Genomic DNA, 72089 nt, shown 5'->3' on the forward strand with positions numbered 1-72089 from the left:
TCTACCTATGTTGTTTGTGCCCACATGGGCCATGGCCACTGGATCCTCCCCCTCCCACCACAAGTTCCTCTCCAGCCCAGAGCAGAGGTCTCGACCCCTGACACCGGACAGGCAACACAGCCTTTGATTCTCTCAATCCTGGTTACAGAGAACAGTGTCTATTCCCCTGACTATACTATCCCTAACCATGACTACATTTACCTTTTCTCCCCCCCACATTTACCTTTTCTTCCCCCACTTGAACAGCTCCCTGAACCATTGTGCTGTGGTCAGTTTGCTCATCCTCTCTACAGTCCCCTGTCTCATCTCCACATGTAGCAAGAATCTTGTATCTGTCGGAAAGGGACAAGGGCTTAGGCACGTGTTGTGATATCCCTTGGATCCCTCTACCTGCCTCACTTATAGTCACAACCTCCTATCCCTGCCCATTGACAGAATTTACGGCAGTTAATCTAAGGGGTGTAACTGCCTCCTGAAACGTTGCATCCAGGTAACTCTCCCCCATGTATTGCAATGTCTGAAGCTCAGACTGCAGCTCACTAACTCTGAGCTGAAGTTCCTCAAGCAACCAACATTTGCTATAGATATGATCCCTATGAACCACAATGGGGACCACCAGCTCCCATATGTTACAGCTACAGCACATCGACTGACCCTGCACCCCATTTCAGTTCATTAGAATTTATTTAATTTGGGAATTGAATTTGTTTTTATTTACACCACTAATCCTTACCTCCTGCAGTTTCTGCTTTCTGACCTAGCCTTCACTTCCAAAGTCAGCAAGGTAGAAGAAAGACTAACTTACCAGTCACTTACCAGCGATGGCACACAGACATGTTCACTCTATACTGAGTGTTTCTGCAACTTATGCCCCAGCTCTCCTCCCTTGGCCTGCACCTGCCCCACTTATCTGTGGACACAGTAAAGAAAACAAGACACAGCAATATCACCTCCCCCGCTTCCCTAATTCCCACTCTTACCTTAACTCCTGGCACTTAGGCTAAAATGGCACACTGCCTGTTAACTTTGATAACCTCAGGCGGTACGCAAAACTAGCTTTGCAGTTAAACGCCTCCGTTTCGCCAGGGCTGGTTCGGTTAAAATTGTCCCCTCTTTACACAAACAATCATGGCTGCATCACATATTATCAAAGTTTCTTAGCAATCTTTTAGTTTGATGTACTTTTCTGGGCCTTGGACTTTGCCTGGACTTTTCTGTAACCGTGGCCACATTTATGAGGCTAAAGCAAGTAACCGAGAGTTTGAAAGTGATATTTTCCAGCATCTGTTCAGTTTTATAGGAGGGATATCATTAGCTGACAACTGTTTAATATCTCCTGCTTCTCCCCCCCCCGCAAGACCTGAATCAACTTGACAAAAATCAAAGAGTAATTCTCGCTATAGGCAAAGGTTTCTACATTACTCAGCATTGCAAAATTGTGAATCTGCTTCAAGTACAGGCTTACAATTTCATTGTGTCTAGTCCACAAGGAGGTGTCACCTTCCATTAGTACCCTTTTCAAAAACTAAACAGTTACAAGGACTGATTTACTTTCATTGATCCCAGATGTGACAAAGACTTTGCCATCAAATGTTTTTTTTTTAACATCACTTTTCACACTAATTGCTCAGATTTTAGGGGGAAAAATTCATTTGAAGGGCAAGTTCAAAGTGAAAATAGTCTGAACCCACATCACAGAACAATAGACTAATTAACAGTCACACTGCCTGCAGCTAAATTGAGACCTAACCACCAAAGAATAAAGTACCCCAGAAACACATCTCTCTTTACATCTGAACTTCATTACTTAGCCAACTCTTAACATGTGGTGCAAACAGTGCATGAATGCAGGCATGTAGGACATTTAGCTCCCATTTGGTTGAGTTGCCGTTTCAGACAATTCATTACAAATTCAACCCTATGGGTCGTCACTGTACCATTATTACGCACAATTGCTGGTTTATTTTTCAAATATGTTTGTTTGAACACAGAGTAACAATGGTACCTTGGCGGAATTGCATGGACTGCAACAATTGAAATATTTTGATATTTCATTTGATTTAAGTTTATTAAATGTGCGGATACTGAGTGAAGGCAGAATTGGTCTTGACTGATGTTCTTTGTGGTCAATACCTTTGATGGAACCATCAATTCAGCGAACACGTGTAGTTGGATCTGAACAGAGGCTTTAATACACTTACAATAGAGCCAGCCTATTCGTCGTTGAACTTCAGGTGAAATGGCAGGCTGGCTCTAAGGCACTGATCTTTATACATCGGTCGCAGGGGGTGGAGTCCTGGGCAGAGCCAAGGGAGGAGCCCAGTACAACTCTCACGTACTCCCAGAACAACTCCCCTGGTGGTCGGATAGTGCAACTGCACTTACAATGGTTAGATAAAGAACATATATACATGGAGTGATATTGGCAACTATATATAGTGTGAATCACATTCACCACATTCACCCCCTGTTAAAAAAATCAAGTCCGGCGGGGGTGATGGCTCAAAGAGTCAGTCTGTCCGGTGGACGAATTGTCCATTTTGATCTGCGGAGCACCAGGGTTGCAGCCTCTTGCAGTGGCTGGGCGGGTGTCGAGGTCTGGGGTACGGTTGCCAGCTCTTTGGTGAGTCTTGTCCAAGCCTCATACACCTCCTGGTCGAATGGAGACTGGGGGCGTGGGGGCGGGCTGGTGCTGGCGCTCGGGACTAGTGGGGTGAGCTCGCAGAATCAGGGGCACAAGGGGGCGGCCGCATAGGGAACGGGGAAAGGAGTTCCTCGGTGGGGGTAGATGGGGGGCTGAATACAGCGGGTGCCATGTCCCGGAGGGATACTGTATCCTGGCGACCGTCCGGGAACTCAACAAATGCGTACTGTGGGTTGGAATGAAGCAGGCGCACCTTTTCAACAATGGGGTCGGTCTTGTGCGCCCTGACGTGCTTCCTTAGGAGAACCGGGCCTGGCGTCCTCAGCCGCGCCTGAAGTGAGACCTCTGTGGTAGTGCCCCTGGAAAAAATGAAGAGCCGCTCGTGGGGGGTTTGGTTGGTAACTGTACACAGGAGGGATCTAATTGCGTGGAGTGCGTCAGGGAGGACTTCCTGCCATTGGAAAACTTGGAGCTTTCTGGACCTGAGGGTCAGTAGGACGGTCTTCTAGACCGTCGCGTACTCCCTCTCCACCTGTCCGTTCCCCCTGGGGTTGTAACTGGTAGTCCTGCTCAAGGCGATGCCCTTGTCGAGCAGGTACTGACGCAGCTCGTCACTCATAAAGGACGCACCCCAGTCGCTGCGCACGTAGCTGGGGAACCCGAACAGGGTGAAGACACTATGCAGGGCCCTAATGACTGTGTGGGAGGTCATATCGGGGCATGGGATGGCGAAGGGGAATCAGGAGAACTCGTCAATAATGTTAAGGAAGTAAATGTTTTTGTTAGTGGAGGGGAGTGGCCCTTTGAAATCGATCACAAGGCGTTCAAAGGGCCTAGAAGCCTTGACCAGGTGGGCCCTGTCTGGTCTATAGAAGTGCGGTTTGCACTCCGCACAGATCGGGCAGTCCCTGGTGACCGCTTTTACCTCCTCATTGGAGAAAGGCAGGTTTCGGGCTCTGATGTAGTGGGCGAGCCGGGTGACCCCTGGGTGGCAGAGGTCATCGTGGATGGCATTTAGGCGGCTGATTTGCACGCTGGCGCATGTCCCGCGGGATAGGGCATACGAAGGCACGTTGAGCTTCCCCGGTCGATATTTGATATCGTAATTGTAGGTGGAGAGTTCAATCCTCCACCGAAGAATTTTGTCATTTTTAATTTTGCCCCTTTGCGAGTTGTCGAACATGAAGGCGACCGACTGTTGGTCGGTAATGAGGGTGAACCTCCTACCTTAGAGGTAGTGCCTCCAGTGTCGGATAGCCTCCACGATGGCTTGTGCTTCCTTCTCGACTGAGGAGTGTCGAAGTTCTGAAGTGGATAGGGTACGGGAAAAAAATGCAATGGGCCACCCTGCTTGGTTTAACGTGGCTGCTAGCGCTACCTCTGAGGCGTCGCTCTCAACCTGAAAGGGAGTGGATTCATCCACCGCCTGCACGGCTGCTTTGTCGATGTCGTCCCTGATGCAGCTGAAGGCTTGGCGCACCTCAACAGACAGGGGAAATAGTGTGGCCTTGAAGAGTGGGCGGGCTTTGTCCGCATATTGGGGGACCCACTGGGCGTAGTACGAAAAGAGCCCCAAGCACCGTTTGAGGGCCTTGGGGCCATGGGGGAAGGGGAGTTCCCCCAAGGGGAGTCATGCGGTCCGGGTCTGGGCCTAGGACTCCGTTTTCCACGACGTAGCTGAGGATGGCTAGTCTGTTTGTGCGGAACACGCATTTCCCTTTGTTATATGTAAGGTTTAATTTTTGGGCCGTCTGGAGAAAACAGTGGAGGTTGGCGTCGTGGTCCTGCTGGTCATGGCCGCAGATGGTAACATTATCCAGATACGGAAACGTGGCCCGCACCCGTACTGGTCTACCATTCGGTCCATTGCTCGTTGGAACACCGAAACCCCGTTAGTGACGCCGAAGGGAACCCGGAGGAAATGGAAGAGGCGGCCATTGGCCTCGAACGCCATGTAGTGGCGGTCCTCCGGGCGGATTGGGAGCTGGTGGTATGCAGACTTCAGATCCACCGTGGAAAATACCCGATATTGGGCGATCTGGTTTACCATGTCTGCAATTCTGGGGAGGGTCTAGGAGCGTAAAGCGATTGATGATCTGGCTATAATCGACGACCATGCGGACCTTTTCCCCCGGTCTTGACGACCACCACCTGAGCTCTCCAGGGACTGTTACTGGCCTCTATGATCCCCTCACTGAGCAGCCTTCGGACCTCCGTTCTGATAAATACCCTATCCTGCAGGCTGTACCGCCTGCTGCGGGTGGCTACCCGTTTGCAATCCGGGGTGAGGTTGGTGAAGAGAGGACGGGGGGCGATGCGCAGCGTGGCGAGGCTGCAGATAGTGAGTGGGGGCAAGGGCCCACCGAAGCTGAGGGTGACACTCTTGAGGTTACATTGGAAATCCAAGCCTAAGAGGAGTGGCGCGCAGAGGTCGGGCAAAACTTACAGTTTAAATTTGGAATAGCTAGCGCCTCGAATCGTTAGCGTTGCTGCAGTGCGGCCTTGGATTTGGATGGAATGGGAGCCCGAAGCGAGGGCGATAGTTTGGTTGACGGGATAAATAGGGAAGGAACAGCGTCTTACCAGCTCTGGGTGTATGAAGCTCTCTGTGCTCCCGGAGTCGAAGAGGCACGACGTGTTGTACCCGTTGATCTGGACCTCCGTCATCGAATTTCTCAGATGCTTGGGGCGAGATTGGTCGAGAGTGACCGCGTTGAGTTGCGGGCCGCGTGGTGGGTGCCCGGGGGAGTCGAATTCTTCCGATCGGGCGTCCTGTCGAGTAGATGCCGCTGCGTTCTGGCGAGCTTGACGCAGGAACATTGCGCTGAGTTGCGGGCCATGTGGTGACTGCCCGGGGAGGTTGTACTCCTCCGATGAGCTGTTTGAGTCTGGGGATGCAGCTAGGGCCCGTGGATCGCACGTGGTGGGTGGTGATGAAGATGGCGTCCAAGATGGCGGCCCCCATGAATCGCATGTGGCCGGCCGCATGGTGGAGGTTTGCCAAGATGGCGGCCCCCATGGATCGCACGTGGTGGGATGTGGCGGAGCCTGAGCGTAGGCCGCAGCGTTTCGGGCCCCGCGGGCCTGCGGGTTGCGGGGGGCGATGTTTTTGGACTGTTGGGGTGTTGAGGGCTGGGGCCCTTCTGCCGAGGCACACTCTAGCATAGTGGCCTTTCTTCCCGCAGCTGCTGCAGGTCGCGGATCGGGCTGAGCAGTGCTGCCGCGGGTGCTGGCTTTGTCCACAGAAGTGGCAGGCTGGAGCAGTTGAATAACTGGTTTGGGGAGCTGAATAGTGGCAGGCTGGAGCAGTTGAATAACTGGTTTGGGGAGCTGAATAGTGGCAGGCTGGAGCAGTTGAATAACTGGTTTGGCGAGCTGAGTAGCTGGCTGGGGAAGCTGAGTAATTAGCTGGAGCAGCTGAATAGCTTGAGTATTTGACTGGGGCCCCCCATGAATCGCACGTGGCCGGCCGCATGGTGGAGGTTTGCCAGGCTTGGGGGGTCCTCAGGTCGGGGGCCCATGCGGGGTTAGCGGGGTCCGCGGGAAATGCGTTGAGGCTGCGGAAGGAAACTTCCATTGTGATAGCAGCCTCTACAGTAGTCTCTAACCCTTGGGCCCCATTTTCTAATAGTCTCTGGCGTACATAGCTAGATCGAAGGCCCGCTACAAAAACATCCCACACAGCAAGCTCCCTATGTTCTGCCGCGGTTACGGCCTGGTAATTGCAGTTATTTGAGAGATTGTTCAACTCGCATGCAAATTCAGCTAAAGTTTCAATAGGCCGTTGTCGGCGAGTCGTGAACACATGGCGGGCAAAGACCTCGTTCATGGGCCTAATATACATTTTGTCCAAAATTGCCAGTGCAGCGGTATAGGAACCGGCTGGATTTAGTTGTGTAGAAATTCTGTGGCTTACCCTCGCGTGCAGTAGACTGAGCTTTTGTTACTCCATAGTTTCTGCGGTGCTGATTTTGGCCAGGTAGGCCTTAAAACATTTCAGCCAGTGGCAGAAGGTTTCTTTCGCCTCTGCATCCTGCGGATCGAGTTCTAGATGTCCTGGTTTTAGAGCGGATTCCATGCTTTACTTCGGCAGCTTCTTAAGAGTATTAAATTGATGGAACCATCAATTCAGCGAACACGTGTAATTGGATCTGAACAGAGGCTTTAATACATTTACAAATAGAGCCAGCCTATTCATCGTTGAACTTCAGGTGAACTGGCAGGCTGGCTCTAAGGCACTGATCTTTATATATCAGTCCCAGGGGGAGGAGTCCTGGGCAGAGCCAAGGGAGGAGCCCAGTACAACTCACGCATACTCCCAGGGCGGCTCCCCCTGGTGGTCAGATAGTGCAACTGCACTTACAATGGGTAGATAACGAACATATATACATGGAGTGATATTGGCAACTATATATAGTGTGAATCACATTCACCACAACCTTCACCATAGGAAGGTTCTAAATAGTCCAGGATATGAAGGATAGACCATCACATTGAAAGATTGCATTATTAAGCCATATATTTTTATTTGGCACTCTCACATTGAAATTTATTTTCTTTTGATAAATTTAGAGTACCCAATTATTTTTTTTCAATTAAGGGGTAATTTAGCGTGGCCAATCCACCTACCCTGCACATAGAACATAGAACAGTACAGCACAGAACAGGCCCTTCGGCCCTCGATGTTGTGCCGAGCAATGATCACCCTACTTAAACCCACGTAACCCGTATACTCGTAACCCAACAATCCCCCCATTAACCTTACACTACGGGCAATTTAGCATGGCCAATCCACCTAACCTTGGGTTGTGGGGGGGGGTGAGACTCATGAGGACAAGGGGAGAATGTGCAAACTCCACATGGACAGTGACCATGTACTGGGATCGAACCCTGTGCCTTGAGGCAGCAGTGCTAACCACTGCACCACCGTGCCGCCCCTGTAAATTGTGTTTCTACTGTTCCTTTGACTTGCAGATTAGGTATTGCCATTTTAAGTATGTTCCTCATTTTAAAAAGGTTATTTTGCGCACTTCAATAAATTATTAATTTGAATTTCAGCTTTCGGAACAATTTGATGGACGTGCTGTAGATTTAGGTAATAAAATACTTTGCATGCTTCTTTCTTCCTTCTGATGGAAGAGGTTATTTTTAATAGTTCTCTGTGCAGCAAGTTGACCTTGTGATTTATCAATGAGCTCAAAGTGCCCAAGGTATGTGTAATTTTTGATTGTATTTAATCTAAGGAATATTGAACTTTTTTTCATTATACAGTGCCTCAATGCAGGCACTTTAAATTGTTTTTGACCTCTTGGCAATTGGTTCTTCCGCCCTTGTTGGACAATATTAGGAATTACAAGTTCTCTTGAACCCCAAACAATTAAACTGAGGTAGTTGAACAGTCCCCAAATTAACAAAGTCAAAGAAACAAATTGCAGTGGATCCCGACGAAAATGCATTATTATTCTGACAACAAGAGGATATCCAAATCACACCTAACTCACACCCGTACATCAAATACATGAACATTCCAAATTGCTATCCAGCTGTTCTTGGTGAACCCATTTGAATTCAATGACTAATTCCACAATTGTTCAAAACCCACCACACAGAGTGCAGGAAGAAATAAATTGACAATAAATTATATTTCTGCTGCAGGGACAACAGAACGATAATTGAAGGCTAATTTTCTTAAGCCATTCAAAGAAACAAATCAAAATGATTTGGTCCATTCTGAACAATCTATCTGGAAGAACTATACAAGAGCTCTCACTCCTGCCTTAGTTATTTATCATCTCCTCTATTTAATTACATAGCATTTACAGTGCAGATACAGGCCATTCACAACTGTTGTGCTCAAAAGAGTACAGGCCAACTGGTTCACAATAAGGCTCCTCTCACTCTGCTTAATCTAACCCGATCAACACCCCATTCTATTCCTTTCTTCCTCAATCGATGCTATTAAGTAAACTCTTATATACTCACGTTATTATGTAAAACAATTAATTAACCGAAGTGTTTAAGTTTATTCTTTCTGTTTTGTTTAGTGTCGGGAAAGGCATATTTATTCAACGGTCAGACTGGACATACAAGATGGGTAAACTAGAACTCAAATCTACAAGAATTAAGACATTCCCAGAAACAACTGAAATCACAATTTACATCTGTCTTCAATAAGCCGATTTTATCATTTGACCTCCGCACCAAGCTCAAGAGTCTCACATTGAAATCACATGACAGGCTCAGAAGATATTGACAGAGACCCTAATGTATTCAAATATTTGCTCTGGTCAGCCAAAGTGTGGAGGTAATTCGCTGCTGATGTCAGTAAATCTAAAACTGCATCAGTTTCAAATATTTAAATGGAGCCGTGGGCTGATGTTACAAATCAGATGCTCAAAATCAGTTCTTGCTCAGTGGGAGTACATATTTAAGAGCACACTGCGAGGTAGATGCACCTGAGGTTTTTCTCTATAAGTACTTTGGAGTATTAGCTGAGTAGGTTGAAGTATTAGCCAGCTGCATTCTGTTGTAAAATATTCAGTGGTTAGATGTGTGATATCAAGATTTGATCCTTGGGGTTGGATTATACAATTTCCACTGGGGTGAGGCAGAGTGAGTCAAAACTGAATAGTCTCCTAGCCCCGGCACCTGCTATCTCAGTTCACCCAATCCAGCATCAGCGAGGCAATTAGTGGCTGTCCCGCAGAAAAGAGCAAATTTGAGGCGCCCAATTGGCACTGTAGGCAAGGCGTCATGTTGCGGGGGGGGGGGGGGTAATGCTGAGAACAGGGAGTTGATGTGTTATCTGAGATGGTCTAACATTGACTGCAACTGGATGCAGGATAACCAGAAACAGGCTTCCGACACAGGAGATGGTCCAACACTGTTTTATTGAACCTGTTGATTGCTGTACATAATCTGCTGTGGGTTGACACTCTATTAACCTAACTGATAACCTCCTACTGGTTTGACCAGACTAGCTCTCTATCACATGGTGATGATGTTCATTGGCCTGTGCACTGCAACTATCTCCCTGGCCGTGTCCTGTGGGCTTTATAGTGGTGCTGTCCTGTCTGGTGATTGGTTGTTCGGTGTTGTGTGTGTTCATTGGTTATCCTGTGTGTCAATCACTGCCTGTCTGCATCTCATGATATACATGAGTGGATATTATGACAGGAGTCAGTCACGACAATAGAGTTAAAGGTCCCCTGCTCGCTGAATGTCCCTTGATCTTTTATTGAACAGTTTTATATGATTTTTAAAATGACTTTAAAAAAGCATGCAGGCGATGCCACCTTTACCAGCATTCATACCTGCTGCTACATTCAGCCACATGGCCCCGATGGCAGGCTAACTGTGATGATCGGTATTTACCTTTAATACCTTGCCCCTTTAAGAGGCTTGGAACCCTGGGGGACTCCGCCTCTGGCTACGCCCCCTGGAAACAGAATATAAGATGAGACTCCATTTTGCGAGCACACTTCTCTTGGGTGCTGTCCTGTTCTCTGTTTATTAAAGCCTTTGATTACTGACCTCGCTTTCGCGTCGTAATTGAGAGTGCCTCAATTTAATAATCAGAACACATCAAGATGGACAGCGATCTAAAACCGGAGAAACTCAACCTGGACGGCAGGTCGCCAAAAGCCCCGGAAATTTTTAAACATTGGCTCTGGTGCTTCGAGGACTATCTGGACTCCTCACCGTCTGATGTCAACAGCGCTCGCAAGCTGCGCTTTCTACATGGCCGGGTGAGCCACCGACTCTCCGCCATGATCGAAACCGCTACGACCTATGAGGCGATCGAAATATTGAAGAAACGCTTCATAAAAACTACTAACGAGGTACACGCCAGACATTTGCTCTCAACCTGCAGCCAGCGTTCCGGGAAAACGCTGGACGAGTTTGTGGAAAGACTCACCGCGCTCGCGAGGAACTGCGACCACAAAGCAGTGACGGCTGAAGAACACAGGAACTTACATATCCGCAACGCCCTTGTGTCTGGCATCAGGTCATCTTACATCCGGCAGCGGCTCCTAGAAGACGGGGCGAAGGATCTCCAAGGCACGGTAACGCTCACCTCTTCTCTCGAAACGGCCCACCGTAACCTCCGTACGTACTCCGCGGACCTTACGAACCCCTCTCGATCCCCTCCAGACTCGGCCACGCTACAGGCCTGTGCCACGCGATGATCCACTCACTCCGGGGGCTCCCCATGCTATTTCTGTGGGCAAGGCCAGCACCCACGCCAGCATTGCCCGGCCCGATCCGTGATCTGCAACGACTGCGGGAAGAAAGGGCACTTTGCGAAAGTCTGCCTGGCTGGGCCCAAAGGCCACAAACGAAACCCTCATCAGGCCCAGAAATCAAACTCCTGGCCTCACAGACCCCACAACGCGGCCGTGCTGCGGCCGGACACGCCCACTTCTGACGCGTCATTGACCTCGTGTAAGTCATGGGAGCGGCCAACTTCGAAACCCGACACGTGCGACCGGCGGCGGTGGCCATCTTGTGACTCCGGGCGACCATTTTGTGAGTTCGACTCTGACGGCCCGCATCTAGGAGCGATCACACTCGATCAATCGCGGCCGAAACACCTGCGAAACTCGATGATGCGGGTGCGAATCAACGGCCACGACACTCCCTGCCTATTTGACTCCGGGAACACGGAGAGCTTTATCCACCCAGACACGGTAAGGCGCTGCTCCCTGCACATCCACCCCGCCTCCCAAACTATCGCCCTCGCCTCAGGGTCCCATTTGGTTCAAATTACGGGGTATTGTGTCGCGGACCTCGCAATTCAAGGCGCGAAATACTCCCGTTTTAAACTTTACATCTTTCCTCAACTCTGTGCCCCCCTGCTGCTCGGTCTCGACTTTCAGTGCAGCCACCGGAGCCTGACACTGCAGTTCGGCGGACCCCTGCCCCCACTCACAGTATGCAGCCTGGCGACAAAGTTGCGCCACCCCCGCCTCTTCGCGAACCTCACTCCCAACTGTAAGCCCGTCACCACCAAGAGTCGCCGGTACAGTACCCAAGACTTGACTTTTATCAAGTCAGAGGTTCAGCGGCTACTAAAAGAGGGGGTCATAGAGGCCAGCAACAGCCCTTGGAGGGCCCAAGTATTGGTAGTCCGCTCTGGGGAAAAGCAACGAATGGTAGTGGATTATAGCCAGACAATAAACCGCTTCACACAACTCGATGATTACCCACTTCCCCGCATAGCTGAAATGGTGACTCAAATCGCCCAGTATCGGGTATTCTCCACGGTTGACCTCAAATCGGCCTACCATTAACTCCCTATTCACTCAGAGGACCGCCCCTACACGGCTTTTGAAGCAGCCGTCGGCTGTTTCACTTCCTCAGGGTCCCCTTTGGTGTTACAAATGGAGTCTCCGTTTTCCAGAGGGCGATGGATCAAATGGTGGACCAGTGCGGCTTACGGGCGACCTTCCCGTACTTGGACAATGTCACCATCTGCAGCCATGACCAGCAGGACCACGACGCAAACCTGAGGAAGTTCCTCCAGACTGCCCGGGCTCTCAACCTCACGTACAACAAAGAGAAATGCATGTTCCACACAACCCGGCTCGCCATCCTCGGCTACGTCTTGGAAAACGGGGTCCTAGGCCCGGACCCCGACCGCATGCGTCCCCTTAAGGAACTCCCCCTCCCCCGTAGCCTCAAGGCACTCAAACGGTGCTTGGGGCTTTTCTCCTATTACGCCTAGTGGGCCCCCAGATATGCGGACAAAGCCCGGCCACTCATTAAGACCACGGTTTTTCCCCTGACGGATGAGGCCCAGTCAGCTTTCAACCGTATCAAGGTCGGCATCATCAAGGCCGCCATGCACACGGTAGACGAAGCCATTCCCTTCCAAATAGAAAGCGATGCATCAGACGTCGCCCTGGCTGCTACCCTCAACCAGGCGGGCAGACCAGTAGCGTTCTTCTCCCGAACCCTCAACGCCTCGGAAATTCGGCACTCTGCAGTCGAGAAGGAGGCACAAGCCATTGCGGATGCCGTGCGACACTGGAGGCACTACCTAGCCGGTAGGAGGTTCACCCTCGTCACCGACCAACGGTCGGTCACCTTTATGTTCGATAACGCACAACGGGGCAAAATAAAGAATGACAAGATTCTGAGGTGGAGAATAGAGCTCTCCACCTATACGTACGATATTAAATATCGCCTGGGGAAGCTCAACGAGTCCCCAGATGCCCTGTCTCGCGGCATGTGCGCCAACGCGCAATTGGACCGCCTGAGAGCCATGCACGATGACCTCTGCCACTCGGGGGTCACCCGGCTTGCCCACTTCATCATGTCCCGCAACCTACCCTACTCCACAGGAGTGGTCAAGGCCATGACTAAGGCATGCCAGATCTGTACGGAATGCAAACCGCAGTTCTATCGACCAGACAAGGCCTGCCTGATAAAGGCCTTTGGGCCTTTTGAGCATCTAAGCATGGACTTTAAAGGGCCTCTCCTGTCCAACAACCGCAACATCTATTTCCTCACCGTCATCGACGAATTCTCCCGCTTCCCTTTTGCTGTCCCCTGCCCCGATATAGAACATAGAACATAGAACAGTACAGCACAGAACAGGACCTTCGGCCCTCGATGTTGTGCCGAGCCATGATCACCCTACTCAAACCCACGTATCCACCCTATACCCGTAACCCAACACCCCCCCCCCCCCCCCCCCCCCCCCTTAACCTTACTTTTTTTTTCGGACACTACGGGCAATTTAGCATGGCCAATCCACCTAACCCGCACATCTTTGGACTGTGAGAGGAAACCGGAGCACCCGGAGGAAACCCACGCACACAGGGGGAGGACGTGCAGACTCCACACAGACGGTGACCCAGCCGGGAATCGAACCTGGGACCCTGGAGCTGTGAAGCATTGATGCTAACCACCATGCCACCCTGCTGCCCTCGGCCTCCGTGATCAAGGCACTGCGCAGCATATTCACTCTGTTTGGTTTCCCCGCTTATATTCACAGCGACCGGGGTACATCGTTCATGAGCGATGAGCTGCGTCAGTACCTGCTCAGCAAGGGCATCGCCTCGAGCAGAACGACGAGCTATAACCCGTGGGGAAACGAGCAAGTGGAGAGGGAGAACGCGACAGTTTGGAAGGCTGTCCTCCAAGCCCTACGGCCAAGGAATCTCCCAATCGCTGGCAGGAGGGCCTACCCGATGCCCTGCACTCCATTAGGTCGCTCCTCTGTGCGGCCACGAACGAGACCCCTCACAATTGTTTGTTTGTCTTCCCCAGGAAGTCCACCTCTGGGGTCTCGCTTCCACCCTGGTGACGACTCCGGGTCCAGTCCTACTCAGGAGGCATGTGAGGAGCCATAAAATGGATCCAATAGTCGAGAGGGTCCACCTGCTGCACGCAAACCCTCAATATGCCTACGTCGAGCACCCCGATGGCAGGCAGGATACCGTCTCCCTGCACCCGCTGGCTCTCCCACCGACCCCACCGACCCTCCCACCGACCCCGACTTTTTCCCCACCGACCCCCCCCCTTCCACCGACGCTCCCAGCCCCGCACCAACCGCCATCTCCGACAGCGCCCCTCCCCCCCCCATAGCACCCCCTGCCCCCCAGCCGGCACCGGCACCGACCACCCTAATCACTCCTGATACCCCCCCCTCTCCAAGGCGGGCAAAGGCTCAGTCAACCGTGCTCCCGGATAGACCACCATCGGAACCAACCGCATCCACGGCGCCACCACCGGAGCAGCGAAAGTCAGCACGGTCTATCAGACCACCACAAAGACTGAACTTATAATTTAAAGCACTTCACCCCCGACGGAATATGTGTTTTTTTTTAAACAGGGGGTGAATGTGATGATCGGTATTTACCTTTAATACCTTGCCCCTTTAAGAGGCTTGGAACCCTGGGGGACTCCGCCTCTGGCTACGCCCCCTGGAAACAGGATATAAGATGAGACTCCATTTTGCGAGCACACTTCTCTTGGATGATGTCCTGTTCTCTGTTTATTAAAGCCTTTGATTACAGACCTCGCTTTCGAGTCGTAATTGAGAGTGCCTCACTAACTTTGCCACTCTTGTGCTGCCTTGTCACAGGTACTGTAAAACACTCCTATACCTTTCAAGGACAAGTCCTGTGAAATGCAGACAGCAGGCAATGAAAAATGTCAGATAATTAAGTCTTTAACGAGTTCAACAGCTCGTTAATTAGTCATTTCAAAACGGCAGCCTCATTTCCATGCCTGCTCACCTTCCATAATTTTGGAGACTGATGGGATAATGTCCCATGCCGACGCAAAGTCGCCACGCTCTATTTTGCGTTCACCCAGGGGGCGGCCCACCCGATTTGTGGACGTAAAATCCAGCCCCTGGTACAAGTTCAGTCCCCTGATCTCACCTGCAGTGCCTCAATATTCTGAGTTTGGGGAGGGGTTTTCAAACAATTGGGTTTCAGCTTTGTTTCACTCTATGGTGATGTCTGCTGGAAAATACATACATGTAGAAAAGGGTGAGGATAGTATCTGTCTCCGCAATGCTATTCCTGGATCTGAACAGATCCACCAACATTAGTTGTGTAGATTCAAATAAGGAATTGCCATTTGAGTGAGATGCTGCAAAGTTGTTAATGTCATGGAACTGCCTCCACATGTGAATTATCAGAATTAACAAATGAGGAAAACAGTAGCAAATTATTCACTCGTGGCATTGTTATCATGCAGAGTTTTAATGGCATTTTTCCCCGACATATTGTTCTTCCTAACTTTATTGATTTGCTACTATTTGTAATTGTGAACGGTTTGTATGTTTCATATTTTTACACATATACATGAAATACATTTTCGAATATCTAAATTGAAAATAAATCCTTTGATTTCAAGCGTGGAAGTGTTAGAGGTCATCATTTCTTTGGCAGTAGAAAGGACAAGTACATTCAATAGGAAATACTCCTCCATGTAACTAAAAGAAAAATGGTTTGCTTTTGACCTTTATGCAAGGAGAAATTGTAAATATATATTCATTTACCGGCAAATTTTCCACATTTTGGTAAAAATATATGAGGGACTGTTTATCTAATTTTGATCTGTATTCTTAATTAGTGCCTACACTGAGATCTTAGATGAAAGAGGATTCACCTTTGTGACGAATGTGGGAATTTCAAATATATTGGGCTAGATTCTCTATTTCTGAGGCTAAGTGTTGATGCCAGGGCAAGATTCATGGACTTTCATGACAGCAAAACTGGTTCTGAACCTGGACTGACTCAGCAATTGCTGAGGGACTAGCACTGGTGCCACATGGAACAAAATTGATTCCAATGGAAAATGGTGTGGGATTCGCAGGTCCCGTGATTGACACTCGGGAAGCTGACAAACTGCAGCTGCATATACACATTACAATCCCCACACGCACTCCTCCTGGCCAACAAGATGGCACTGGTTGCACTGGAGCACGCCCATCCTGCTGATTGGTTGGCTGGGGCCAGAGGGTAACTAGGGGAGTGCCCTTAGGGACACCTATATGACCTGTGGCCCTAAGTTCACAGTGGACAGTTAGCAGCATGCACAGCTGCAGGGATGCCTGGCAGGCTGCAGTAATGGTGCTCCATGCCCATCTACCCCAACCCCACAGCCCACCTCCTGGCTACGACACCACTTTCGCAATTTTTAAAAGCACAAGTGAAGCCTGTCAGGAATTTGGCCTGTCAGGAACCCGGAGAATACCGAGTCGGACCTGCTAATGAGATGCAAATGGTGTTTACTGGATGCGCATTCTGGAACGCATGGAGGCCGATGATGAGGCGACGGAGAATTGCCATTTGCCGTGAAATATGCGCCCATGTGATTTTGGCGTTGGAACCTATTTTCCGTCCAATCGGGTTTCGCGTATCAGCAGATGGAGAGTCCCGCCCATTGCATTATATATAGTTGGTAGAGTCAAGGTTAACAGACTGGGTTAGTGTGTGATGGTGTAGTCATGGTTTGAAAGGCAGCTCAGTGTTTTGGAACCAGGGGAGCAATTAAAGTATCGTAAAAGTAAAACAATAAGTCATTCCAGGCCTGGATATTGTTTGCTGAAGATGGGCTGATGGACTTTTGATTATATTAAGAAGGTTCCCTAAGAAGTAGATAATTAGAGACATTGGTGGAATTAACCATTTGGGAGACTATGGGCGGGATTCTCTAATAATGGAGCTACGTCCCCATCCCGGCGTGAAAGGCGGCGCCATCCACTCTGACATCAACGGTCTCCGATAATGGGGAAAGATCCCCTTCCTAGTGGGCTAAGTTGGTGCCGGAGTGGTTCCCGCAGATCCAGCCGGCGCAGAACAGCCGGCGCGGGTTTGCGCATGCGTGGAACGGCCAATGTATTTCTGCGCAAATGCAGGGGTTCCCTTCTCTGTGCCGGCCCCCGGGCAATATGGCGTAGCCCTACAGGGGCTCGGCGCGGAGTAAAGTAGGCTCCCATGGAACCGGCCCGCCCGCCAATCAGTAGGCCCCGATCGCAGGCCAGGCCACCATGGGGCCCTCCCCGGGGTCAGATCCCCCCCGCGCCCCCCTCCACATTGGCCCCCACACATTCACCTTCCAGATCCCGCCATGTAGGACCTGAGTAACCCACGCTGGTGGGACTCGGCCAAACTCAACGGTCACTAGGCCCATCGGGGCTCGGAGAATCGCCGGGGTCCGCTGTCAATGGCCCCCGACCGGCAAGGTGGGAATCCTGTGGGCGCCCGAGAATCTGCGCCAGAGAATGGGGAGGTCGGGGCAGTGGGTTGCAATTCTCCCCCCCCCCCCCACCCCCCCGGTATTCTCCGACCCGTCCCGGCATATGCTCTCTCAATGGAGCTGTATTGCACCTGACAGGTGCTCCTGCTTGGAGAATATGGTGCCTGGCCCATTAAGTGGATGCAAATGGGTCTTAATGACCCATTTCCATTCATCCACTGGTGCAGGGCACCTCCATCTCAACGCCAGCGGGAGCGGGGGCACAAAGCATCAGAAACAGATCGGCATCCAGCACGATCCCAATTTCTTCACGATACGGGATTCTCCACCTCATTGGTGACTCCAGCAGCGCAAAGCAGACAATTATGTTTCATTTTAGTAAGAAGATGTATTTAATGGGATGAACCAGGCGCTGAAGCAGTCAGGTATTGAGTTTCAGAAGTTAGTTTTAGATTAGGATTTGAACAGACAAAAAGCTGTACTCTCAGTTAAAGATCTGTCTGAGAGGATACCACCAGTTTCTGGTGACCACAGTCAGTTAATATTTGACGATGGACAGATCAGCAACTTTTCTCAAAGCAGTTTAGGTAAAATGATTTTGCCTGTGAATAGAACAACAGTTTCTGAAAAGGTTGGGAGTTTAAACAGTATTTTGAGACTTGCAAGAATCTGCAACCTGGGTCCTGAAGGATATCGCTTTCTCAAAGTGGTTTATCCAAGACCTTTACAGCAAGCATTCCTGAATCTGCTAACTACATTTACAAGTGGAGTTTGATCTGGGATGGGTTTTGTTTGAGTGAAGATAAAGATAGCAGGGTTATTGTTAAGCATTGTTTACCTGGCAATTGAAAACTATTTGTCTTTATAATGTTATAGTTAATAATACCGCGTTAGTAATAACGCTTCTTTTGTATACCACATGCCTACTTGTGTGTGGAATCATTCCTGGACTGAAGTATCCTCTCCTCACAGTCTTACAAATTAAGTAAAATCTTAGTAGTTTCTGTCCAGTATCCTAGCAACTGTTGGGGTCTAGCCCGAGATCCTGACAGGGGTCTCTCTTCTGGGGGGGCGGAGGGCTTCCTGACAAGGGTCTTGCTTCTGGGGGGTCTCTGTGGGAATGTTAAAGTTTGTCATCCTGTGTTAGCAACAATGTTTGTTTTAATCTACCATATCCCTATTTGTGTGTGAAATTACTCCTGGAGCAAAGTATCCTTTCCTCATAGTCTTAAAAATTAAATAAAAGTGAGTTTGTAAAAGAGAGAGGTGTGCGTGTGTAAGGGAAAGGTGTGTGTGTGTAAGAATTCTCCCGTGTGTGCGCGGGAGAAGTGTGAATTTGTAAGAGAGAGGTGTGTGAGCGTGTAAGAGAGAAATGTTTGTGAATGTTTTGAATGTAAGAGAGAGGTGAGAGTTTGTAAGAGAGAGGTGTGTGAGTGTGTGTAAGGGAGAAAGATGTGCGAGTGTGTGTTAGAGATTTGTTTGTGTAATAGAGATGTGAGTGTGTGTAAGAGAGAGAGAGGTGTGTGTGTGTGTGTGTAAGAGTGAGAGAGGTGTGTGTGTAAGAGAGATGCACGAGTATGTAAGAGAGATGTGCATCTGTGTGTGCAAGAGAGAGGTATGGGTATGAGTGTGAAAGTTAGAGAGGTTTAAGTGTGCAAGAGAAAGATATGTGCATGCATGTGTGTAAGAGTGAGATATGAGTGTGTAAGAGTGGAAGGTGTGTGAGTAAGAGAGAACTGTGAATGCGTGTGTAAGAGAGGAGTGAGTGCGTATGAGAAATGTGTGTGTGTAAAAGAGTTGTGAATTTGTAAGAAAGAATTATGTGTGCGAAGGACAAGCGCATGTGCGTGTAAGAGAGAATTGTGTGTATGCGCAAGAGAGGGAGGTGTAAGAGGGAGTTGTGTGAGAAACAGAGGTGTGTGTATATAAGAAAAGAGGTGTGTAAGAGAGAGTCGTACGAGTGAGAGCGAGTGAGCTGTGTGTGTAAGAGAATGTGGATGCATGTTTGAGGGACAGAGGTGTGTGTGCAACAGATGTGTGCCTGAGAGCGTGAGGTGTGTAAGAGAATATAGGGGGGATACAAGGGAGATGTGTGTGTCAGTGTATATGTGTATGCAAGAGAGAGAGGTGAGTACGCGTGAGAAAGAGAGAGAGAATAGAGAGAGTAGAGAGTGAGTGTATGTATGTATCTATCTGTGTGAGTGCGTGCATGAGTGTCGGAGGTGTGTCGGAGAGGTATGCATGTGTGTTGTGTACCCAATATGCGAATCAAGCTTTCCAGCAGCACACCTCCCTTTACAAAAAGGTAAGACTTGAGTACTTTATTAATAAGAAAACTTTTTAATTAAAATGAATTTATACAGAAAGGAAATAGAAAAGATTTCTATAAATTCGGTCCGTTTGTACCTATTGCGCATAAACAATTGATTTTTTTGTGGTTTAACTCTTCAATTCAATAAGACTATTTCTCAGGGGTTCCATCAGTATGTTTGGGAGGTCAAAAGCATTCCATGCCTTGAAAGGTTTGGGAAACCTTGCTCTAATCCATTGTAGATAAACGTTCAATGGCAATTGTAATATTTCACTGTAAAATAGCTCATTCCATCTGGACTCACCGATGAATTGCAGCAGAAGTGAATTGAGGGACAGTGCCATGTGCTCAGTGAAGGCACATCCTATTCATAAGTTTAAACATCGGCTCTATGCAGCATATAGTTTCCTGGAGCTTGTGGTGGTATGATTAGCATAGCTGCCTGCCATTGGTGCAGAACACCGGCTTACCATTGGCCCTGGTCAGTCATGTGCCTCTTGACTGGTTGGTTGAGACCAGTCATGTGACGGCTCCCCGATTGGTCGAGAGGCTGAGTTAACCCCGCCTCCAGGGCGGGTATAAATACCCAGTACTCCCGGCGGTCGTCCTTATACTGTAATCAACCGCAAGGCTAACATCTAGCTGATTAAAGCCATACCTTTGTCCAGCAACTCGTCTCGCGTTCAATTGATGGTACATCAGAGCTGTCTTTTATTTTAAAATTAACATTAATATGTAGATAAACTGGCTGCTGAAGGTCAGGTGACTTTTGCAATTTTTGCCACAGGTCTCTGGAAAATTCCTGATTAAATAAACATGGCTCGGGCCTCCCCTTTGAATGGACATGCCAAGATTAAATTTATCCGTGTGATTTATACTTTGTATTGCTTGTGGACTAACCTGACACTCAGACCTATAGACCCCAAGACACTGAGGCTCCGAGTTTGAAACGCACAAAAAGAGCTGTCGAGAAGCCAGTTCATCATAAGTAGGTGTGAACAGACTCCCCCATCCATTCCCCATTATATAACAGCTTATAACTTCAAACAATTCTGGGAGGACAATAGAAGTAATTGATCAGCTGATAACAAATTTATTACCCCAAGTACCAGAGGAAAACTGGTCAGTCTGTACTAACCGCCAACTGCATGGCATCCAGCAGCAGAAAAAGGCAATAGACACTTGCGTTTTTAAATCTAGAGACTGATACTTTTTTACAAGTCTCCCAGCTTGGTCCCTATTCCAAATATGAACTATTATTATGTCAACAACATGTAACATATATTCTCTCCAACTGCATTTTTGAGTGTGTGTGTGTGTATGTGTGTGTGTCTGCGCATATGCTGAGTGACTGACATGGTGTTACACTTATGGGTTGAGTGTGCAAATAAATAATCCTCTTTCATTGACACATACAAATGGACTTGGCTTTGTGAAGGGGAGGTCATGTCTCACTAACTTGATCGAGTTTTTTGACCAAGTGACTAAAATGATGAAGAAAGGGCAGTGGATGGTGTTTCCATGGACTTCAGTAAAGTGTTGACAAGACTCCTCATGGCAGACTGGTACAAAAGGTGATGCCACACAGGATCAGAGGTGAACTGACAAGATGGATACAGGACTGGGGCGAAATTCTCCGATCCCCCGCAGGGTCGGAGAATCGCCCGGGGCCGGCGTAAATCCCGCCCCCGCCGTGGCCGGAATTCTCCGCCACCCGGGAATTGGCGGGGGCGGGAATCGCGCCATGCCGATCGGCGGGCCCGCCACGCCGATCGCCATGCCCCCCACGGCGATTCTCTGGCCCGCGATGGGCCGAAGTCCCGCCGCTGAGAGGCCAATCCCGCCGACATGGTTTCAACCACCTCTGATGGCGGCGGGATTGGCGGTGCAAGTGGGCCCCCGGGGTCCTGGGGGGGCGCAGGGTGATCGGACCCCGGGGGTGCCCCCACGGTGGCCAGGCCCGCGATCAGGGCCCACTGATCGGCGGGCGGGCCAGTGCCGTGGGGGCACTCTTTTTCTTCCGCCGCCGCCACAGCCTCCACCATGGCGGAGGCGGAAGAGAACTCCCCTATCGCGCATGCGCCGGCGGTGACGTCAGCGGCCGCTGACGCACTAGCGCATGCGCGAACCGGCGAAGGCCTTTCGGCCAGCCCCGATGCCGGGTGGCGGGCGTCAAAGGCCATTGGCGCCGTTTTTGGCACCAGTCGGCATGGCGCCAACCACTCCGGCGCGGGCCTAGCCCCCAAAGGTGCGGAGAATTCCGCACCTTTTGGGAGGCCTGACGCCAGAGTAGTTGGCGCCACTCCGCTACGCCGGGACCCCCTGCCCCGCCGGGTAGGGGAGAATCCCGGCCCTAGTTCGGTCATAGAAGACAGAGGGTAGCGTTGGAAGGATGATTTTCTGAATGGAGTGCTGTGACCAGTGCTGGGACCTTTGTTGTTCGTAGTATGTATAAATATCTTGGTGGAAAATGTAGCTGGTCTGATTAGTAAGTTTACAGACGACACAAAGATTGGTGAAGGTGCAGATAGTGAAGAGGATTGTCAAAGGATACAGCAGAATATAGATCGGTCGGAGACTTGGGCGGAGAAATGGCAGATGGAGTTTAATCCGGACACATGTGAGGTAATATATTTTAGAAGATCTAGTACAGGTGGGAATTATACAGTAAATGGCGAACCCTTAGAAGTATTGACAGGCAGAAAGATCTGGGCGAACAGGTCCACAGATCACTGAAAGTGGCAACGCAGGTGGATAAGGTAATCAGGAAGGCATTTGGCATGCTTGTCTTCATCAGTCGAGGCATTGAGTATAAAAATTGGCCACATTTGAAATAGTGCCTACAATTCTGGTCGCCACACTACCAGAAGGATATGGATGCTTTGAAGAGGGTACAGAAGAGGTTTACCAGGATGTTGCCTGGTCTGGAGGATGTTGGCTATGAGGAGAGTTTGGATAAACTCGGATTGTTTTCACTGGAATGATGGAGGTTGAGGGGCGACCTGATAGAGGTTTACAAAAGTGTGAGTGGCATTGCCAGAGTGGATAGTCAAATGTTTTTCCCAGGGTGAAGAAATCAATTACTAGGGGACATAGGTTTAAGATGTGAGGGCGAACGTTTAGCGGAGATATGCGAGGCACATTTTTGTTACACAAGGTGGTGGTGTGTGCCTGGAATGCGCTGATGGTGTAAGCAGATACGATAGTGACGTTTAAAAGGCATCTTGACAAATACATGGGAATTGAGGGATAGGGACCCCGGAAGTGCAGAAGGTTTTACTTTAGACAGGCATCATGATCAGAGTAGGCTAGGCGGGCCGAAGGGCCTGTTCCTGTGCTGCACAGTTCTTTGTTCTTTGTAAAAGCTTGCTGCTGGTTAGATCATACACTCAGAGATTGAAAAGTCCACCTTCCTTTCCAAACACACTCTGATTATGGACAGAAGAGAAGAGGAAAATACAAGATTCTCTCATCCCTGTATATAATAATAGATATGAATAAAATCTGAGGAACAGGCTCATACAGGAATGATCAGATGTTCAGCTGTGAGTAAAAGTTCCCAAAACTTTGAGAAGGTTGTCAAATTAGATGTCAGCAATTCTGTTCCAACAGCAGAGTATAAATGAACATGTAATTTTTATTGTATATATTACTGTATCAAATCTTGAAAGACTGTATGATTTACATCATAATAAACATAGGTATGAATTTGTGTTAATTTGAACACAGAGGAAAATGATCTTGTCACCAAGTAATTCCCAATGGCTTCTATCCATCACTCAACCATTTCCGCTGCCCAGTCTCACTGTTGTACATGTACCAATTTCCTGAAACTAAGACAGACAAGGTCATAGTATCCTGTATTCAACATCCAAACTGAATGATATGCACAATTGTAGAAAATTACAGAAAGTCTCCAGTGGTTATTGATGGCTCACATCGTATAACATAATTCACAGAATCACAGAATTGTTACCTGGGTCTCTTGCTTGTCCATCAAATGCTACCTGCAATCAAAACTGAAATATGAATTGTGAACCAAATCTGATTGGCTAAACAAAGTAATCTTGATGCTTTTTGCCCCCTCTGCCACCCCCCCCCCCCCCCCATTCATTTGTAAAGATATTTCCATAAAATAACACAGGCAATCAAAATTAAAGAAATGTCTCCTGAGACCTTTCCTCTGTGTCATTGCTTGTCCAGCTGCCTTTCAAATCGGAATAATGACCGGGGGGGGAGGGGGGGGGGGGGGGGGGGGGAATAATTGACTCATTACTGAACCAATACAATAAAATGAAAAAAACTGACAGGACAAATAGAAACTATGCTTGATCTAAAATAATGAAAAGGAGCCTGAGTGACTTCAGGTTTATGTGCAGAGGGATGGTATATGAAAGACAAAATTTGTCGTTCAGATCAAGTGCAATTCCACTCGGCTTCTAGAAACATCAAAACATGACAGAATATTCCCAGGTGGAGTTAATAAACCAAACTGTGTTCATAGTTTTCTCTTGAACAACAGCATTGCCGGTGATCTATGCATGGTAGAATGAACAAGGTTCCGATAAGATACTAGAAATTTGTTTACTCTTCTTAATGATGTTTCCCGGTCCTTTGATAGAATGCTTTAATGATTGCAAAAAATGTTTGGCCAATCAATTAGTTACTGGATGATATGGAGCTGACTTGATATGGTGTATACCATTCCCTTTCAAGCAGTCTTCAAACCCCTTGAGGTAAACTGCGTACTAATAATCGCATGGACTCCTCACAATCGAATTCCATTCTGGACTATCAACTCAAGTCGCCTTGTGATGTAGAGCTTGAGGTCTGAATTTTTCTTATGAATAAAAGCAAATTACTGTGGATGCTGGAATCTGAAACCAAAGAGAAAGTGCTGGAAAAGCTCAGCAGGTGTGGCAGTATCTGTAGGGAGAGAAAATAGCTGACCTTTCGAGTCCAGATGACACTTTGTCAAAGCTAACAGACAGAGAAAGTGGAAAATATTTATACTGTGGAGTAAGAATGAAAGATGAGTCAGAGCCACAGAAACCATGGAAAAAAGGGTGCTAATGGCAGTCCCCAGAGAGAACAAAAGGTGTGAAAGGCCAAACAGCAGAGAAACTAACATCAGAGGGTAAACTGTGACAGATGTAGATGTGGGAGAGGGGAAGAGGAAAGCAAGGGGGAGAAAGGGTAAGGAAATGTGGATAAAATAGGGTGGGGTTAAATATATATGAAGAAAGCCACGAAAGGAACAAATCCCTCCAACGCGTCAACCTTTCCCAAATTTGAAAACTTCTCCAGTACTACAAATCTCTAAGAATTCTGTACTCATCAAACTCTAGCCTCCTGTGTATTACTCAATTCCCTTACCTTGTTATTGGGCCAAAGCTTCCCTGACTTCTCTCGCCTCTTTTAACATGCTTCCTGAAATTATCTCTTTAACCAGGTTTGTGATCACCTGTTGTATTATTCCCTTATCGCCTTGTGTAACTCAATTAAATTGTGTCTGATAACACTCCAGTGATGTGACTTACGTTTTTCTAACTTAAAGGCATTGGGCGGGATTTTCTGACCATTTACGCTGGAGGGATCTTAGTGGAGGCACACTAAATGCAAACTCGACCCAATGGGAGAGGGAGGCACTCTCACAAAGTCTTACTTTGCCATCTCGACAGGAGTTCATTAGAAGAGGTGACTAGGAGTGATCATTGATCATTTACAGAAAACATTCACTCCTCTTGTGGCTGCAGTGAAGCCACTCTGCTTTGTTTTAAATTGAAACACAATACACAAAAGTTAAAGTACACAATCTCAATGGGTTTTACAGGGACTGAAGGTAATTCAACCCATTATCTTTCCAAGGCGTAAACATATCCATGGACCTCAGGGGGAGAACATTATGGACTGTTTAAAATAAAAATGCCCAATATTCCGACAGCTCAACTTCCATTACACAATTCCATTCAATGGAAAATCTCATGTGATCTATTTTCCTCATTCGCACGGCTTCACCTATTTGTGGGAAGGTTTATTTAATTTTTGATCAGTTGTAAAAAGGATAGTTGCTGAATGTAACTGGATCCTGCTCCAAATTCCACTCTCCCAACCCAGTTATTGGTACTGTAAAGGCCCATCGCCCCTCAAATTAAGAAGAGCTTAAGTTGAGTGGTTTTATTAACGAACAGATAAAGAGGTGTACAAAATTTGGCAAGGAAAGAAACCAATAATGGTCATTGTGATACCCCCCATGAGGACCACGGCGAATCACTCATTGACCTCCCTGTGAGACCCATGGAGTACAGGTTCCCATGGTAACGGGTGGAGGTGGGACTCGTTACCGAGCCCTTTAAATGCCAACCCAGACTCGCACCAGGTGTCTGTTAGCTCCGGCCTGGGACACTTGTGTGCCGCAGATACGGTTTTACTTTTGAGTTTAGAATACATCTATTTAAACTTTCATTTTCATGTCTCTTGGATTACTACAGTGATATAAACAGATTATTTAAAGTATGAACAGAGAATTAGAGCATGTAAGTGTAACCAAACTGATCCTCAAATGAGACGAGAAGACTTTTATTCTCATTGGAGGAAACCATAAATCCTCATTAAATGTGAATGGTATTACTAAATTGCAAAGTTAATATTGGATATGCTTGATGTAGAGATCAGCATAGATAGAGATTCCCTCTGTGTACGAAATGTTGCAAAGTCAAATAATAATTGCATACTTAAAGTTTTGCCACTTGATCCCTGGCATGCAGGAGACATCTTCCTTTAATGTGGAGAACTTAGCGCATCCAACCGCGTTTAGAGCATTACCTCATCTGGAGGCAGAGACTGTCTTAGGATAGATCTTGGCTGGTTTGTGACTGATTGAGTCCTGAAATACAAAACCTCATTGAGCATTCACAACTCATAACAAATATTTCGGAGAAGACATAAAGGATAGATGGTACATCTTTCACCATCTAGTAGTTTAGTTCAGACTGATAATCGAAAACATCACATGCTCTTTACATAAATCACTGAAAATGTCAAGCCAGGTTAAAAGACTGTCACAAAACATATAGGCCCCTCCAGTTTAGAAAGAAAAACATAGAACACAAAAGTAGGGAGGTTTTGCTTTTGTCTGGAGAATTTGGTTGATCTGAGTTTAATAACCAGAGTAAAATTCAGTCGGAGGGTGCGGTAATGGGATTAGAAATGATCCTGAGATTAAAATGGAGAAATATTGGATATTGGACAGAATGAAGTATTGAAGAGGATGTAGGGTAACATCAGCTGAAAGCTAGGCATTAAGCATTGCTCATTTTTTGTTACAGTTTAACTCTGTACCCAATTAAATCTGATTTATGTTGTTCTCATTCCTGTAATTACATAAATAAAATCATTCATGAAAAGCTATCAGCTGAAGCATTTCCTTTCTGAGTTGATTCTCCAGAGGCACAAAGCGAGCAGATATTTGATTCTATTGATGGAGACAATGTAATGCTGCAACTGGAATGGGGGCAAACTTTATGAAATGCACATGTTCACACTGATATACATATGCATAAGCCCTATCTATTGTTTTTTTTAAATAGACTCAATATAAAATGCACATCAATAAAGCTTTCAGAATTTGGGCACAATCTACTGCCACGTTGCAGCCTAAAGATCCTCTTCCGGCATCGTCCCAGCTTGGCACTGCCAGGCTGTCAGTGCCAAGGTGCCAAGCTGGCTTTTTTACCACAATGGAGATCAGGCCTGGGGGTGGCACAATGTGGATGTGGGGGGCCCTCGGGGTTGGGCTGGGGCTTTACGGGGGTCGTATCGGGGGGGGGGGGGTGGGGGTCGGGAAATCGGGATGCCATTCATAAATGGCGGCACAAACTCTCGCTGCAGCGAGTTCCAGCGAGCGGAACTCCTCAGTGCAGGAAATGAGACTAAGTGTGACCCTGGCCTCTGCCTCCACTGAGGCCACAGATAGAACCAGAGTCCCGGTAGGTAGCATGGTGTATCTCACGTTGCGAGCACCAGGAAGCACCCAGCTAAACACGCTCATTATGGGACTCTCTTCCCATTCAGTTAGATCGTGCCCTTTGTCCTCGCGTTCCTTCAAATAATTTTGAAGAATTTTGAAAAGGGAAAAATGTTCCATCACTATGGCTGACTGATTGCTGCTACTGTATCAGAGGAAATTAGACATATTTCACACGCACAGATTGCAGAACCTAATTGCAGTTGACAATATTACAGCGTTGGGAGGAAATGTTCAAGGACATGAAAGATTATTATTAATAATAATAATAATAATAATCGCTTACTGTCACAAAGACTAGTTAGATTTTCATTAACAAGCGTTTTCTTCACACAAGCTGGACATTTCAAGGGAAAATAATTCAAATGCATAATGAAGTGAAAGTTAACAAATCTTCGAGAATTTTGCACATTGGTGTGTCTGTGGAAATTTGTTTTGCAAGGATCCATTTTATGTTTTCTTTTCGTTTATTAATGTAGATTAATACATTCAAGTTCACTTGCAACATCTTGTATATTGGTTCTCCAGATAATCTGTAAGGACTTTGGCCCAACAATCAAAGTCAGGAAATCCAAAGTTATGGGCCAGGATGTAGAGACTCCACCTTTCATCACCATCAGCAACCTCACTCTGGAGGTTGTCGACAGCTTCACAAATCTTGGATGAAAAATTTCCAGCTACCTTCCCTTGATGTCAAAATCAGAACCAGGATTTCCAAGGCCACAGCTGTGCTGTCAAAGTTAAGAAATGAAGCGTGGCCCCAGAGCCAGACTAACTGAAAATACACAGCTCTATGTGTACCCAGGTTTGTGTTCTGAACATCCTCTGGTACAATAGCGAGGCATGGATGACTTGTGCAAATGAAGAAAAGCAGCTCAACCGCTTCCACCTCTGCTATCTCTGATGAATAGTGGGCACCTTCTGTCAAGATGAATGTGGAAGTACACAGGCCGCGATTCTCCGCAACCACGATGGGTGGGAGAATAGCAGGAGGTCCGCTCCCGCACCTCCTGCTATTTTCCCACCCCTCCCAAAATGGCATGTCCAGTTTCCCGACACGCCGCTTGGAGAAACGCGGGCCGCCGTGAAAAACGGCGGCCCGCGTTTCTCCGACCCGGATGGGCCGAGCGGCCTGCCGTTCCCGACCTGTTCACGATGGTGGCAACCACACCTGGTCGCTGCCGTTGTGAACATGGCGTGTCAGGTAAGTGTGGGGCCTAGGGGGGGCGGATCGGGGATCGAGCACCATGACCATGCTCGGGAGGCGTCTCAAGGGGATGCACTCTTTCCCCTCCGCCACCCCACAAGATCAAGCCGCCACATCTTGTGGGGCGGCTGAGGGGAAAGACGGCAACCGCGCATGCGCGGGTTTGAGCTGTCCAACCCGCGCATGCACGGCTGTCGTCATTAGGCGCCGCCGCGGCGTCATTCTTGGCGGCAAGTTTCCCGGTACGGCCCACCTATCCCCCCCGGGTAGGGGAGAATAGGGGGCTGGGAGAGGCTTCCGACGCCGTTGTGAACCTCTCGAGGTTTCACGACGGCGTCGGGCCTTGCGGAGAATTCCGCCCACAATGTGCAGGGAACTCCAGCATGTTTTCCCTCAAGTCAGCAGAAAATCGTTGACTGGGCCACGTGGGCCGAATGTATGACAGCCACCTGACCAAAGACATGCTCTATGACAAGCTTGCCATTGGCATGAGACTAACACCCACATCTACAATAAAAAGATGCCTGTAAATGAGTCCTTAGGCTGACCACGAGCAAAGATGTTGGATGGGATTCTCCGTTGTCCGAAGCCGATATCATAATCGGCGATCGTGCAGAGAATCCATTCCATGGCCGCCAGCGCCGGTTTGACACCGGTCAACCATGCTCTGCCCCTACGGAAGTGGTGTAATCTCATTGTGCACCAGACGCTGTTGGAATGGCGTTGGTGTGTCACCGGAAGGCCCTCCCATGAAGCTCCTCCCGCGATGGGCTGAGTTCCCGACAGCGAGGTTGATGTGTCGTCTCAGCGGTCAGTAACCTAGCGTGGCGGCTGCGTACTGTGTCCAGCGCCACCACACAGTCGGGAGCCATGCCATTGGCTCGGGGGGGGGCTTCCGCGAGGGCTGGGGGTACTGGTTGGGGGTGACCAGAGGGTGGCTGATGGGGTTGCGGATGGCAGGTCGGGTCAGCACACGAGCGGAGCCATGTTGTATGGCGCGACCACTGCAGGTCAACGCCATGCGCATGCACGGCCACGGAGCTGGCCATTCTCTAGCCATCTTTGACGATGGAGCCGGGAGTTTCACCCGCCGCTGCTGCTGGCCCCTCATCGGTCTCGGAATCGATGAGTTTCGGCGCTGATTTTAGTGTCATAAAATGCCCGTGTGATGAACGGTATTAATAACTGCTGGAAACGGTACCTGACCTTTAATACGTTGCCTCTTTAAGAGGCTTGGAACCCTGGGGGACTCCGCCTCTGGCTACGCCCCCAGGAAACGGTATAAAGGATAAGGCTCCATGTGGTGAGCACACTTCTCTCGGATGCTGTTCAGTTCTCTGTAGATTAAAGCCTTTTGATTACCGACCTCGCTCTTGCGTCGTAATTGAGGGTGCCTCAGCCCGCAAATTCTTCGTTTCAGCTGGCACTTAGCACATAGAATCCAGACCGTTATGTAGGAAGTCCAAGCTGCTGACCAGAGTGCCTGGAGACAAGTGCATGGATAAAGCAGAGGGCAAGAGAAATGACCAGATGTGGAAAAGTCTGCTCGAAGAGAAAAAAGCGCCAGCAATCTCGGGACAATGCATTTCATGTGTGCCAGCTATAAAAGTGACTCATGAATCGACATCTACAGTCACAACTGGTGATGTTTCATACAGAAGTGACAGACTTCTGGGAGAAGTCCATTGTCTCCCAAGATGGATGGATGTCACCATAGGTTTGAAATTGTCCTTTGTCGAAGTGGGTGTAAAATGCATTGCTGGTGCTAATGATAGCTAATGTCCACAGCACAAAGTACTTGAAAAGGGGAAATTAGTGCAAGTTCAACTTCTTGATTCACTAATGCGCAATCGGATTCAGATAACATTTTCAAAAGAAACTAATCACAACAGTAGTGAAATGTAATTATAAAAAAAACATCCAGAGGACATATTTTGCCACCGGCACACAGCACTGAAACAAAATGGCAGACTAAATATCTTTTGAAAGTTGCATGTTTGTTGACTACTAAAAATAATTTTCTTCAACAGCATTGGGAATTCTGGCTATGGGCTGTCTAATACTTGCTGGAAATGATTTTCCATGATTTCCTGATTATCTCTGTTTTTGGCAAGAATCATCCCGTGCAACGTCCACTTTCTCTGGGATAATGCCGTTCTGACGTCGGGGTGGATGGCTTCTAAATATAGCGACCCATCTTCTTGGTCTGATCCGTTTGGGAATGGTACATTGTGCTATAATTCTGAACACTGGCTATTCTGTAGGGTTCCCTAAACTATCTAAGCTTGACTCCAGAACCCAGGATGGTCTGTTGAATAGTAAGGTAGCATTCAAGGTTTTATTGAACATGCGGGGAGCGTCTGTTCTCGGTTTGCAATGTGACCTCGTTACCCAGGATGTAAGCAGATAAACCCCTATCTCTGAGCATCAGGATGCAGTTGTTGAGTAATGCTCTTTGATTAGTAGGGAACCAAAGAAACATGGCAGCTTCCACGGTAGCATATATTCAGAAGCAGAAGGAAATGGTTGGCCCCTCATATACAAACATCTCACAAAACCCTTCTAGTTGATTTAATTTTACCCAGAAAAATTCATTAGAATAAAAATTCAGGGCATTTGATACCAAATCATCCACTGACAAGACGGTGGCTCTAAGGGAAAGAGGCCGCGGGACTACTGCCAAGAGTGCCTCCCTTATTGGGGCCGGAAACTCAGCCTTTTCACTTATCGCCCCTATGAAAAGTCGTCAAATTTGCCTTGGTTCACTCGGAAAGTGTGGTGATATGATCTGCATGCCAACGTACTTAATTCTTAATTATGTTAAACCCATTAAAACCTTTTTAAAAGAAAAACTGCTGATTCACCAAAAAACTCAAACGGTGTTCTCATCTCTGGGTTTCAGCACAGCAGGCAGCATCACTACCTTTAGAGCGGCAGTGTTTCCTGAGGTGAAAATTAAGGAAAATACTGGAGAGAGCACGACCACAGCCACCTTCCTCCATCTACGTTCAGCAGAGCAGAAAGATGGAGTGGAAGCAGATTCTTACGAGCATTTTAAAGAAACAAAGACATCCCTTTTTACTTTTCTTTCCAATTCTCTGCTCTGCCTGAAGTGGGGTGGGTTTGAGGAGAAAAGTCCTGGCCCAAATTTTAGACACTAAGAATAAAATAGTGATTCACAAACCTTCTGATTTTTTTTTTCATTTGAAGCCATGTTGAGTGATTTGGGAGGAAAAGCTACCGGGTGACCAGATTATTCAATTACAAGATGATGAATAGGAGAGAAAAGAATAAAGTAATGTTTTGCAGGAGGAAGTGCTGACAGACGAAAAGGTTTTTTCATAAGAATATATTATAGAGCACCAAATCCGACTGAATAATAGCATTTCAGAATTTACTTCTCACTCATCAACTCACGAGGACAGGGCAGTCAGGCAGCTGGGGAGAAAGGAATGGTCGTTCAGGGAATGAAACACTCTGCTTTGTGGCTGAGGAATGCTCGTTTCCTGAGTGCAAAGCAAAGGGAAAATAGATTGAGAGTCCCGATTCTAGGTCTTGCATTCCTTTGCAGTGTTTGCTGATTTTCTGGAGTTGTGGAGTGTTTGCACCTCCAGCGGATGTTACCATGGGAAGAAAATATTTAAGTGAGGCACGTAACAGTAGCCACCTCCTCATGTTTCGGTCAATGCTGGTCAGGTGTCTACTGGCAATCATGAAGAAGAAGGCCTTTCATCTTGCTCCACTTACACTTTTGTTTCATTTATTCATGGGATGTGGGTGTCACTGGTTGGGCCTGCATGTATCGCTCATCCATAATTGCCCTGAACTAAATGGTTTGCTGTGGATTTGGAGTCACTTGTAGTCTAGACTAAGTAAAGGCAGATTTCCTTCCCTAAACAGATGGGTGTTTAATGACAATTGTTTCAAGGTCATCAGTAGACTTAATTCCAGATTTTTATGGAGTTAAAATTTCAACACCTGCTCTGGTGAGATTTGAACCCGGGTATGCGGAGCATTACCGTGGGTCTTTGATCACTCGTCCAGTGAAAATACCACTAGTCCATTGTCTTGCCACATTGAAAGATGTAAAACAGAAAAGCAACAAGGGCCCAGAAGACACAGAAAGGTCTGTACTCTTTTTTATTTTACCAGATCCTCCAATCGAGCTCCTGGGCTCATGTTATTCTGGCTGCAGTTTCTGGGCAACAGCCAGGAGGTTATTACAAATCTATTGTTAAGGAAGTAACAACAGGACATTTGGAAAGTCAAAACGCAATCCATCAGAGTCTGGTTTTGCCAGAGTTCTTCAAAGATGTAACAAGCCAAGTGGATAATAGGGATCCTGTAGATGTAGTATATCTGAACAAGGTGCCGCGCAAAAGGTTAATATACAAGGTAAGATCACATGGTATATGGGGTAATTTATTTGTTTGGATAGAAGACTGGCTAAGCAACAAAAGGTAGAGTCAGGATAAATAGGTGTATTTTGGCATATTTTGGTGCATGCGTGGGGTTTCTCTTCTCCGCGTCGGCCATGGCGGAGCCCTACAGGAGCCGGCGCGGAAGAAAGAAGTGCCCCCATGGAACAGGCCCGCCCGCAGATCGGTGGGCCCTGATCGTGGGCCAGGCCACCGTGGGGGGTCCCCCCCGGGGTTGGATCCCCCCACGCCCCCCAGAGGACTGCCCCCGCCGACTTACCTGCCAGGTCCCCTCGTGTGGGACCATGCGTAACCCACGCCGGCGGGACTGGCCAAAAACGGATGGACACTCGACCCATCGGGGCCCGGAGAATTGCCGGGGTTGGGGGGGGGGCGCTGCCAACAGCCCCCGACTGGCGTGGCATGAATCCCTCCTCCGCCCGAAAAACAAACGGCGCCGGAGAATATGGCAGCCGGCGTCAGGGCGGGATTCGCCCCGCCCCCCAGAGATTCTCCGACCCGGCAGGAATAGAATATAAATGTAGGGAAGTGTTGCTACAACTGTACAAGGCATTGGTGAGACTGTGTACAGTTTTGGTTCCCTTATTTGAGGAGGGATGTTGATGCATTAGAGGCAGTTGAGAGGAGGTACAGTAGATTAATTCCAGAGATGAGGGGTTGGATTCTGCGTTACGTCGGCAACTCACCCATGCCCAGCAATTTCCCAATGGTATAGGGCTGTCCACAATGGGGAAACTCGCTGCCGGCGGAGGCACGCCGGGACGGATAATCCCGCTCCAGGGGTTTGGCTTGTGGAGAGAGATTGAACAGGTTAGGCATAAACTCTCTCGAGTTTAGAAGAATGAGAGCAGATCTAATATAAGATGATAAAAGGTATGGCCAAAGTAGATGTAGAGTGGATGCTTTCTCTTGTGGGGCAATCTAGAACGAGAAGCCATAGTTTTAAGATAAGGGGTCCTTCGTGTTCTAACTTCAGGGGCAACAATCATTCTTGCAGTGTCAAGTTCAATCAAAGTCTTGGTGGATTCAGGTCATGTAGCATCCAGCTGAGAAAAAGAGGATCCTGGTGTGAAATGAGGCACAGGTCAGTACTCAGTCCACACAGGGTACAGAAGAGAACACTTCAGTCATAGACAACTGGGTTAAACAAACCATGTCAATTTAATGTAGTACAATGGTGACTGACACATAAATTCCTTTCGACTGATTGGATCGGTTTGATAGCAGCAATTTCTCTGCAAAACTCAACAGATCTGACAAATGATTACACTCCAAATGTTAACCTATTTTTGTCTTTTAGATGCTGTGCATTTCCAACTTCCTCTGTTGTCATTCATTCCAGCCTATCAAGTTTATTGAATGAATAATACAATTCAAAAACATTGTACTCCTGGAAGAAAGTGTCACAGTGCAATGCCTACCGTTGATAGCACACCCAGGCAATGCCAGAAATGAGGATCACCGCCATAGCTCCGGCAAGAGTCAGCACCACAGTGAACCATTTCTCTGGACTCCAGTAAAAGGAGGTCAATGTTAACACATGAGTAGTGAACTGAGGAAAAGAGGACAAATATCAATTAGTCTGAATCCTATTAGGAATCACGGCATAAATCCTTCACCAAAGCAATATCCATCAATCGTTCCCAAACTTTCAAATTCTAATGGCAGAAGCAGAAATGAATTGAGAGACAGAATAATCAAAGTGAGGGAACCTGCATTCTTACAAAATGGTCCACGTTCAGTCTTACCAAATGTCCCAACACAACTAGAATTATCTCAAATCAATTCGCTTTACTAATTTTTCTTAAATGTAAAAGTAAACAATGTTGAATATCACCCTGTCCCTATCTGCAGAGAAATCCAGAAATTACACTTTATTCAGGAGCTTGGACAGTACAATTTTAAAATGGTTGCCCGATTAATGCCCTCTAACGTGGTTATGCCAACCCCCAGTTTCCAGGAAGAATTGCTTGAAAAAGGTTCATCATCATATTCATGCAATAAATACATGCTCTGCCAGGTTTAGTAATAACCAATGAACAAATTAGATGGAAAAAAACACACTTTGAAAAATGTGGGGATTTTAACACAATCCACCCAGTGAAATTCCAGGTAAGCAGCCAGTGATAGTGCAAGGCCTCCCTGTGGTAGCGCACAAGTCTCCCTAGAATTGTAGAAATTTCCAACATGGAAGGAGGCCTTTCGGCCTAACATGTCTGTGATGGCGGACAAGGAGCTATCCAGCCTCATCCCTGCTGCCTCAAGGCACTGAGGAACTGGGTTCGAACCCGGCCCTGGATCACTGCTAGTGTGACATTTGCACATTCTCCCCGTGACAGAGTGGCCCTCATCCCCACAACCCATATACGGTAATTTGTGCAATGAAATTTAAAGTCCTCGTAATCTCTGCCTCGTGAATCAGGAACAATTAGATGTGCAGTGTCGGTGGATTGGCCATGCTAAATTGTCCCGCAATTGGAAAAATTAGAAAATTAAAATGAGTTCCAGAATATCATTATCCTCTGGGTGAAAACATTTCCCCTTGAATCACCTCTAAACCTCTTACCCTAAAGCTATGCTCCCGATTATAGACCTCTCAACTGGAATAAGGCTTTCCTATCCATTCTATCTCAGCCCTTATTCCCTGTTCCCCTGTAATAGTCCACATAGTATCACAAATAAATTTATGTTTTAAAATAATGTGAACATGTTTCTAACAAAGTTATAGAATAACTATATTTCAATTCTGTATATATCCTAGCATCTCAACAATAATCATCCTTATCTGTTAATTGTTAGAACTATTACAAGGGGAAAGTCTACCTCGGTACTGGTGGTAGTTGTAGGTTGGGTGGTTGTCCATGGCACCACATGTATCACCGCAGTTACTGTTGAAGTCAGTTGCTGATGTTTATCCCCACCAAACTCATCTGTCACTTGGATCAGCAGTGTGTACTCCCTGGAGTGCTCAATGCCTTGAAAGACGTCAAACTGAAATCTCTGAGTGGAGGCCACCTTTGCAGGATTGTTGTCTGGCCTCTGTAGTTCAAACAGGTTATCCGTGCTTGCTGCAGAATATTTACCAAAACATGGCACAGACGTAAAAATTATGCATTTCCGGGATGGGTTTTCTATTTGCTGTCCAGGTGGAAAACAGATCTGGTCTTATAGAAACCTCCCAGTGTCCAGGGAATAGGTGGCTGATCTACAATGACAGTTTCATCCCCAGTTGGCAAACTGGAAATCGATCCCATTATATTAAGATGTGTCTAGGGTCGTATTTTTTCTTCAACAGAGCAGATGTGCCTCGTCCAGCCATCTCCTGCATCATCTAAGCTCACCACCCTAACTCCTTGATTGGAATTGGCGATGATCCAGTAAATTAGCCCATTGTTACAGTGTACACAGGGTTTGGGGTTTGTGTCCCACACCAGAACTTGAGCACAAAGCCCAAGGCTGACAATCCTGTGCAGGACTGAAGGTGCTGTCTTTTGGGTGAGACTCTCTGCCTGCTCCGATTTACATTGTCTTTACATTCTGGTGTGGGCAACTAAATTCTTCAGGCAATTTGTGTGGATATTCCTACTGGCTAGGTGAGGGTAAACGGAAACATTGGTGCAATTCTGATGTAAAAATGATCAAGGAAATTCCAGGTTATTTCTACAAGTCTTTAGGTTTCAATCAATTTTAATGAAGACATTTGTTAAGACGAGGAACATCAATCTCCAAAGAACATCCCTGAAATAAAAGAATATTCAGGCTCACCTCCCACGATTGAATAGCTGAGTTCATGATCAGGTGAGTCCTTGTCAGAACACTCCAACTGGATAATTGAGGATGTGATAGTGGAATAGATAGTTTTCTCGTAATACTCTGGGACACAAACTGGAGGCTCATCATTCACGTTCTGGAATTCAAACAGCTAATTAGCAACAGCAGCTAAAGTGAGATAGAAGTATGTGGGTGATGAATAACAAAACTAATTCTCAACATGGCCGAATTCAAGTCAATAAATCAGAAATGAAGTTGATCTTTGTAAACAAAGCAGCTTTAAACCATTAAAATATAACGGCTTGATCAAGTAAAGAGCAGTTCATTAATACATATTCCAGAATAAATTTTGCAGTCTAACAGAAACTACTTGGAGTAATTGGGAGCGAGGTAGGTACCGTACAATATACCACAAGAGTCAGGAAACAAGATATTTGCTGCCGTGGCAGAGCCAACTTGGCAGTAATGACTCGTGATAACTTGGCAATACAACCTGTGTGAGGAGACAGTGCCAGGGTGGGCTCTCTGAGCAACCCAAGTTGAGGGGTTCCTGTAATGTGTGTTGGGGGGGGAGAACGCGGAGGCCTTTGAAGGGGGTACTTGGCACTGATGGAAGAGGAGTGGGCAGTAAAGGGGGGAACCTGGCATTTTTGGGGGAGTGGACATTGAAGGGGGAACCTGGCACTGAAGGGGGGGGGGACCTGACATTGAGGGGGGGAACCCTGGCATTGAAGGAGCGGAGCTTGCATTGAGGTGGGAGCTTGCATTGAGGGGGTGGGTGGTTCTGGGAAAGGGAAAAGAGATCCTGATAATTGAGTTGTGGGGGGGTGTGGAAGAACCCCCGGTTATTGTGCGTGGGGTGAGGGGGGAGACCCCCCGATAACATCAAGGTGTTGGGGCTTGGGGAGTTTAACGTCAGTTCTGAGGAGCGCGCCCTTTAAAGATGGCACCCTGATCTCTATGCAGGCGGCCTTGTTGGCTCCATCAGATCCCGTTCCATTCGATTGACTATATAAACTCCGCCCCCAGTTGCTTTTGTCAGAGAGTCTGGATACACGGCAGTGCATTTGGAGAGATACACGACAGTTCTCAGACAGAGCCTGACACTCTGACAAATTATGGGAAAATTATATCAATTAAGATTCAGAAGGAGGTCATTTGGCCCATCGAGTCTGTGGCAGCTCTCTGTAGAGCATTCCAATCAGTCCCATTCCCCACTCTATCCCTATTGCCCTGTGAACTTCATGTCTGAACTGAAAATGTTACTGGATTTTCAAAACATTATTTATCCTACAATGGATCATTAACCACCAGTTATTAGGTTAATTCTTAAACCTCCTCCTCACAGTAAGAATCTGTGTGGCAGATGTCAGGCGGCCATGTCCTTTAAATTTAAAAAATATGACACCGATCGAAACTCGGCACTATCTAGGAAGATATACTAAAATACAAAGTACTGGTTATTGGAACAATGGCTGCCACAGACCACCTAAAACAGGGGTGGGCAAACTTTTCTGTGCAAGGGCCACATTCAGAAATTCACAATTTTAAAGGGCCGCATAGTATATTAAGTAAAATAATTATTATTTAAAAAATAACCAAAATAAAAGGTTTTTAAAGAAAATTTTATTAATTAATATTTTAAAGTAGAAACTTTACATGAAACATATTTATTTGAAAAACAAAGTAACTCAGTTTAAAGAAAAAAAGCAATTATTTTTTTTTAATTAATATTTTAAAGTAGAAACTTCACATGAAACACATGTTTCACGTGAAACACATCAAAATAAGGGGAAGTAGATTTAGGACTGAGTTTAGGAGGAACTTCTTCACCCAAAGGGTTGTGAATCTATGGAATTCCTTGCCCAGTGAAGCATTTGAGGCTCCTTCATTACATGTTTTTAAGGTAAAGATAGATAGTTTTTTGAAGAATAAAGGGATTAAGGGTTATGGTGTTCGGGCCGGAAAGTGGAGCTGAGTCCACAAAGGATCAGCCATGATCTAATTGAATGGCGGAGCAGGCTCGAGGGGCCAGATGGCCTACTCCTGCTCCTAGTTCTTATGTTCTTATGTTCTTATGTTGTGCCGAGCAATGATCACCCTATTCAAGTCAACGTATCCACCCTATACCAGTAACCCAACAGCCCCCCCCCCCCCCCCCCCCCCCCCCATTAACCTTAATTTAATTTTTTTTTTTATGACTTGATATTGGTGGGCCGCATAAAGACCTTTAGCGGGCCGCATGCGGCCCGCGGGCCGTAGTTTGCCCACCCCTGACCTAAAACCTCTTGAAAATATACAATGGGTGAAATATTTCAAGGCAAGCCTACAGCTACTGCAACGGTTGCAAGTAAGACTTCAGCAGAAGAGACAGGCTGAAGGCTGGGCTCTCTCTCTCTCTCTCTTTCTTTTGGAACAAGTATGTTGCCCAGTTTGGAATACAAGTTTACTCAAATTCTATCAGTCAACAGCTTCTACACATGTTGCCACATCCAAAAAACAAACTAATCCAAATTGGCCGTAATGTTTAAAAATCTACACCTCAAGGACAATCAAAGGATACTCAACCATATATTATTTTATCTTTACTTATTGGATTCTAACTTCCCCTATCTCTAATATCTGTGTGTGTGTGTGGGAGAGGGGGGGGGGGGGGGCGTTTATCAAAGTGATGTTTGTTTGGAGCTTGCGGTGTGCAAAATGGCACCTGTGTTTTCTGGACTGACAAGTGGCAACTCACATTAGCCACACACAAGTGCCAGGCAATGACCATCTCCAACAAGAGATGACCTAACCATCTCCCCTTTACATTCGATGGCTTTACCATCATTGAATTCCCCACTATCAGCATCCTGGGGATTACCATTGGCCAGAAAATGAACTGGATTAGTGATAGAAATACTGTAGCGACAACAGGCAAAGTACTGATCGTGCTTTTCCAGCCTATGCTTGTAAAACTCAGAACACAGTGTCCAACATCGTCAGTTATTCCATGATTGAACAACACTTACTAAACTAAGAATTACACAAACATCAATTTAGTTGGGCTCATTGTGTGCTCACTTACACAAGCTAGAAGCTCCACATATTCACACATCGGGCCCAGGCCTTAGCAGACAGAACAACCATGCCCATTCGCTGTATTCTTCTCAACTACACAACGGTCTGGGGGTTCCCCGGTTCATTCCCCATGGCAATTCTTTGACCAAAAGAGTCAACCTGCCTAATTTGAATGTAAGCAAAGGCTTGACAGCTAACTGCTGTCTGGTACATTGTCCATGGCTATGCCTCTATCAATCAGATTCCACTTGTCAACAAATCAGCATCCTCCACTCATGTAGTATAGATTGTTGTTCCCTTTGAGATTTGGTATTCTTGTGAATCTGGCCTGGTGCATGCAAGATGAAAAGCCTCGACAGCATGTCTCTTTTTATCCAGCAGTATTCAGGTTCTGTACTACCAAGTGACCAACATGATACTGATATTTTTATTGTGTAATGTTTTGCAGTGGGAGGTCTTGTGGTGCAGTGGGTAGCGTCCCTGCCCCTAAGCCTGAAACTCTGGCTTCCAATCCCACTCTGGATTTGATGGGGATGGAAGGCACATTCATGGTGTGGCCAAACAGGTTGACTATCAACCTCAAAATCCTTCCAATACACTTGTGGCAGCTGGTAAGAGTGAGAGAATCTCCTGCTCATCTGCCACCTGTAAAAGGCAATAGACAGCCACTTCAGTACCTTGCCAAGAATTTGTTTTAATTCATTTATGGGATGTGGGCCTCACTGGTTAGGCCAGCATTTAAGTATAATGATTGCCCAACATATGGAAGTCCATCGATGTCAATACCTTCTTGGGGCATGGCACCAGAAGCAGGAGATAACTTATACATCCTGGGCGGGATTCTCCCAGCCCGGGGCCAGGCCGGAGAATCCCCGCGATCGGGCCACGCCGACCCGATGCCGGCACACGATTCTCCGCAGAGCGGAGAATAGGCACCATTGGCACCGGCGTGATTGGTGAGATGCTGGTCGCGGACCACTCTACGTGGCCGGCCCCCCGATTCTCCGGCCCGAATGGGCCTAGCGGCCGTAAGAAAATAACCGAGTCCCGCCGGCGCCGTTCTAACCTGCTGTAGGCCGGCAGGACCTTGGCGTTGAAGGGTCAGGTGACGGCCTGTGGGTGGGGGGGCGAGAGGGGGGAGGAGGGGTTCCGACCGGGGGGGGGGGGCCTCCAATGTGGCCTGGCCCGCGATCGGGGCTCACCGATCGGCGGGCCGGCCTCTGTGGCTGGGGGCCTCCTTTCCTACGTGCCGGCCCCTGTAGTCCTGCGCCATGTTGCGTCGGGGCATTGAAGAAGGACACTGCACATGCACGGATCCCGCAGCGCCCAGTTCGCGCCGGGATTTGCAGCTGCGAACCGCTCCAGCGCTGTGCTGGCCCCCTGTAGGGGCCAGAATTAATCCTGGTGGCGCCCGTTTACGCTGTCATAAAACGTGACGGCTTTTACGACGGTGTGAACACTCTGCCGCGGGACTGAAGAATCCTGCCTCCTGTTCCTTTAACCATTAATATTGAAGCCATACTTATTTTGCAGTTGACATGTAAATCCTGTGAGTTATCACTAGATGGCACTCTAAGTATACATTGGTTTTGAACATTTGTGTTGTCAGAGATTTGTACATTTGAAAGGTTAATGCATGTGGACCTGATTGAATAATATTTATAGGGAGACCACACCCTTTAGGAAACCTCTACCTTTATCCTTATTCAGACCTCTGGTTCAGTTGCACATTTTGTAAGTTATTAATACTCTTATCTCTCATCCAGGTCCTTACGAGCAAATTCTATATGTGTTGTATAATTATGTAACTTCTAATTAAAAACACAAGTGAATGAGTTAAACAGATGGCTTCATGTATTTTCTCTCACAGGATTCAAAGGCAAATCTTTTCATGTGGAGTTATATGATTGAGCATTCCCAATAGTGAGGCAATGATATGCCCAGCTGCCCCAGGTGAATACCCAAAGGACAATCGAATGAATGCTAGTGTCCCTGAAGTTAGCTCCACAAGCATTCAGGCAAAACTACTGCAAAATCAACTTTAACGGACTGGACACTGTACCCAGATGACCAAAAACCATCTGCCCTGTCGGGTCATAGTTTCCCATATCTCAAGTGGCCACCGTTTCAAGGGAGGAGAAAGGAAATCTCTCAAAGACATTCTAAAATGCTCCTTAAGGTGTGGCAGCATTAATAACTTTGACGATCTTGCTACCAATCATCCAAAATGGTGGCAACCTGTCCATCAAGCCACATCGCGCTTTGAGTCACAACCAGAACACCAACTCCTTCAAGCACCGCTCCAAACCACACACTTTCGGGACTTGGAACTGTATCGCCTCCTCTTCACTGTCCCTGGGTCAAAATCCTGAAACTCCCTTCCTCGCAACACTGTGGGCATATATGCACCAGATGGACTACAACAGTTCAAGGAGATATCAATTGTCACTAAAGAACCAAATGGAATGAGCTATGTAGAAGTAAGCAATCCAGCAAATCCCTGCAGCTTAAATGTTTTAGTCGAATTGCGATGGGAAAATATAATCTAAAGTTCATTTTTGACAGAGTGATATCTTACCATCACATTAACAGTTACTATCGCTGAGCCACTCCTCTGCCTTAATGGATCGATTTGCAGATCATTATTCACGTCCACAGCTCTGACAGTGAGGGTATAAATATCTTGCGTTTCTCTATCCAATATATTTAGAAGCCTTATCCGACCTGTTAGAGTAAAAAACTGCTAGTGATCTAGTGAAGTTTTAAAGGACAAATCCTTCCTGGTAAGACCCCCCCGCCCCCCGACCCCTCCCAAAATTAAACCAAAATACTAAATAAATAAATATGACTGATATTTCTAAAGACAGCCATGATTTTCCCTCGGGTATTTCTATACTTCACCTGGAGAACTATAATATAAATGAGGAACAGTGATTATCTGGCTGTGATTGCAATCCATTCATTCACTGGAGAAAATATATTAATGAATGATAAGTGTTGCCTGTAATAAGTGAGTAGCTTTCATATCACAGCCATTCATTTACCCAATCTATTACAAAATGTATTAGTAAATGTCTCAGTCTGCAGTGAGGTAGCCTGGAACCTGCCATCCAGTTTCTGTAGTTTATCAAAGTCCTCCTGCTCGACTTCTCACTGAAATAAAAAATATTTAGGCGTCACGGTGGAACAGTGGTTAGCATTGTTGCCTCACAGCGCTAGGACCCAGGTTCGATTCCGACCTCGGGTAACTGTCTGTGTGGAGTTTAGACGTTCTCCCTGTGTCTGTGTGGGTTTCCTCCGGGTGCTCCGGTTTCCTCCCACAGTCCAAAGATGTGCAGGTTAGGTGGATTGGTCATGATAAATTGTCCTTTAGGGTGGAATTGCAGGAATAGAGTGGGGGATTTGCCTATAGGGCAGTCATTCAAAGGGTCGGTGCACTCGATGGGCTGAATGGCCGCCTTCTGCACTGTAGGGATTCTACGATTAGACTCAATTTAAAGATTTAATTAAATGTATTGATTCCAAAAATACAGTTTTCTATTTTTGTAATTTAGCTAGAGTAAAGGATGATAATGGCTCTCTGAAGATGCTCAGAAATGTTCTTCTCCTTTTGGAACTCTTTAATTGTTGCCATCCCTTCAAATTTAGCCAAATTCACACTTGAATAATGCTAAATCCACTTCCATTGAAGTCTGCTTTCAATCTACCGCTAGCCTTCCGGCAATGAAACAAAAATAGGAAAATCACAGTTTGACAGATCTTCTAATAGGAGTGATTATATAGCTCCTAAAGACAACTTGGGAGAAATTCTGTGCCAGCGGGATTCTCCGGTCTACCGGCAGCGCATCACGCCCGCGGGTTTCCTGGCAGCATAAGGTGGCCACACTGGGAAATCCCATTGGCAGGTGGCAGAAATGGAGAATCCCGCTGCCAGCTAGGGCACATCGACAAGGAACACACGGCTGGCGGATCGAAGAATCCCCCTCTTTGGGCGATTTTCAACATCTGTTTTCTGGTGTGGCATGCCCCCACCGGCAATGGGATCCTCCATCCCATCAGCCGGTCAATGGAGTTTCCCATTGTGGGCACCCCCACTCATCGGAAAATCCATGGGCGTGAGTGCATTGCCGGCCAAGCGGAGGATCCCGCTGACGGAGAATCCAGGCCCTTGTCTTTCTTATTAGGATTTTGCACTAGGTTTTATATTTTATGAGTTGCTAAGTGAAACCTACACTGAGAAAGAAAGAAAGTCCTATACAGCAAGAAATATGAATAGAAACATTAAAGTGATCTTTCAATACCTGAGTCAGGTTCAATATAAAACTTGGGTGGGACATCAGTGTTGCCTCCTACAATAGAATACTTTACATTGTTATCTGGTAGGTCCGTATCAGTAAATGCCGCTGTTCCAACCAGAGCCCCAATTGGGCTGTCTTCAAATATATTAAATGTTCTTGTTCCGGAGAAAGGTGTTCCCTCGTTAACGGGTGTGACCTTCACTATAACTGTGGAGGTACCTGAACAAACAGATTGTCAAATGGTCAATTCAAAGTAATTCAACTTCGTGGTTGCATCAGTAATCCAAGACAGAGACTTACTTGTCAATTGAGGGATGCCGTTATCCTCTACCTTAACAAATATGACATGTTGAAAATTAACTGCAGCAAATGAACTGTCATCATACTGCAAATGTGAATGCCCAACCTGTAAAATAAATAATGTGGTCCATTGTCAGTGAATCAACATCTTATGCAAGAGATTACACTGATGTTACTGTGTTTTTTGTCATCAATCCAAGAAGGTTTAATTTTGGAAAAATGGTGATTTAATCTCAGTTCAAACTTTGGGTTCAGTTGCGTTCAATCTGATTTAATTCCAGTGAACTTGAAACCAATCTGCAGATTGTTATAATAAAGCACAGATACAGCGAGGGCTGACGACATTCCTTTTCCACATTTTTTGCAACCTGATTCGAAAGGAGTTTCTCTGTCAGTGTAGCAGGGACCCTTTCAACTTTCACACCACATGCAAGTTAATATATAGAAGCTGCAAAAATGACTGTGATGAAGTAGAATTTGAGAATTGAGCAACTCACTAACATCCTTCATCCACCATATTGTATGAAACTCAATAAAAGACGAGCTTATTATTTTTGATATTGTGCATGAATATTAGTCTTAGTTAGCTTAAAGATGATATGAAGGATTCAGAAATGTAACTATTTGCAATCTGCAATGATCCCCGGTGATGCATTCTCCCAACTTTGGTTGAGTTTAGGATCAATTGTGTCCTCCCAAGACAGGAATGTTTTTATGTTGTTGGAACATCTTTAGAGTCATTGAAAGGTCAAGCCCAAGAAGGCAAGGGGCAGATTATGATGGTCTGTGCAATTGATTTTTGCAAAAAGAATTGGAAAAAGAATTGCTAAGGTGGAATACTGAGTTGGGTCAAATCTAGATCATGCCGAAGCAGGGAGGTATGGATTTCATGGGCTCAATCAGATTCATAATTTTTCCTTTGGTTTATGGAGGGGTTTTGTTTGTTTAAAGAATTGACCAACAGCAGGGAAAGATTTTTTCTGAGTACAGACTGCAAAAAAATCAAAGCCCATTTATAAATATAAATGTTTGTTTGTCCTTAGGATGTGGGTAACCCTGGAAAGGTACATTTATCGTCCATGCTTTGTCACCCGACAAAGGTGGTGCTGACCCGGTTCCTCGAATATTGTAATCCTTGCTCTGAATCTGCTCCCATAATCGAGGGAGGTATGAATGCAGGATCTTGACCCAGTCATGATTGGAATGGAGGGAGCCATGGTTGTTCATGTGTTGATGGAGTTTGCATACTTTAAGTACCTTTTCCCTTGTAGGTGCTTCTGAGCATTAGACAATTGTGCTGGGGATCTGTTCCACGTTTATTACTGTGAGAATGGGAAGTAACGTTTTTTCTACTTGCTAGTTTTTTGTGACAGTTGTTAATTTTATGCACTCTTAAATTAAACAACCAGATTGTATCCATATTTATTATCAAGACAAACCTGGAGCATATTGTGGGATAGTTGTGATTTTATTTGCTGATTTAGTACAGGCAGTAGGTCTTTAAAGTCTTTAAGAATGAGGCAATTAAAAGCGAAATGGATTGAAGAATTCAGCCAGCCTTCTTAAAGTGCTTTGAAGTGTCTCACTCAGTATAAAATAACACCTTGTTTTTCCTTAATCATGTTGAGAATCAGAAATAGCTTTTAGGTCATTTATTGCAATAACGTAAGGAAAGAATAAGTTTATTTCTACAGCATTTCGATGAACTTTATTTGTACTTACAGTTATTTCATTGTTAGTAATGTTAAATCTTTCTGTTGAATATGTGTCTAGAATCATTGTGTACAGCAGGATATTATTAGCTGCTGTTCTGTCATTATCCCAGCAGTTAAGTGACACGACTGGAGTACCCTCTGGGGAGGTTTCAGCAAGCTCAACGCTGCAAAGTGTAAAAAAGAATAAAAGTTAAAGGCATTCACTGAATGTGTTTTGAAAAATATCAACATTGCTTCTAAACTCAAACATCAATTTAAACACATTTCAGAACCAGAGCAGCCATGATGGGGGTGGGCTTGGGGGGAGGGGGGAGGGGGGCTGAGGGGGGGGGGGGGTGAAGGGCTGGTCAGGGGTCCCTTCAGGGGGCCTCGGAGATCGGGACGCAATTTAAAATGGCGAGTGGAGTTCCTCAGTGTACAAAACAGGGCTGTGTGTGGCCTCAGTCACATGTTTCCCAATGAGGCCCGTTATTAAATGTGAGCCATGTTTTATAGCCTTGTGTTTCACGGCGCTATGAGCTCTAGGAAAAATCCGACTAAACGCACTCACCATGGGGCTTTGTTATGATTTTAGAAGTTCAGTGTTGTCCCACTGAAGCAGATTCCAGACAGGAGTCTAGAATTGAATGGGAAGCCAAAATATTGTTTTTAAAAATTTGTTCATGGAATATGGACATTGCTGGCATTTTGTCCCTCAGTTTTGTTAATTTAGTTTAATTGGTGACCTGACAAGGATGATCTGCTGAGATGTCCTGGGCTCAGAGGCACTTTAGTTCAGCAATGAATCCATCTTCATTGGTGTAAATCCACTTCCCCTTATTGGAAATACAAGGTCCCAAAGTTTTGAAAGTTTAAATAAATTGTAGGGACATAAACAGAATTAACTGTGCGTTGATTTAAATATAATTTTAGATCCAAATACATAAGCTGATGATGCACAGAATTTTTAAAACCACGATTATGGTTTCTGTCTGTGATTTTAAAATGTAGAACGAAATGACATACATGGAAATGATGATAATAATCTGTTTTTCATTTTCTGAAAATGGCCATGGTCAATGAATTGGGATGTACAAATTGCAGCTCTGCTTATATTTCTACAATACCTGTTATTGTGCTTGATTAATAAATAGCCTTGAACAATATCATTTGGTGGGCCGGTTTAGCTCAGCTGGCTGAACAGCTGGTTCGCGATGCAGAGTGAGGCCAACAACGCGGGTTCAAGTTCCAAATGGTCTTTGGCTATGAACCGATCCTGACTGAAACCTTCATTGACTCAATGGGCATGATTTAATGGAAAGGTTGCTAAGTGTAGTAGCGAGGGGAACTGCTACGACCTTCCCGACGCTCGGTCCGACGAGGCCATCACTGCTATAAAGCGTTAATTGGACCACTTAACGAGGCCCCATGGGCTTCATGCTGCAAATGACTGTCTCGCCAGCTGATTCGCTGGGTCCGCGCTCGCCAGGCCTCTGCTAACAAGAGAGAGCAGCACTTAAACTGCTCCTGCACAGCCAACTCTACACAACTCGCAGCCATGCCACCGAGGAGACCAGCCCCACGATTCGGCGATGCCAACCTGGCCAGACTGTTGAACGTGGTAGAGGTCAGATGGGATACCTTGTTCCCCTGAGAGTCTCGGAGGGTCAGCCACAGGGCAGCTAGTGCCACCTGGGCGGAAGTGACAAAGCCGTCAGCCCGAGGAGTGTCACCAGGAGGACTGGCACCCAGTGCCGTAAGAAGATCAATGACCTCTATCGGGCAGCACGGGTGGGTTGGCGAATGGCCGACGAAGCAGCATAAAATTCTAGCTCATATCTTTAGTGATGAAATGGACAGTCCATGCTGTGGAAATCCTCACACAGACACTCCATGCCATTTGTTGACACATTACGGTTGTAGGGCAGTATGGTGGCACAGTGGTTAGCACCGCTGCCTCACAACTCCAGGAACCTGGGTGCAATTCCGGCCTTGGGTGGCTGTCTGTGTGGAGTTTCTACGTTCTCCCCATGGCTGTGTGGGTTTCCTCTGGGTGCTTCAGTTTCCTCCCACAGTCCAAAGATGTGCAGGTTAGCTTGGCCATACTAAATTGCACCTTAGTGTCCAAAAGGTTAGGTGGGGTTACTGGGTTATGGGATGGAGGCATGGGCTTAAATAGTGTGCTCTTTCCAAGAACCGATGGGCCGAATGGCCTCCTCCTGCACTGTACGGATCCTATTCTATAATTCTTTCTCAGCCCAGGTCCCATTTCGTTCTTTACTCTCAATGCCACAGTGGTTCCTTCAGTACTCTGAAGACGTATTGTCAAATCGACAGATAATACTGAAATTGAAGATCAGAATCAAATAATTTATTTTAATGGTACTCACATATAGAGGTATCTGGAGCACTGAGGAGGATTGTCGTTAATGTCCGCAATGTGGACTGTAAGTGTGGCTGTGGACGAATGAACTCTGTCTGAATCATAAGCTCTTATTTCCAGTACTGGACTAGTCAGTGTATTGGGATCATCATAGTCCAAAGGGTAGGCCACTTTGATTTCACCCGTGTCTGTAAACAAATTGTGCAAATAGTAATGGTCATCCCTTTGAATGGAGTTAAGCTCAGTTCCTCATATTGTGCCAGAACTGGTAAGGATACAGAATATTTTCTGAAATTGTTATTGCAAAATGGAAACAACACAGACTGTGCATCAAATTCAAAAACAGGTGGCAGATTTGCACAACATTAACTGTTTGAGGATATTTATCTGGATTGTACAGTGTCAACATCCTGTTTGCCATAATTTTATGCAGAATATTATTTACATCAGGCGCTTTATTATGTGATTGCATTGTCGATGTACCTCTGCTTCTGTGTTTGGTCTTTCTCATGATACTACATTATAGAAACCTTGGGTAGAATAGGAAACGGTTGAGAATCTACTGTGACTCGTGTCACATTTTGAATAGTGCACTTTTTCTTTTAATGTCAAATGTTCAAACGATTGTCCATTGTTCATAATGCTGTGTGTTATTGACATCAGTAACTCCGCACTTTTGAAGCGCTCAAGGGGGACAAAAGTTTTACGATCAATAAAGAAAATAGCAATTTGAAAAGTAATACATTTGAACACATTTTCATCCATTTCTGCTCCATCTGGCTCTGGGGAGCTGCCAAATTAAACAGCATGCAGGCATTCACAGTTGAAAGGATTGGTTTGTTGAGCTACAGGTGTTAACTTTCCCTGCACAGTTGGCTTGGTAACTCCTCTGAACCAATACCCTTTCAGAAATCATCAGTTGCTAATGAATACAGAAAGGTATTTCAAAGAAATTAGGAGCTGGTATTACAGGAGCAGCGACAACATCAAAATGATGATTGGTGTTGTAGAATCTTGTAAGACAGGTGAGCGGTAAATAGATCAATGAATAAACGGTTTGTTAAGGTTGGTAACTATTTACAGATGGTGAGATAAAGGCTATCATCCTCCACAACTCCAAAGTTAGCAAGGAATCCTGCACTCAGCCCCATTATTTGCATGCTCCAGCCCGATTGGCTGAATGGGTCACATGATCCTCTGACAATCTTTGCTGCATTTGACATTTATCACATTGTTTGACCAGATTCTCTATGTCGGTATCCATCCCGGGCGACCACACATCGCTGCGTGTGAGCATCTTCATCTTTGCCAGCCCATGATAGGCACAGTGTAACTCTCGTAATAGCAACTTTCCAGCAGGAGTGGGGATGGCCACCCTTGCTCCCCATAATACTCTGCCGTGTTAACAATTTAACTCATCTTTTCTTACCTGAAAGGATCTTAATTGCTCAGACGTGTTATCATAATGTTAGCCTTCGAAGGACCATATGCTTAACTCTAGATAATATGGGGTCCTTCTGGGTCCAAAGTTTGATCTGTCACGCCGACACAGGGAATGTATTCAGAGCAAGAATAATTTCAAATGGTACTGGCGGAGGTGGTATATTTTTTGGTAGAAGAAGGTGGCTTAAAGCGTTTGTGTTTGATGTGCATGGGCCTGGCCCAGGCTCGTAGATTGCTAATAATAAAGTTCAGCATTGAACCTTAGCTGAAGAAATGGGAGGGATGACCTTATCCTCTCTAAAGAAGCCTAGCGGGGGTTTGTGGTCAGGACCTACTACGACGTGCTGTCCATAAAGATATTGATGGAACTTCTTCACCCCAAACATTACGGATAGTCCCTCTTTTTTGATTTGAGGAGAAGCATTTTCAGCATTGGTCAGAATCCTCAAGATACAGGTGATGGGCCTTTCTGCACCATCTGCTATCTTATGTGATAAAACTATTCTAATTCCATAAGAAGATGCATTACAGGTAAGAATTAATAGTCTCCTTTGAGGGGTCAAAAGGAACTAAGAGACTGGATGACTGTAAAGCTAGTTTAACTTTTCAAAGGCTTCTTTCTGATGCTCTCTTCAATACCATTTCTGGTGCTCCTTGAGCAGCGTGTGTAGAGGTGCCAACATTGTAGAAAGATTAAGTATAAGTCTTCACCATTCCTAAAACAAGATTTCAATTCTGACACATTTCTGGACGTGCTTCCTTCATTGCTTTCAACTTCTCTGCCAGAGGGTGGAGCCTTTGGGCATCTACTGTAAATGCCAAGACCTCACTCATGAGCTTGGAACATGCACATTTCTCTTCTTAGCCTTACACCGGCCATCTTAAATCTTTTTAAAACTTCCTTGAGATTTGCTAGGTGCTCCTCTTTGGATGCTCCTGTAATCAGTACATTGTCTAGATAGATAACCACCAGGTAGGTCCTGCAGTGAGCTTTTCAACGTGCACTAGAAAAGAGCACATGCCGATGAGACTCCAAAAGGTAGCTGGTTATACTGCTGCAAACCTTTGTGGGTATTTATAGCAACAGGTACCCCAGATGCTTCGTCTATTTGAAAATGAAATGAAAATCGCTTATTGTCACAAGTAGGCTTCAAATGAAAAGTTACAAATGAAAGTCCCTAGTCGCCACATTCCGGCGCCTGTTCGGGGAGGCTGGTACAGGAATTGAACCGTGCTGCTGGCCTGCCTTTGTCTGCTTTAAAAGCCAGTTCTTTAGCCCAGTGCTAAACTGTACAGGCTTGATGACACCTAATTCTTCCAACCAATAATTCAAGTGGTTTTCAAACTAAATACCAATAAAATGGTATCAAAATAATTCCTTAATGTATGACCACTGTGAAGGCATTCAAACATCAAAGTATATAGTCCTATTCTTCTGAATTTATTGTTAGGCCTGAACAATGTAAAGCAGGTAGGTAAAGTTATTTTGAATATTTAAACCTAGTTATATGGGCACCGCATTACATAATCATATAACAGAATCTAATGTAATGGACAACCCTTTAAAATCAACTAGCTGCTTCAAAAAGTTGATTTGAATTGTACTTTAGGAAAGTACAGCACAGTTCAATGTCTACAGATGTCTGTAATGTCAACCTTAATATGGATAAGTAATTTGTAACTCAAATATCTAGATTCCAAATTTTCCAGTAAAAATAACCGTGAGGCTATCGGCACTTACAATCGTTAAAAAGTGAATCAAACAGCAATTTGTGGAGTCCACACTTGTGCAATGAATCATAGAAATTAGGAAGCTGCCTTATATCTCCAGAAGCTGCGCTATAATAGTATCTTGCCAACAGGCATGGTATCAAATCACACAGAATGGCCGGAAATTATTGTACTTTCACAATAAATACACCCAAAAATGTTAGGTCTTGTCCTTTCAAGTGTGAGTTAAGTTTTAATGGTTTGATAGTCTTAATTATTGCCAAACAACCTCTCTGATCTTGAACATTCACTTTTATAATTATGGAGTTTCATTCTTTCAAATTTTAATTATTGTTGGAGATTTTCAGAAGTGTATTTTTTTAAAACTATTTTGTTCCCTTTTATCTCTCTCTGTTAATTCCATCTTTCCTTCCCTCCCTTATTTTGCATTCTGTACATGATTTGGCATTGACCTGACTATTCTAACTTACACTTTCCACTTCAGACTGGGCTCAATTTGAACTCTATGTCAGTGGTGGGTTTTGAATATGTTAAAATAAGATCATGTGTGTCTCAGGAAGGAGGCTTAAATACAATTGGTTACGGAGACATTACATTGCTTACCATAAGACCATAAGACATAGGAGTAGAATTAGGCCACTCGGCCCATCGAGTCTGCTCTGTCATTCAATCATGGCTGATACTTTTCTCATCCCCATCTTCCTGCCTTCTCCCCATAACTCCTGATCCCCTTAATAATCACGAACCTACCTATCTCCGCCTTAAAGACACTCAGTGATTTGGCCTCCACACCCTCTGCGGCAAAGAGTTCCACAGATTCATCACGCTCTGACTGAAGAAATTCCTCCTCATCTCTGGTTTAAAGGATCGTCCCTTTAGTCTGAGATTGTGTCCTCTGCTTCTAGTTTTTCCTACAAGTGGAAACATCCTCTCCACTTCCACTCTATCCAGGCCTCACAGTCTCCTGTACGTTTCAATAAGATCCCTCCCTCATCCTTCTAAACTCCAACGCGTACAAACCCAGAGTCCTGAACTGTTCCTCATACAACAAGCTCTTCATTCCAGGGACTATTCTTGTGAACCTCTTCTGGATCCTTTCCAAGGCCAGCACATCCTTCCTTAGATGCAGGGCCCAAAACTGCTCACAATACTCCAAATGGGGTCTGACCAGAGCCTTATGGAGCCACAGAAGTACATCCCTGGTCTTGCATTCTAGCCCTCTCAACATGAATGCTAACATTGCATTTGCCTTCCTAACTGCCGACTGAACCTACACGTTAACCTTAAGAGAATCATGAACAAGTACTCCCAAGTCTCTTGGTGCTTCTGATTTCCTAAGCATTTCCCCATTTAGAAAATAGTTTATGCTTCCATTTCTCCTTCCAAAGTGCATAACCTCACACTTTTCCACATTGATATACATCTGACACTTCTTTGCCTACTCTCCTAGCCTGTCCAAGTCCTTCTTCAACCCCCCTGCTTCCTCAATACTACCTGTCCCTCTACAGATCTTTGTATCATCGGCAAACTTAACAACAGTGCCTTCAGTTCCTTCTTCCAGATCATTAATGTATATTGTGAAGCGTTGTGGTCCCAGCACTGACCCCTGAGGCACACCACTAGTCACCGGCTGCCATCCTGAAAAAGACCCCTTTATCTCCACTCTCAGCCTTCTGCCAGACAGCCAATCCTCTATCCTCTTACCATTAACACCATGGGCTCTTAACTTATTTAAAAGTCTCCTCTGCGGCCTTCTGGAAATCTAAATAAATAACGTCCACTGGTTCTTCTTTGTCGAACTTCCTTGTTACCTCTTCAAAGAACTCTAAAGATTTGTCAGACATGACCTCCCCTTGACGAAGCCCTGCTGACTCTGTCCTATTTTATCATGCACCTCCAAGTACACCACGATTTCATCTTCACTAATGGACTCTAAAACCTTACCAATGATTGAAGTCAGGCTAACCTGCCTATAATATCCCGTCTTCTGCCTCTCTCCCTTCTTAAACAGCAGTGTTACATTAGCCACTTTCCAGTCCTCTGGGACCCTCCCTGCCCCCAGTGATTCCTGAAAGATCACCATCAATGCCTTCACAGTCTCCTCAGCTATCTCTTTTAGAACCCTAGGAGAGGGCTCTAGTAGAGGGCTCTGCAATAAAATGGACTTCTCACCACTGCAATTTCCAGTGCAAAAACCTAGAGAAAGTTTTTAAGTAAGTATAAGATTAACAAACAGCTCCTGATAATCACTTTCTGACTCTTAGTTTTGGACCCTTAAATCATGAAGATGACTGCTATATTACACATGAACAAACAGAGCAATTTCTCGGTTCCTTTGGGACACCATCAAATGCACCACCTCTAACCCTAGCTATCTTCATTGTGGCCCAGTCAAATTAATACAATTTGACATATATACATCACTGGAGAATCAGGGTGCATCATCAAATCCTCATTACAGAAAATTCCTAGCTATAATTTTCTGAGTTGGTCATAAACAATGATATATTTTCTTTTAGATTTAGTTCTGAACACACCAAAACCATTTTTTTTCTCTCTCTAGAGACTGCTGGGAATATCTACCATTTATTGCCTTTAATTTCATGAATTATTAATGGTTGGTCTCATTAACGTTTATTAAGCTCCCATCATATAGTTCAGCGTGCAGTGTGATGGGTATATGGTCCAGCCAAACACTTTTGTGCAAAAAAACATGGGGCTGGATTGTCCGATCCTGAGACTAAGTGCTGACGCCGGCGTGGGCACGGTGGCGTTTTACGTCTGAGAAAAAGGCGCAAAATGGCCACCGATCCTCCATCAGGTGGGGGGGGGGGGGGCTAGCGGGCACACAACATAGAGGCCCCAGCTCTAGCTGCGGATACGGCCGGAGAAGTGCCGACACCGGCTGCGCCGTGAAACATGGGGCTGGCCGTGTGCGGACCCAGCTGGGCTCGCCACTCCCAACCAGTATGTCCTCTGTGTTCCCAGTGCTCCCAGTACTCCCAGCTCCCACCAAAGCCCCGCCTACCTGCGGATCAGCTCTCCCCCGACTGTGGCAGCGCTGGTTTTAGTCTGCAGCCACCACACCGAGTTCCCGAAAATAAATACCACACGCGACTCACACCATCGGGAACACGGCCCATCCGAGGAGGTGCATCAGGGGGCGGGCCTTAGGTAATGTCCTGAGGCCGTCCTAACAGCGTGCGCCGTACTCCTAGAGTGTGCCGTTTTGAAGGGGGCGGAGCACTGCAAAACGGCGCCCAACCTGATATCGGCGGCAAAGTGGATTCTCCAGCCAATCGCTAAACTCGACTTCTGTGTCAGAGACTGGAGAATTCTGCCCATGGTGCCCAAACATTGTTCATTTAGAACAGTCGTGTTTAATCTTACCTTCTTCAATCAGGAAGCCAGCATAAGTCTTCACAAACTCATAATAAGTGACATCATCCACATCCTTGTCTGTGGCATTAACTTTTATTAATAATGTTCCCCTGGGCAGACTTTCATTAATAGTTAATGGATTCGGTGAAATTGCCCTTGAAAGACACAAATACAATGAGCATTCTATGCATGGAATTAATAGTTAAATCTTAACCTGCAATCAAATTCTCATCCTGAAGCACTTCTTGAGACAATTATCAACACATCATTTGGAATCGCCATGAAAATAAAGAAAGGATTCTTGGTAAATATGATCTCTACAATTGTACTGAACACCCTGGTGTATCTCTGATGTGTCTCACATTTCATTTTTTGAAGGATATACAAGCTTGCCTGAAAGCAGTAATAAAACCAAATGTGCAGTTCATTAATAAGATTAGTCCAAGTTATTCGCTAATTTGGTTCACATGATTATTTAATTTATTGTTATGTCAGAATGAATTGACTTTATCTCTTGCAGAAATGTCACTGAAATAAAAGTGAAAAATGATACTATGCTTATTACATCAAGGGTAAAAATTACTCAGTGGAGAAAGTTTAAAGTAGATGGCATTCTGTGATTCAAAGCATTCACTCATGAAAAATTAAACTGGGCTGGTGGGCTGCAAATGTTCTTCACTGTCTCTCTCTGTTTGGCTTTTTTTCTGCCTGCCTGTTTCTTGACCAGTAGAGTCTTAAATAAAGGCATCATGATGACAGATATTGGACAAGTAATTATTTGCAAGTAAGGAGGCTTATTCAATCTACAACTTCAAATTCATTTGTGCCAACTGGACAAAATCAAAACTGCTCACGTGAACTGTGGTGATTCGTCGTTGAGATTTTCAAGCTGAATTGTAATGGAGCCAGTGCAGGATTTAGGGCTGCTCTTTCCACTTTCAGCTACTACTATTTTCATCTGAAATCTCTGTTGGAGAAGGATAGTGAAACATTATTCTTCTGATCAGCTTTCAGGGGGATTGAGTTTAAGAGCCACGAGGTTTTCCTGCAGCTTTATAAAATCCCGGTTAGACACACTTGGAATATTGTGTCCAGTTCTGGTCGCCTCATTATAGGAAGGATGTGGATGCTTTGGAGAGGGTGCAGAGGAGATTTACTAGGATGCTGCCTGGTCTTATGAAGAAAGGTTGAGGGAGCTAGGACTTTTCTCACTGGAGCGAAGAAGGATGAGAGAGAGGTGTACAAGGTGATGAGAGGCATGGGTAGAGTGGATGGACAGAGACTTTTCCCCAGGGCGGAAATGGCTGTCACAAGGGGACATAATTTTAGAGGTAGGTTCTTTACACAGAGAGTGGTGGGTGCGTGGAATGCACTGCCAGCAGAGGTGGTAAAGACAGAGTCATTCGGGACATTTAAGCGACTCTTGGACAGGCACATGTACAGCAGTAAATTGAAGGGGTGCAGGTTAGATTGATCTTAGATGAGGATAAATGGGCAGCACAACATTGTGGGCCAAAGGGCCTGTACTGTGCTGTACTGTTCTATGTTCTATGAGTGCAATCGAACAAAAAACAGCAGAGGTGATAATTGCAAGCGAAAATTCAGCAACAACAACTTGCATTTATATAGTACCTTTAACATAATAAACTGTCTCAAGGCTCTTCACAGGAGAGTAAGCTGACAACTCAACAGCTCTTTATCTAGGCTGCTGGTACATCTAAATACTCTGGTAATAAAGCAAAAACTAAACCTGCTTTCTAACAGAATCATTTTGAGAATACAGAGGATATTTAGAAGCCGATAAATAGGTAAATTCTTTCCAAAATGTTACCGTCAATCCATCTTCATAATCTAAAGGTGATATGGAACTTCTTGAAATCAGACCACTGTTGGCATCCAGCGTGAAGAACTGAGTAGTTCCCGTGGTTTCATCGGTAATGCTGTACTGGAAGGTGAAATTAGATAATAAATAAACTGAGGGGAAAAAAAGTTTCTAAATGTAAGCTCACATGAGTTGATGTTTAACTTTCAAGAAATTTGCAATTTTTCAATAACCTACCTGAATCTCCTGGCTATTTGATTCCCTCAGGAGTTAGCTATTCAAATACTAGTAAATCTCCCATGACCATATCACAAATAATTAGAGGGTCTGATTTTTAGCTCTTGTAGGGGGCTAAATCTTACTTTATATTTTTATAAAATATGTATATCTACATGGCTAATTTATAAAATTTTAGAAATTGGACATACTAACGACCTGGTGTGCAGAAGATCAACTTTCCAGGCAATATACAAAAGCTATTTACATTTCTGGAACCAGGCCTAGCTAATGGTGACTTCTAAACTGCTAGGACAAAGGACCCGAAAGTCGCTTTTGAATTTGTTAATGGTTAAAACATTAACAATCTCAAAAATGCAGACTAATAAATGTACATCACCAAAGAGATATCAAAGCCAAAGTGGAGAGGTGGGAATTAGATGACACGCTCCTCTCACCCACCGCCAGGCTGGCGGAACCTGTAATATTGTCTTGTGGAACTCAGCCTGCCATCTTCCATCAACCAAGCAGTAGCTCATAAAATAGGTTCTGTCCGAGTTTCTGTTCATCAAAGTGAAAGAGGTTTTCGCCTCCTGACCTACCTGCTGTGATTTTTCTCCACATTCTGCACTAGCAATCCAATTTGATTGCACCCCACTGTAATCTCACCTCAGTGACCTTGACGAGCGACTGATATGTCTGGAAATAGTCTCCATGCTGGACATACAAAATCCTTTGGCTCGAGGATGTTATACCTGGCTCCTCAAAAAGCTCTTAATTAATTACCGTATAGATCCAAGAGAGTTCCTGCTCACCGTCAATCCCACCCAAATGAAAGTCAGAGATGGTCAGGATCATGTCAGGATCCCAACTCAAAGTCACTTTCTGTGAATTTCTCACTGTGCCCAATCCTCGCACAGACATCCTCCAGCCTGGGAAAAGTCTAGTTTTCTACAGGGAGGCTAATTCACCATTCGATGGAAGGCGTGAACAGAGTGGGTGTTATCATTTTACTGTATAACCCAATGACTGGGACGATTGAATTGGTTTCAGTGGGTTGAAGCAATTGTGACAATCCAAAAAAATACTCAAAGCTTCTAACACTTTCTAGTTGTTTTGAAACAAGGATTTAAAGAATTATCTCAAGACTTGGGGAGCGATTCAGCACCGAGCGCAACAAGTTTGTAGCAATTAATACCGGCGATATCTGTAGTGTTAACGCACTCAGAGAATGACTTTGTGTGCTAATTTAGAATCACCTGGTCAACAGGTCCACTACATTTGTGATAAACATCAATTAAATTAACTTAATCTAATCAGGAAACATAAGTAGCAACTTGCAATTTTATTTAGCCTTTAACATAGGGAAATGTGGTAAGGGCTTCACAATAGTGTAATGAGGCAAAAGATTTATAATAAACCGATATGCGCGGACTTTCAGTAAAAACCTGGTCAAAGAATTAATTCTAAGGCTGGTCTCAAAGGAGGAAGGATGGAGTAATCCAGGAAGAGAAAATTGCATTTAAAATATTGGGCCCATGGCGACACCACGCAACTGGAATAGATGGACATTTTTCCACTTAATACTGGACAGAATTTACGCTGAATTAATTAATGACCAGTGAATAAACATCACTTCTTTAAAACAGCTTGATCTTTCTTTCCTTACTGACCAGGTAAGAAGATAGTTCTGCGTTTACGTACTCTAATAGAATCGTTGACATCTGGGTCAGCAGCAAGGATTTGATAGACTGAGGTGGAGGTGGGAAGATTCTCAGGAATAACAAGAGAAACACCTGCTTAGACAAAAAATCCATCAGAAAATCTAAAAATGGAAAACACACACACATTCCACGGTGATTACTTTGAGTTTGACATAAGAATATACTTCCATTTCATCCCAATCTCTCTTTATTAAACTATTTCTGCTTTAATAATGAACCTTTTGAAATAATGATTGAGAGTTAATGTGTGAGTTAATGACTCACATAATATGATCTATACACTGCCATCAGCAGATCAATGCTATTTAAATCCTGCATGTGGCCATTTGTTTTTTTAATTAATAATTGACATTTAGCTTATTTACTTTTACTTATTAAACTCAAATCCGAAAAGGTAAAATTTGTACGTGAAGCAGTAAATTTTATGTTGCTAATGGGAAGGCTGTGCCATGGTGGTATTGTCAGTGGAGTAGTAAACCAGAAACCCAGGATTATGCTCTGGGGACCTGGGTTCCAATCCCGCCACTGCAGATGGTGAAATTCAAATTCAATGAAAATCTGGAAATAAAAGTCTAATGATGACCATGAAATCATTGCCGGTTGTTGTTAAAACCCATCTGGTTCACTAATACCCTTCAGGGAAGGAAATCTGCCATCTTTACCTGGTCTGGCCTACATGTGACTCCAGACCCACAGCAATGTGGTTGACTCTTAGCTCCCCCCCTCAAGGACAATTAGGCAACAAATGCAGGCCCAGCCAGTGACACCTATGTCCAATGAATGAGTAAAAGTTTTTTTTCCCGCAAAATTGTAATTTCCTGTGTTGCACTCATGTCAGCTTTTCAGTAAAATTATTGGCAGGAAGAATTTCACACCCTATGTTTATTCAAAAATCCTTAATTGTACATTTACTGTTAATTTTATCCACAAGTCTAACACACAATCATCCAATTTGTGAACCCACACAAGCCAAGGAAAACTGACAGTGCAGCAAGAAATGCATTAGCATTTAAGCACTGCACCAAAAGTGTTCCAGAGAAGGTTGCGTAGGAAACAAATGTTGAGCCAGGAGAATAGGGAGTAGATTAGAAGAGGTAGCAGAAGATGGAGCAGATTAGGACTGGTACCATAAACTTGCCAAAGTGACAGTTATAAAGAAAGTTTTGTTTTTAAGGATGAAACAGTGGTGGCAACGTTCAAGGAGCATGCTCTGCAGATCAGGACCAAGACTTTTGAAGTCACAGCTGACAATGATGGATCAAAACAGGTCAATTTTCAGGCAAGTGAGGCCCTCAGGAAAGTATAAGGGGTTGGAGAAGATTGCAGCGATAGAATGGGCAAAGCCATGAGTTACAGTTGACGATGAGGGGATAAGGGGAATGAATGTTGGTCATGGAGGGAGGGTGTACAGGATATAGTACGGAACAGGGTATAGAGTTTGGAAAAGTTGGAATTTATGGAGAATTGGGATTTGGTTTGTCACAAAGACAGGAGGCTGGAGTTATCCAAGAGTAGAGGCAGTCTGACTGAAAATAGCAAGGCTCAAATGAGCTTGATGTGTTGCAGAACACATAAATAGAAATGCTTAAATTGACACAGTGCAACCAGAAAAAAATTCCAATTTTAAAGGGCAATTTCAACCTATGTTTACCAAAAGCAAATCCACTTATTCCTGATGTGAAAAAAACTTAAATTCCATTTATAATCCAATTGGGCTTCAATCTAACCGTTTGAAACTAAAGCATAATCTATGCTTGCTTTGTTTCCCATATTGGATTCTGCAGGTCTACAACGGGAATGCTGACCCAGAAATTCCAGATCTCCTTTTGGTTGCCGAAATTCAGATAGTGTTACCAAAAATATACCTTCCACAAAGTATATACCTGCTCCCACTGTAAATGCAGGATCACAGACCGGTGCTTCATCCACATTATCCACAGACACTGTCAGGGTGTAAGTGGACGAGTGTGTCCGATTATTATCGTATGCTCTGATGGTTAATAAATGGACTTTTGCAACATCAGGGCTGTCAAAATCCAGTCGCTTCTGGAGAGTGATATCGCCAGAGTCTGACAAAAGAAAAGTTAGATTAGTTGAAACTCAAACTGCTAATCTTATCATAGCTTCGGTCGAACTGGATGAATCATGTGTCATGTAAATTGCGCTCGCTCGTACCAGTGTTGACCAGTCTGACCATCGGTCTTCAAATGTCTCTCGGAGTGAGATTTATTCTCAAACCTTTTTCTTTACCTTTGGGAGGTCTGGCAACCAATTTGTGCACAGCAAATCCCACAAATAGCAATGAAATAACATCCAGACGTCATCCATTTTAGTGATGGTGCTTGAAAATATTGGCCAGGATGCAACGAGATTTCCCCCACTTTACTTCAAAGTGATCTATGAAATCTTTCTGCATCCACCCAAAGGAGTAGGATGTCTAGCCCTCTAGCTTCATAATTACACAAAATTCTGGAGAAACATCCTTCAGCTCTTATGTGATCTACCTGTTGACGCACATGTTGCCATTGCAAACTCTGACAGACTTACCAACATCCAAGGAGAAAAGAGGCTGAGGGTCAATGAACTCATATAAAACATCATCATTCTCATCCAAGTCAGCAGCTTCCACCTTCACCAACAGAGTGCCAATAATTATTTCCTCTTGAGCATGAATTGTATCTGAGGGGACTGGACTGTTAAAAGAAAACATTTCAAGCATGCCACTAGTACTCTCCAAATGAATGAAACTTTGTACAGAGGGCAGTAAACCCTCATCAAATGCATTGCCGATTTATTACATCTGTTTTTTATGACATTTCTGCCTATTGAAGATTTGCCAGCTGTACCGTGTGATCTATGAAAATGTAAAGCAGTTTTACATTGCACAGGCTACCTAATGGAACTCAGGTGTCAGGTTCCCTAAGGCAAACCTTCGGAAAATTTACGAGAGTGATTTTGCCTGACTCACTGGGCCAGATTGCTGTCTCCCAATGGAGGTGAAATGCTGAACTTGTTTCTTTTCTGAAACATTTTTGTGTGGCCATTTTGCAGTTCAGGAAAGAGGAGGATCACTGGAAAATTGCATTTCCTCCCATGCACAATTTGTGTGTGTTGGTCCCTTTCCAGTATCAATGATAGTGTGTTTAAATTCAAGGTTTTATTGAGATTGCTAGAGGTTTAAATTTTTCCAATGGTTTTAAAATAATTTCCATTGCTATTGCATGGGTCCTAAGGAATGCAAAAACTCTATTTGGTTATGGAGGATGCATGAGGGGCAAAGAGGGTTTCATTCAGGGGGTGTTTAACTGATATTGGGAGCTGGACTTCGATATTGGAGAACCGAGGTAGGTTGTCTAACTGACCCGCTTTCGCACTCGTAAACTCCATGTCTTGCAAAATGTATTGAGAACCCGACCCCTGTGTGAAAAGATAAAAATCCAGGTAAGGACACACAGAAGGGTTATGCATGAATTCGCAAAGGAGAAAAAATGTGTGCATTGGGCTTTTTCTCGAATATCTGAACTGTCGTCTCTAGATTTACAACTGCTGCAATATAGCTGCAGAGTGATATATAACCAATCATTGCAACACCAAACAATTTCTAGATCTCCTCTTTCAATCTTTTCAATTTTTGTATGAACTGATAGGACAGTAAACTCTCTGTCACAATCCAGCGATCATCGAGTTTGGTTTTTCTTTGCCATCGACTGGTACAGCAGTTATGTTCAGTATGCTGGCTCCACCTCACACTCAGCCATGTTCAGCCTTTGGCCTGCAGTGTGACTGTCCTCCTGCCTCCACAGAGCAAGTCAAAGAGCAAACCTTTTTCAATCATGTCTTCTGGACCTGATTTCGCTTCCCATTGAACTGCTCTATTTGGAAGGCCATGAAGGCTCCCATGTGCAAGCCCCAATGGCACCGCCATATTTAAAGAATTTGCGTCTCATGTTTTAGCAACCCATGCAAATGGGTGGCATGGTGACACCGTGGTTAGCCCTGTTGCTTAAGAACTCCAGGGATTGTCTGTGTGGAGTTTGCACTTTCTCCCCGTGTCTGCGTGGGTTTCCTCCGGGTGCTCCGGTTTCCTCCCACAGTCCAAAGATGTTCAGGCTAGGTGGATTGGCCATGCAAAAAATTGTCCCTTAATGTCCAAAAGGTTAGGTGGGGTTACAGGGATAGGATGGAGGCATGGACCTAATTGGGGTGCTCTTTCCAAGGGCCTGTGCAGACTCAATGGGCCGAATGCCCTCCTTCTGTATGTAAATTCTATGATTCTATGATTGGAGTGCCACCCATTACCCATTCGGAACTTTTTTGCTTGTGAATTAACTTGTTGATTGGCATTTGATAAAGTGCCTGGTTGCCTGAAAGGGTGGGAGGTACTGTAATCTCACCGCACTTCGATTAATTAATAATTTTTAAAAATGTTTTAATTTTTCCAATTAAGGGACAATTTAGTGTGGCTAAACTTAAAAATGACAAACCTAATGTTAATTTCAATTTACATGTTGTATTCTATATGACTGAGATACTTGCAGCATTGTACCGTGCTGTAATTACAGGCAACAGTGGATGCCTTACTTGCGCAACATATGTTGTGCAGATCTTTGGGTCATGGGGGTGAGACCCACGCAGACACAGGGTGAATGTGCAAACTCCACATGGGCAGTGACCCAGCGGCGGGATCGGACCCGGGTCCTTGGCGCCGAGAGGCAGCAGTGCTAACCACTGTGCCACCGTGCGGCGAATCTCAACACACTTAAAAAGTGCTGGGGTGTTTACTTAAAGAGCTGTGACCTGTAGGGAATTACAGATCGACCTAGTGTAGGAAGATGGGATTAGACTGGGCAGCTTTCTGTTGGCCATTGTTGTAACTTTTCCGTGATTTGTATGATAAACAGGTGATCCATTCAGAGCTATCCTCTGTGCAATTTAGTCTGGGATCACACGGCATTCTGAGTGCTGGCATTCCATTGCTTCATTCAATGTTTCACGTTAACTTTTCTGTGCAAAATTCAATTCTTTCTTATTCAGTACTTGTTAGTGTGAAGTTGGTTCCTATGCTTTGACATAAAGAAAATACACTTACTGCCTGTATAATAATTTCTGTCAGTTGGTGATCTGAAGTCGACAACATGAAGATTAAATTTGCATTACTTACATAAATATGGGTGCTTCATCATTCAGATTATTAACTACTATCGTCAGAGTTCCTTTGCATGACAGCTGTGGAGCGGGATTTCCTTGATCTTTTACCACAATCTTTAATTTGAAAAGCTGTACAAGTCAACAGTAAAATAATCAGCAATACATTTCGTTTACAATGGCTTTTCTGATTTTACCTGTTCGCTCTCCCACTGAAAACACGGTCACTCTCCTTGATTTCATGCTGCTGTAAGGACAGTGCTGTCAAAGCTAGATTTTTCATGAAGCTATTTTTGTGAGGCACTTCCTCACTGCTGGAAGTGAACTGACTGGCCAGGTTCATCTAGCGGATCTTATAGGGCTGTTACTTGCATCCTGCCAGCTGAAAGATTTTCTTGCTCTTAAATGATGGCGAGTGGGTTTCGGTTGATCAATTCCAAATGTGGTGCCATTTCACTGGAATGATAGCTGCAAACTCAGCTGTGAACAAACTGCAGATAAATCTTTCGCATTCCCCTTCCTGACCTTGAAATAGCATTCATTTCTGCTTGATAATATATATAGGAAACCCTTTGAAATTCAAAACAAGTTTAAATTATAGTCCCACTGCAAATGCGCTGAAGGGAATGAGTTTAAAGGTTCACATTATTTCTCATCTATTGAGGGAAAAGCATATTTATGGACTGTGATTTTATGGTTCTTAATCACGCAATGGGCCAACGGAGGGTGAATTAGCATTCAAGTTCCACCTCCAACGCAGGTCATGCAAGGTAATTAGAAGATAGTAATTGCTCTACATTTCATCCTTGTGGCAAATAGATAACAGATTTTATGGAAGATGTTCTGCAGCCAAGCAGCAAATTCCAAGAGCATTTGTCTCAAAATGTACACGGCACCAAGTTTGCTTTCTCGACCTATCTTCAGCGAGATTCACGTTTCGCCATCTTTGGGGAAGGCCTGGATATTAAAGGCCTGGATATTAAATGCGAGTCAGGTACATAAATGGCTAGTGATGGGCCTTCTCTGGGATCAGGAACCAGGGGTGGAATTCTTCGCCATGCCAGCTCTGTTTTCTGGTGTGGCGCTGTGCCCGCAGCCGGCCAATGGAGTTTCACATTGTCGGCCACACCACGTCGTCGGGAAACGTGCGGGCATGGGTGTGCTGCCGGCGGGGCGGAGGATCCCGCCGACGGAGAATCCCGCTTCGGATGTTAACAGCTGTTCATTGCAAGCAATGCCACCTGAGGCCCAACACCATTGATGGACCCAGGCCACAGGTGAGTGAGGGAGGTCAATGCATGGCAATGGCTTTCAGAGGGCCCCCCCTTCCCAGTGCTGAGTCCCTCGATCAGACACCGAGCACCTGACAATGAGGTATTTTCCCCCATCCCCACCAGGAGCCTACAATGGATTTTACTTCATGGCCACTGCCCCATACGTGATTGGTTCAATACCAGTGGCAGTGGGATGAGGCCTTTAAGTAGACAATAATTTCTTGCTTAAGGGCCTCAATTAGTAGAGGGGCAGGAAAGCTGTCCACACACCATCCCATCCTGAATGTCATAGGGCCAAGGGTGGGAAGGCAATCAGGTCCCCATTCTCTAATGTGATTAAATGCCCAACCCACTTCCAAACCCAGCCTGGAAGAGAGCATTAAATTCCTCAGGGATGTCTCTTTGTGCTTTGGCAAATGCAACAGTGCAGTGACATTGGACAGTAGTGCCAAACTGCTGATATTGTTCAGTAGATAATGGAACGAAGGTGCCGCCCTTGCTCAATAAAACACCAATTATCTGAATGATACATCTGGGGATCTGAGGACTGAGGGAGATGACCACATCACCTTGACTGACACCATTAGTGCTGTCCTTACAGCAGGTGCACAGCCCTGGAATGAGAACCTGAGGGCTAAAACTTTCAGACATGGATGGTAGAATAATAATAGGTTCAGGCCATCAAGCTGTGCTGCTGTGCAACATCCCTGGCTTCCCCATTGCTTTTCAATATATTCCAGCATGAACAAAATGTGGAAGGAAATCAAATTTACATAAAAAGAGTTGTTGGAAAGGCCGCCCTTAATCGCTGGCTTTGAAAGCAGACCAAGGCAGGCCAGCAGCACGTTTCAATTCCCGTACCAGGAATGTGGCGTCTAGGGGCTTTTCACAGTAACTTCATTAGAAGCCTACTTGTGACAATAAGTGATTTTCATTTCATTTTTCATTTCATTTCTTTCCATACTCAGGTATTATGACCAGGATTTTACATTCCTCACTCCCCCCCCCCCCCCCCCCCTCACCCACTCCCCCCTACCCAACCCAGGAAATGGCTGAGAGACAGGAGTGCAAAACATTAGGTGGGATGGCAGGAGGATGCCATGTCCCTCACTTTCCTGCCACTGCTGGGATTATATCAATAGTGGGGAGAGTAGTGAACAGCCTGCCCACCCTTAGGCCAATTAGACCCTGAAGTGGCCAAGTAGTGACCACTTAAGAGCCTCCTCTTGCTGCCACTGCTGCAGCAGATGGGCAAGATTCTGCCCAAATTATGCAGATGTATTAAATTTATTGTTGATTAAAAATGGAGGGGCAGTACAAGTTGGGACTGGCAGTTTTGAGGATAAATTACTAAATCTGAATAAGTGAATGAACTTGATCCTGTATGTGCACTTCAAATTTGACCAATTGAACTCCTTATGAATTATTTTGGGGAAATCGTCTCTGTTCAGCTTAGTAAATGACAATAATGCTTTACACAGAAAAATAAAATGATTAACGCTCTCTTAATGTCTTACATGATATATGTTGTCGTAGTCTATTACTGTTGTAGAGTTTCGGAACACAATCCCGGTGGCAGGATCAATGTTGAACAGGTTCCCTCCTGTAACTGGATCAGATTCCTGCGACACAATACTAAACTGATACAAAAACAAAAATAACATTTCATTCATTGTTATTCAGTTGAAATAGTGTTCGAGTTGGTGCAGACTTGATGGGCTGAATGGCCTCCTTCTGCACTGTAGGGATTTTATGGATTTAGTCCAGAAGATACTGGGCATATATACATCCTGTAAGGATGGAAGCGAAATAGAATTTCCACCACTTTGACCTTAAGGGACAGAGGAACAGAAGGATATGTTGATAGGGTGAGATACCATAAGGTGATGGGGGTGGGGTGGAGAGTGGGAAGGAGGAGGGGCTGCTCACATGGAGCAGAAATATTCGCATTGACCTGTTGGCCAAATTTTGTATTTTGTGCTGTAAATTATACGTTAATCTCTACAAACTCAAACATTTCATTTGAGCTGTTATTGACCACTTTTCGGAATGCAAGGCCACAAGTCTAAAATTGTCCTGTGTCAATACCTAATTATGTGGTTTGGATATTAGGAACAACTTACTGTCATTGAATCCCCTATGTCAGGGTCTGTCGCAGTAACTTGGTAGATGGATTTCAGATTTGAGTAGTTCTCATCAATGTCAACACTGGCTGCAAAATAGCAAAGTAACCACATTTTTCACATTTTATAAACATATAAATGTATTGCAGGGGCCGGAATTTTCCAGTTGTCGGGATTCACTACTCCGACCGGCACCGCATCCCTACCCATGGGTTTTCCGATAGCATTCGGTGGTTACAATTGGAAATCCCATTGACAAGTGGCGGGAAGATAGAATCCCACAACCAACGAACGACGCACGGCCAAAAATCACATGGCTGAAAGATCGGAGAATCCCACCCATTTTATCTGATAGAATAGAATTCCTATTTTTACATGACACAAGTAGATATAATTCCCCCATTCCTCTCTCCATTTCCTCCCATTGGCCTGAACTATCATGCTGAATTTCATCTTGTTGTTTCCGATCTCTTACCTTCTCTTGCGTTTTTTAAATTCAAAATGATCCCTCATGACCTTTGCCTCCATTGCTCACTTCCTGTCCTCATCTTTGACCTTGAAGCTTTCCCTGTCAGTCACACACCTGTCTTCTTTCCATCAAACTCAACTGACATATACACCAGTACTGCAGGGGCTCACCACCTTAATGTGCCTCCAAGTGTTCCCCACAAAGAATGCTCTAAATCTCCATGCTACTGAGCAGCAGCAGTACAAGAGCATTAACAGTTAATTCAGTCCAACCACATTCATTAGAATCCTTGCAGAATCGAACGTTGGGATAAAACGGTTCCCTGACAGTGGCACCATCGGGCTACATGCTCCTTGCCAGTTGGAGGATGAAAATGGGTCATTTGGCCCTCTCAGCTGCGATTCATGTGGGCTTGGACTGGTGGACGTATTTTCCAGCATAGTCCTGATGGAGTGGACTTGGGGTGGGTCAATGGGGTAATTATGTAATGTAGGTACCCCAAAGTCCATTGGAGGGCCCTCCTGAACTCCACAATGCAAATCCTGTCCACCCCACCCCAGGCCCCCATCAGACCCCCCCAATCAGACTACATCAGCAGACTCCCCCATCAGTCTCCATATCAGACTACCCAATCAGTCACCCCATAAGACCTCCCTATATCAGAAACCCATATATCAAAGACCCCCTATCAGAGACCAATCTCAGAGAACCCTCAATCTCAGAGAACCTCCATATCAGAGACCCCCATTTCAGAGACCCCCATCTCAGACATCCTCCCATCTCAGAGATCACCCCATCTCCCAGACCACCCATATCAGAGACTGCCATATCAGAGACCCCAATATCAGAGATACCCCATCAGTCACCACTGCCTGGAAGTTAAAGAACAGCCAAGGCAGAAACAGTAAAATATCACAGCTTTTTCATTTTCCAGTCCCTTACACCTGTTGTCTCAGACACAATCATTGAATGCAGCAACTGTTATTTCATAGAAAGCCAAAGCACATCACAAGGCTTTAAACCCCCGCAAATCATTTTATCTGCAAGGCTTCTAATCACTTTCAAAGAGAAATAGCTTTCAGTAGGCTATAATTGACAGGGTAATAGCTTCCAGACAGCAAAGTGTTTGGATTGTTTATTGTCATTTCCCTTCATGATTGAATGCATCTCAAGTATCCTGCTGTAAAAATAGCCACAATGTTTATAAACATCTAAGAGAAAAGTGCTTTCACTTCCTGTTTTACTTAGCAGAAAGCACTTATCTGCTTTTGGTGAGGTGAGGACCTGTCAGTCATAGCAAGATGATTAGGATGGTTAGGATGAAGGGTAACAGTTAGTGTTAGGAAACAGAACCAGGTAGTCTAGACATCTTCAGTGGTGATATGTTTGGGAGCACTGAGATGAAAGCCGAAGGACTTCATGTTACCATGACACTGCCAAACATCATTGGCGCTCTTGGACTTCACATATCAGCTCTGCATAGCACCATGGTATATTTAGCAACAGTTAAGCATGGTGGGAAAAATGAAGCACTTGTTATAAATATGTAAAATATATGTTCTATAAGATGAGTTTATAAGAGTGAGTCCCTCAGAAATCAGGTTGAATCATTCCAAATATCATGGATAGGGATGTAGCGTGTGTACAGACAGCACAGTCAGATTTGTGTGGTGACGAGCGACAAGGTTCACAACACTATTAACTGGAGGATGTCATATAAAATGAGAAGAGTTCCTCTGCCTGATAGCTGAAATGAAATTGTAAACAGGTTTGTAAAGAGCTATTGTTACACTTACCTGTTCCTATCGCAAACTGTGGGGAAGTGCACACTGGCGGTTCATTAACGGGCTGTAATAAAATCGTCAAGGTCACTGTAACAGTGTTGAAACCCTTGTCTATGGCGAACACCTGGAGTAGATAGGATCTTATTGTAGAGATATCATCGTAATCTAATACTTTCCTTGTTGTGATGGTCCCTGTAACTAAAAAGACAGATAAAGAAAACATTTATTTCCAGCATTACCAATTAATTTTCAAATTCCATAACAATCTAAAGAGAACTGAACTGTCACAATGATCATCAAAAACGCCACAACTAATCAAAGACAATTAAAAAGCAGCGATTGACAAAGCATTACTGTGAGTTAGATCACAGTGCAGCAGATTGAATGACATTATTATCAAAGGCCTGTATGCAAGCAAGTGCCATGTAGCTTGTTGAAATTATAGCTTCTTTAAGAGGAATGCAGACTGTCCTATGTTTGACGTAACCTTTGATATTCTGTAATATTGATGCATTGTGTTTGCTTTCAAAGGTAACATTGGCATGAGAAAAACAGCAGCAATAGTGAGGAAGCAGCATATGAGTTGGAGAGAGAAAGTATCTCAGCCATGGGAATGGCAAGGGTGAAAGAGAAGAATAACAGCGATAGAGAGTGACAGGACTAGGCTGGTCACAGAGGGTGAATGACGATACACCTGGGGTATCGGGCTGGAATATATTGGAGCAGATCATAGTCCGTTCCCCCTATAATTTGATCTTTACAAATTAACCAGATCTGTTCATAAGAGTTATGTCCTTACCTGGATCAATGGAAAAATCATCAGAAGAACTAGCAAACTGAAAAGTCACAGTATCACCAGCATCCCTATCAGTAGCATCCATCTGCACTACCACTGTTCTATTCAAATCATCATCTGTGACATTGATTGGATTTGCAGGGCTGAAACTTAAGATTAAGGAGCGAGTTTTAATGGTCTCTCACTGAGTTTGAAATACATCTTGTTTTGTCACAGCAGAGTTTGCAACAACACATTTATTTCAATGAAGTAATTTAAATCCAATACTTAAGGTTTAAATTTGGTTATTTCTTATCTAAACGATTCAATAAGTTTCAAAGAATCTTGTACAGTTAATGTGGCCTCTCAATATTCACCTTACCTCACAACAGGAAGTTCATCGTTCTCGTCGATGATGTTAATGGTAAGTGTTCCTTCACAGGACTTTTGTGGAGCTGGGATTCCTTTGTCCTTCACTGTAATGTCCAACACGAAGACCTATGCATAACCACATGATCAGTAATACAGCTTTTTTATATTCGTCCACGGGATGTGGACGTCGCTGGTTGCGCCAGCATTAATTACCCATCCCTGAGGGCATTTAAGAATCAACCATATTGCTGTGGGTCTGGAGTCACATGTAGGCCAGACCAGGTAAGGATGGTAGATTTCCTTCCCTAAAAGACATTAGTGAACCAGATAGGTTTTTACGACAATCGACAATGGTTTCATGGTTGCCATTTGACTTTTAATTCCATGTTTTTTTGATTGAATTCAAATTCCACCAGTTGCTCTGGTGAGATTCAAACCCAGGTCCCCAAAGCATTACCCTGGATCTCTGGATTATTAGTCCAGTGACAAGACCACTATGCCATTGCCTCCCACCTACTAAGCTTTGACAACAACAATCAACCTTATCTGTTGAATGCTAATTCTACTCGACAAATATAACACTTTCGGTTTCCTGCCTCATGTCACCCTTCCACGTATTGAAACTTCTTCCAGTAATTTTACCCCACACTCTGGTTAAAAGGATGTAAACAAACTGGTAATATGCCTGATCATATTTTCTGCTGATGTAAATACCTGCTTCTTTTGTTATAACAAGGCCCCATCTGCACCCACTTACCAAGCCAAATTGATGGCAAAACGAGTGGAGGCTGTTTAAGTGTGCAATTCGGGGTCCAACTCCAATTGTAGGATCCTGATTGTGATTTTCAGGGAAAAAGAAACAAAGCCTCTTTGGCTGATACCCATCTCACTTTCTTCAGGTATTGACAGGCATCAGCAGAAATCCTGGAGGCCTCCCTCAGCGGGTCAGTTTTTGTTTTAATTAAGCTTTTAG

At 45.2% G+C, this 72089-nt stretch overlaps 2 protein-coding genes across 2 annotated transcripts in view; one reads left to right on the top strand and one right to left on the bottom strand.

Moving 5' to 3' along the window:
• Positions 1-9324, top strand: part of LOC119973793 (cadherin-related family member 3-like) — a 71391-nt gene extending 62067 nt beyond the window's left edge. Inside the window, exons 16-17 of the mRNA XM_038812218.1 lie at positions 7703-7739; positions 8689-9324. Coding sequence (XP_038668146.1) covers positions 7703-7739; positions 8689-8747 — 96 coding nt within the window. The 3' untranslated portion in view covers positions 8748-9324. The remainder of the gene's footprint in view (positions 1-7702; positions 7740-8688) is intronic.
• Positions 9325-23363: 14039 nt separating this feature from the next.
• Positions 23364-56371, bottom strand: LOC119973671 (cadherin-related family member 4-like). Its single transcript, XM_038812055.1, has 13 exons — positions 56267-56371; positions 55422-55567; positions 48865-49045; positions 46503-46659; positions 44781-44886; positions 44484-44699; positions 42761-42906; positions 37117-37258; positions 36175-36419; positions 34773-34903; positions 26505-26565; positions 23656-23686; positions 23364-23512 (listed from the first exon to the last, which is right to left on the bottom strand). The coding sequence occupies exons 1-13, from the start codon at positions 56368-56370 to the stop codon at positions 23448-23450; spliced, it is 1731 nt and encodes a 576-aa protein (XP_038667983.1). The 5' UTR covers position 56371; the 3' UTR covers positions 23364-23447.
• Between the last annotated feature and the right edge of the window lie 15718 nt (positions 56372-72089).

The sequence above is a fragment of the Scyliorhinus canicula genome, chromosome 11 (genome assembly GCF_902713615.1).
Source record: "Scyliorhinus canicula chromosome 11, sScyCan1.1, whole genome shotgun sequence".
Classification (NCBI taxonomy): domain Eukaryota; kingdom Metazoa; phylum Chordata; class Chondrichthyes; order Carcharhiniformes; family Scyliorhinidae; genus Scyliorhinus; species Scyliorhinus canicula.

What these genes read in the sequence shown, in the direction of transcription:
- LOC119973671 (XM_038812055.1), bottom strand. Translation starts at nt 56,370, where the DNA reads ATGAAAATAGTAGTAGCTGAAAGTGGAAAGAGCAGCCCTAAATCCTGC. An exon ending in TAGTAACTGTTAATGTGATG is followed by an intron (nt 37,259 to 42,760) that starts GTAAGATATCAC and finishes TTTGAATTCCAG; the next exon opens with AACGTGAATGATGAGCCTCC. An exon ending in AGTCTCTGCCTCCAGATGAG is followed by an intron (nt 23,687 to 26,504) that starts GTAATGCTCTAA and finishes TTTTGATTGCAG; the next exon opens with GTAGCATTTGATGGACAAGC.